This window comes from Stegodyphus dumicola, chromosome X1 (assembly GCF_044657685.1).
Source record: "Stegodyphus dumicola isolate Sdum_Otavi_A_Nest chromosome X1, ASM4465768v1".
NCBI lineage: Eukaryota > Metazoa > Arthropoda > Arachnida > Araneae > Eresidae > Stegodyphus > Stegodyphus dumicola.
In genome coordinates, this window is record NC_140780.1 from 259,697,188 (window position 1) to 259,762,469 (window position 65,282).

A 65,282-nucleotide genomic window follows, 5' to 3' on the forward strand; every position below is an offset into this window, starting at 1 on the left:
GGACTACCTCAGCAGAATAAACAACAACTTTTTTAATAATATTATCAATATGAATCCCGCTAATTTCACGGACATTCTTATCTACGAAATCCTGGCTGAAGACAAAAACCTCCGCCCATTTGCCGCCCACCTCTTGAGTTCAGAATTCTAAGTTCCAATTTTCCGGTTTTCAAGCAGCATCGATCAGGGTCAGTTTCTGGGAGGGTGACCTCCCACGTGACTGGCTCCGATGAATGAACAGTTAGTATTCAGGCTTTCCTACACAGGTCATCCGAAGTTTCTATCTCCGGCCCCTGCTTGGCGGATTCCATCCAAGATGTAGCAGTACAGGAGCAAAGTGCTTCTTTTTCTCTCTCCAGCACACTTCTACCTCCACGAGAGAAAATTTCTTTCAGGTTTCTACTCTGTCAGGCCCCACATGGGATCACATCAGGAACTGGCAAGAGCAGGACTTTAATTTCCTGCTGAAAACCAGTATAACCACAAAGTTCCAAAGTTTTCTCTGCTTGCTAGTACTTATCTCTGCTTGCTTGTATTTCTTTGCATGTAACTCTGCGTGTATCTCTGCATATCTCAGTAATAAATATTTGCTTTGCGAATCACGGCATTTTCTATGTTTAACACAAATAAATGGTGCTTCTTAAACAATTTTTATGAGTAACATGCGGCTTTATTAATTAATTTTTGAAGGATATTACACGATGCAGCGTAGTAGTTCGAGACAGACTCTTTCTATTGTTTCATATACTTAATATCTGAGTGCTGAGAATATCTGTGAATATTCATAGATCTTGGATACCTGTATGATACATAACAAGAGTTTTCCGAGCTCCATCCTACTTTTAAACGAGTGTCATCGAAGGAGGGAATCCAGTGCCTCGACCAGTCATCCCCTCCCAGTGTTCTTTCAAACGGATGTTTTGGATTAACAGTTTTCAGTACCTCCACTTCGGGCTCATACCTGCACTGTTAGCTTATAAGATCTAACTTTTCTTTTCCACATAAACTAAGCTAGATCCTACAAATGAACCTGACGAATTCTCTCACAGACGTGAAGGAATACCAGCACAGAAGAAGAGTGAAAATAGCCCTTTATTATTTTCACCTTATAACAGAAAGGCATGTACTTCGTGCTTTACAATAACACTGACAACTTGCGATGGAACTTAAACGTTATAAAATAAATCAATTCAAATCTAAATAGAGCAGCTCTGGATTAGCACTTGAAGTTACGGCTAACTTAGGTTGACTCAACAAACCTAACAGGCGTGACAATTATGCTAGCGAAAACACGCTCTGGATAAACTCCAAGATTCATCCGTTTAAATACTCACTTCACTTAAAATTTACATCCTGGCAAGGAAATGCGAGGGGAAGTTGAGGAGTTCAGGAAAGATAACAAAAATTTGAATAATACGTTAGTTGAACTTAAAGGAAACCCTACAAGCATTCTGGTAGGGGAGTCGGATGTCATAGCACTTAGCTCTGGGTTGGAATCCCGAAGAAGCCATGGACGTTTGAAATAATTTTCCCCATTCTGCGAATGTAATATCTTTTACCCCTTGCGGTGCAGCCTAGCCAACGTTATCGACCATAAGACATCAAATTAAACAATGGCTTTAGTCATTTCCGACCAATGGTTAAAAAGCAATCCTCCGACGATTAAGAGAGGGAAAAATATTTGTACATGCAAATTATAAATGTTCAACTCTTAACCAGGATTCAAACTTTCCCTTTTCGTAGGAAAAGCAGACTTCAATTCTTTGCGTCTCATTTTTTTATAAAGTGAAATTTTATTTTAATTTCTGTTAATTCAAAATAAATTTATTCTAAACCTCTAAGACATTAACTAATAGTAAAAAAAATTAAGTTATAAACATAAGTAGCTCAAGAAAAAAATTTATTGCTTTTAAAATATAACGAAATCCTTTAATAAAATAAGAAAATAGTTATTAGCAGGAGGTAAAAAATTAAAATCAAAGAATGAATGTTAGCAAGAAAACCTTAGTATGGTAAAATCGTGACTGAAATTTGAAAATACCGGAAAAAAAATGTGGAAAAACATGATAGGAGAAATTACCATCCCTCTTTTAACACAAGATAAAGGAAACTTGGCACCTTAATAAAGCTTAGAAGAATTAACAGTTATGATTAGAAGTTAATTTGAAAATGAAGCGATGTAAAGCACTTTACCCTGTTTGAGTAAACTAAAAGCTTAAAAGCTTTTCCCATACAGCCAGAAAGAAGAAAGAAAAAAGATACATAGTGAATAAAAATCAATTGAAAGTAACTTTCATTGAAAAACATTAAAAATCAAATTGCCACAAAATAAAAGAAGGTGCTAAAAATTAGAATCCAAAAATGTATGGTAGCATGCTTATGTTATTATAGATACTGATGTATATACATACGAGATATATAGAGATATAGATATGGATATAGATGCGTGTGTGTATAGCTCATTTCCAGTAAAAAGCGATGATGAAATCTGAAATGCCAAATGAAAGAAAAGTCTTTTGTAAAAATCATGCAGAGTTTTAGCTCTTTACGGCATTGCACCAAATTTTGACTTTCAAAAAGAATTTTATCATTTATTTCACAGTTTCTATTTTCAACCTGCCGCCCTCCTACATATGCGTAGGAAAGAGAGGTAATGTTTTCGGTCCAAAAATTCAATAGTAATTTTTCAGTAAATAATTAGGATCCTTGCAGCACGTTTTTACTGTTTTTACAATAATCCTATCTGTCTGCGTGTGTAGCAATTTCTTATAAAGAGTTGGTTAGATTTTGGGGTAAAATTGGACAAATGGAAGTGGTACTTGAAGCCCATTGCAGTTTTAAACTATCAACATAACATTGATATATATATAAAGCATATCATATTCTTGCTGTTGAACGAGCATTGTTAATAATACCTAAAAACGAACATTGTTACTGATACCTAAATATCGCGGGGTTATATATATAGACCAAAATTTATTTAGATTTGTTCATCCTATGGAAATAACCCATAAGAAAATTAAATTATGGTATTCTTTTCAAAGTATTTATTTTAAATACACTATAAACATTCAATTTCCTTTTATTAAAAATCAATTAAATTATACGTTGTCTAACTGCCTAATAAAATATAATTTTAATAAAGGCAACAACGGGGGAACATTTGATTATGTTATTATACTTAATTTTGGAAAGCCAGTGTTTACACATTAACGATTGTGCTTAATAAAATAGAATTCAAAATTCTAAATAAATCATGATTTTTTTTACACCCCCTTGATAGCCGTGTCAGGGTACTTCCCCCTCCAGAGGAATAGGTGGGCCGTAACTAAGCCAGTGTTTGAGGCATTTTGCTTTAGAGAACAATGTTCTAGGCATCCCGGGATCAGAGATTGTTGCATAATATTCTGCTGTTCAAAATTTAAAATTTCTCGCATTTGGCTGATTCAGGACTGATGGGCAGATTTGAATGAAATCTTTTAATGAAAACAATATGCCATATAGCACTCATGATACACACGTAAAATACTGCATAAGGCTCATCACCGCATTCTCTCTCCCAAAATACTACAGGACTTGAAAATATCTTTGCTGCAGGAGTAGAACTGTCACGAGGACTCATAAAATGCCTCTTTTCCTATATGAAGTCGCATTGTGAGAGCTGTATGGCTGATCAAGCACACCTATTAGTCGCTTTTTATTCGAACCTTGCAACGTCTGGCTTAGATCTTCTTGGGCCGAGAATCCTTACTCAAGATCATGATTGAGTACTGTGATTGCTGTTTTTGCATTATATCAACATGTATACGTGCCAAATTTGCTTAAAATTTATTCATCAGTTTTAGAGATTATCTACTATACTGGATAAATTCTCTAAATGTTGAAACACCAGTGTAAATCGCGACATCTCCAGACTACATGAGCATCATTGCTGACCAGTTACACCTTTTCTTGTCATCTGTGTTCTCCACCGAATAAGAACTCTCCTACCAGAGAAATACTCCTCGTTAAAATGTCGGAGCTGCACTGCTTGGTTTTGAGGAACATACTGATGAATTTCAGTTCTGTATCGGTCTCCTAACTGGTTGGTTATAAAGCCTATTTAGCAGATATGGAATATCATAGAACACCAGCTCAGAGCTCACCAACCACCTCGTAATCTGCCGAAACTGCTTACAAATTTGTTACGGTCTTCTTTGGGGCACTTACTAAAGACTAGCTGAATCGATCCACAACGGTTGCAAGTGTTCTGAGTGCCGAAAGGTTAATGTGTTAATTCTTTATGCGATACGCATGTTCTTAGCAATAAAATGATTTCTTACGAATTATTTCGAAATACATCTATTTTCAGAAATTTTCTTTAAAGCTCCCTGTTTTATTATACAGCTTTTTCTTACACATCCTTGGATTATTTGCGTATTTCCATATCTCTACTTGCTGTTGAGCAGATACTCGGTGTCCTGTAAACTTATTTGAAAATAAGTGGCAATAATCCTGAACTGCTTCTCCACAGCTAAATCTGAAATCATGCTCTGGTTTCACACCTATTGTTTTAGAACAGTGTCCGGTAATGAAAACATCCTCTACAGGCAGTACAGTAAGCTTTTCTGAGGCCTCGTGAAGCTCTTCTACTATATCACTGGAAATGATATACCCTGCGCCAGCCACAAATGTTGGATGTGCCGCTGGAAGATTAAAAGAGGAAATGCGAACATTTTTCTTCATCTGAAATGGTAAACGAGCATGCGTTTTCACACATCCTACTATCCAACGCTTTTTGTTCTGATTCTTGTAGAGAAAGTGGGAGAGTTTATTTGCATTTACATATATATCATCGTCAGTTTTCATTAAGAAACGCACTCGGGGACAGTAAGAAGAGAACCACTTTAACGCCATAACAGATTTCAAAGTCAAATTCCTGTAAGCATCAGCAAAATTACCTTGTATGATATCCCTATGGCGCATACTTTCTTCGTAGATTTGCATCTGTAATCTCCTATCATCATTAACTTTCCCTAATAGGAAGATTATACCACCTTTAGTTTGATTCAAAAGCGTTTGGTTGCCCCAAGTATTACGAATTGCTGTCCTCCGCTCCGTGTTAGCTGCCGATGAACTGACACTTATAAGATACATATATTGTCTCTCTAAGCAAAAGTGTGGTTCATTTATAAGCAAACGAAATGAGTTTGTGATTTTCACGTATTTCTTCGTTGGCTGGTACTCGTGTTGCAGTATAGCTTGCTTGTATGCATAATACGGGTAAGTCCACATTTCTGTATTAGGCAATTCATCCTTAAGTGTTTTGCTCTCAATCTCTGTAAATCTCATAAGTAAGTAGAATCCAGCTAAAATTAATACGGAGCAAAGGTATATCAGCACAGTCTTTCTCCAATGATATAGCTCGAACCAGAGCCTGAACCTAGGGGAAAAAAAAGTAAAGCATACATGAAAATCCATAATTAAGTTTTAATTATTATCATTTTATGCATTTACTTAATTATTTCAAGTTATTTTTGTAAGCTCTAAATTTTTTATTGTTACTATTTTCTGTTTTTAGTTAACATGTGAATTAGAGATGAGCTGATCAAAGAATAAATTGTTGAAAAAAATCTTTGGTTTGGCTAATTACTGTATAAGCTACAGTTACCTTGTTATCTTTTGCATTTGTTAAGTGTGAAGAGGACTGATCTGGAACACTTCTTCCGAGAATTGTACCCGATCAGTCCTTCCCTTTCATCCCCCTTTAAGAATTCTTAAATTTTTTTCGAAAATATATAAATTTTCATCATTTTGAAAATTCAATATTTTTATGAAACTCTCTCATATCTTCACGAAAATATATAAATTTTCATTGTCTTCAAAATTCAATACTTTTATGAAAAATCTCTCAAATTTTCACAAAAATATATAAATTTTCAACACTTTTCAAAATTCAATATTTTCATAAAAATACATAAATTTTCTTCATTTTTCAAAATTCAATATTTTCATAAAATATATAAATTTCCACGAAAATACTGATGTGACAGCTTTTCGGCTTTAAATTTTAATTTTAGCGTTTTTGGATAAGATCTGAGCTTATTGAATTCTTCCATATCTTTTTATTTAGAATCATTTTTAGAGGCTTTTCGGTTAAGGCCTTTGAGTTAAAGGTCTTTTACATAATTTCTACTTTTAAAAAGTTATTTTTAAGTTCTCTATTAACAGGTATTATATTATCTATATGTATTTTTAATTTTTCATCTTTTTTATCTTTTAAAACAGTTGAACAAGTATAAGAATGTAAGTATCTACCTCCTGACATAGATTCTATTTCACATTTTTAGGCTCCGTCATTGTATTATCTTTTGATGTTTCAAAATTTATCTGTAATTTTAAAAAATTACTAAAAAATTACTTTTCTAAATATTACATTATGAAGGTTATCTAATTTATTTTAGCTTGAAACAAATATGACTTTATCTACATATTTTTTATTAACAGCATCCATTTCATTAATTGGTTTAGCTACATTCGTTATAATTTTATTGTTTGCATTAAATTCGTCACCATCATTTGAATGTCAATCATTATCCATTTCTTTTCTAATGCTTTTATTTAATGCTTGTATTTTCTCTGCTGTTTCATTAACAAAATTTAAAAAGCTATAATCAATATTATATTTATTTAAATCTATGCGTCCCCTTTTGATAATTAGTTGTCATTTCACTCAAAATATATATTTTTGTACTAACATCCTTGGGCCGGCGGAAGCGGGCCTGCAAGGCCTTCTTTGCAGGCGGGCGCCGACTAAGAGAGGGGCGCCGACCAGCCGACCGACACTGACCTTTGTTTAATACAAAAGAATTTACATTTACTAGGGAAGAAAAATAAATGTACCTTAAATAATACACAGGACAGGGACTATGGGCGCTTCCATCTGCCGCCCATCCATCAATCGTTACGTACAGTATCACGCAAAGTGGTTTGAGTTTCAAAAGCCGTGGGAATTCCCGCTGTGAGAACTTTAAAAGTAGTAAATACCGTACTTACACCGACTACACACGCAGACGTTCTGCACTGCTCGGAATAATTTTTCTGCGGACCAAGTACCATATAATGGTCCTTTTCCATGTGTCTAGAAATCCACTTGTTATGTATCCTCTACACATTTCTTCTTCTTATTTATTGAATGGTTGACGAAGAAAATTTTCAAAGCACAAAAGACTTACTACTATTAGAAAAGAAAAATCCATTTGATTAAGTACGTACTTATTTTATTTAATATAATTTCTGTTTATTTTTATATAATCGATTTTATTAAATTTTTATTTAAAATGTATACAGTGAAATACTTCTTTTTTTCTTGGCAATTTCTCTGAGGATGGGAAGGGGGAACGGATGAGCCCTTTCTATGAGGGCAAATTTGTCATTTTGCCATATATAAGAATGAACACATGCCCCAATTTTTCATTTTCCTCGCGGGAGTTGGAGGGCGGTGGGAAGATTTGCATGGACGGAAATTCAAAGTCGTGTATAAGATTTATATTTTGTTTCGTGGGGAAAGGGGTTGCAGGGGTTTATAATCTGCGTAGGTTATTTGCAGGGGTATATTATGTCCAAATTCCCGATGTTAATACAATTTATTTAATGACTAGAGTAGTGTGAAACGGACAGTTCAGCGACAGGAGGCGGAGCAAGCTCGCAGGCGGAGTGCGGATGAGCCAGCACCGCGGTGCAAATTCAAAGGCGGTGCAAGCGGAGGCGCGAACCACGTGGTTTTCGTCCGCCATTTTGGAACACGTGGTCTTTCATCCTCCATCTTGAATGACTCACCCTCTTCCCGCCCTGTTGGATCACGTGATCGTCGTCCTCCATTTTGAATCGGTCAGCGCTAAATCCCCAAACGCGCAGGGAGGTCACGTGACATCCAAACTACGTGTGAGATGATGTCACATCAAAGATACGCCCCTTACGCTCAGTAAATTTCTGCGCATAAATTGAAACATGCCTGTGCAACATGAATTTCAGAACCAGAGAAAATTTTTCTGAAAATACTACAGATGCTAACTAAATACATACCAAATATTAACATTTTAACATGTATAGCTTTTCAGTATACTCTTATGTTTATTTTAAATCGCTGAGAAACATATGAGATTTCAGTTTTAAATTCATTCTGTTAATATTTCCAATACATTTCATCTAATAATTAATGTTTTGTGCTTTAATTTCATCATTGTATTAGAAAAATAATTAATATTTATTTCTCTATATATTATTCAAATGAATAATTAATTAATTTAAAATTACGAACATTTTGTAATAAATGTGACAACTTGTATTATTTTATTGTATATCTGAAAGGAATCTGTTTAAATATAAATTATTTACATGATCTTTGGATGGAAAAAGTATCATGTAGTATATTTAAACAAAAGACCTACTGGAAGATATTTTTTTTTTTTTTTTTAGTTTTTGCATGTTCAGAATTTTTAATGCGTATATAAGTTTGTTTTGAATAGTTTTGAAAAATATATTGCACCCACACTAAATTTAAATAACAAATTTTTATCCTGTGAAATACACTCAAATTTTAATATGAATGAGCCGTTGTGAAGCTGCCAAGGTATTTTCATAGAAAGCTTATATCAATTTAAGGCTTAAAAATGATTTCAAAGATAGATTCCAGGCTTTTCTAGTGTAGATACGAGCCAGTTTCCCCCAGAAAGTCCTTCACAAAGACATCCATCGTTTTAGCTTGATAGCCCTTATGTGCTATAATCAAATAAATTAAACCAAGCTTTTGTAAGGATGTGATATTCTTTCTTCCTTATTATTATGGATACTGTTTTTTAAAGTTGTCAAGATTTTTGATGAATCGACAATGTAAACTATTCTGAAACATCTGGCAGCCCCAATAATGATGATTTTCAGTTTGCTTATAATGATAAGACCTTCGAGCAGACCATGTGATCATATTTTCTTCCCATGCAAATGTTAACAATTCATAATCACTCAGAATTCTCTCATCACAAGAAGAGCTCCCAGTATTCTACATGTTAATGAATTTTATTTATATTTTAATCTTAAAATTCTTAATTTACTGAGAAGTGAGGAAGATGCTTGCTATATCTTTCTTTCAAGAAATGTACATATTTTACATCACATTCGAATATGCAAAAATGGACATTCAATAAAATTTCACATCAGTGAAAGCATTTAGGGGTGCAGCTTGAAAATTTGCTAATAAAAGAAAAGTTTATGTTTTAACAGCTGGTTTAGTGGTTTCAGAATACTGTTTGTAACAGCATAAAGTGAAAGAAACACTACAAAAATGTGACTCTTCACTGAAACATTTTTACGAGAGAGATGTATTCTCTGCATATGATCCGCCAACCAAATATGTGAATAGGTGGCCCTGAAAAAATTTTGAACATAGCAGAAAATCTGTTCATACAGCAAAAAACCAAAACTGGCATGATTCTTTCATAATGCTGTATAAATGACAAGTTATGCCAAAAAACTGAAAAATTCTTTCTCGCTCAGTTTCGAAGTAGAGAGCCATCCACACTCATGCCAAAAGTTGTCGACCATCTACAAGAGGGAGTGACAATTTATTCAAACTTCTGGTGAGAATATAAAAGACAAGAACTGGTAAATACCAGCTTACAGATATTTTTCTGTGAACAATAAATTTAATTTTCTTGATCTAACAACAGCTGCTCATACATAAAATATAGAAAGACTGTATAGCTTAGCTAAGTGATGGACTAAAAATCGAAGAGGCGCGTTTCACTATCATCATGAATCTTACTTTGCAGAACTAATGTAGCAAAAATCTTTGAGACCTTGGAATGCTTCTTATGCCATATTAAAAGCAATTGAGGAAGCAGGGCAGTAACAAAGTGTACATGAGACATGAAGTTGGCAATAATTCTGATGCCAGCTTGATGTTTAAAAAAAATGGAAGCTGCAATACTAAAGAAGTATCGTAACATTTTTAAAACTAAGGTTCTGTTTATATTTCAGTTCATTTCGTTGCCATATCAGTATGTTTTGATTTTGATGTCCTCCAATTATGAATGTCTTTTAATTTCTTTTTAAAATATAGAAATGTGTCATTACTCTGTATTACGTATGTTTTAGTTAATTTCATAAAACTCTACATTACATTTGGACTTATAAATTTACTGATGTCTCCTCACAGGAAATTTCTAAATCTATAAATGTTTGAGCAGGAAGAGGCTGTGTTAAAGTAGTTAAAGGATATTTAACTGGTTGATAAGGGCGTTATTTTAACAGCCACTGTATTGTCTATTATACACGTAATTTTTCTATTTCTGTATAATATTTGGCACTGTTCCTTTATCAGGATCAAATTCAGAAATGTACATATGGATGTATGTCTTCATATACGTAAGTACGAATGTATGTGTATACACTCTTACGCATATATGTGTACATGCATGCATTTGTTAATCCGGTCCCGATAATAGAACAGTACCTAATATTTTGCCAGTTGATTTTTTTTTCGTACAACTCCACCCATAAGCCATGAGAATATATTGATGAAGCAACGCACCATGTCGTCAAGAAGCATTTACGTGGCAACCCATGATGTCACCAAAAAATATTTATTGTTCAACCCAGGCATATGTATAGCATTCTCCCATATGGTTTTTCAGTAGCATGACTGCAGATAATGATCCCTCCAATGGGAATTTTAATGTTTTAGCCTAGTGGTGGACAGCATAGTGCAGTTTTGATTGTTTTCGGCAAAATCTCATATTTAGCCTTCTGCATGCATAGACTGTAATGTGGCTTGCTTTAAAGACATCATGCACCTCTTTCTTCTTTTTGTTTTTAGAATTTTAATAGCAAGTTTATAATATTTTTAGATGTTTCCTTACCTGAAAACAGATGACTGTGTATATGCTAAGAACAAAAGCACAAAAACTTAGAAGTGTGTTATATAGAAAAAGGAGAATATAGAAAGACAAGTGGTAGTGGATGAATCGTTGCAATAGATATAATGTTTCGCTCTCATGATGCAAACGAGTTATTACAGTTAAAGGCCTAATGACCTTACAGGGTATGGATGTCTAGGAATACGAAACGATCAATAACACATATTACAGATAATGAGCAATTTTCTCTATAGTTCAAGAAATTTTTAAAAAATACCTTAAAATGTGTGATTTACCATAACTGTGAAAACCGCATTCAAATTTAAGGTTAGGTTATTTTAATATGGCACAAGTACATAAGGGCTACATGCCTAAGGACAGGGATACCTTTGTGGAGAACTTTCTAAGGGACACTAGCTCATATTCATGTTACACATGGAGAAAAACAACTATGCAGCTAGATCATTTGAGTGTGTTCAAACCTGGGTTGAACTACCGGTGTTCAGTGGTCATAACTTCTCAGTGACTGGTGGGATCCATATTTAATGTGTATTAGCAATATTTTCCTGCAATGGAAATGGTTCACAATAGGCAATTGGTAAAACTGAGGAGTGTTGTTAGTTCAACCCAGTTTCAAATCCCAGTAAATGGATTGATTGTATGAGAGTTTTGTGGTTTTTTTCATGTGTAACATGGAAGCAAGGAACTTATAAAAAGTATTCCACAAAGGCATTCTTCCTCTTAGGCAAATAGCTGTTCAGTCCTTTGTTATAATCTAAATAATTCAGTGTTAATTTGTAAGTATAATTATGATCCAAACAGAACTAGTATGTCGTTTGTAAATGTAATTGCAGTTTAGGATTAGTAATTTCTTACTTGTAAAAGGTTGTCTCTTGTTTGGATTTAGAATTTGGAAAAAGGTTTCGTAGCGTTTACTTAAATTCTGAAGGAGAAAACTTAAGGTTGTTATTATTTTTGAATAAACAGTTATTTAATGATTTAGATCTTTACTGTCACTGCTCTTTCCATTTCCCTACCAGAATTCAAATTTAGTTCCATAGTATTTAAGGTGTGATTTTCGGATTGCAAGGCAGAGTGTGCTTTTTCCTCTCCAGGCCCCGTTACTAGGTTTTGCTAGATCAGATAAGATTCTATTATTCGGATTTGCATTATGGTTGCTGACATTTAATTGTTACACAGTGAGAATGTTTTGATCCAGCTTCGCTTTAAATAAATTGTGCAGCTTGTGGCTACTAAGTTTTAAATTTGAATTTACTGTTACTTTAAATTACATCGCGACAAGTGGTTGGCTGATTTGTGAGCACGAGTCTTGCATTTATGTTCCTGTTCTGTTTTGATAAAAAAGTATATTGAACCTTCTTAAGACTTTGCACATCTTCTCAAACGAAGCAATTAAGCACTCCAAGTCTGTTAGGAGTTTGTACTTAGGTAGTAACCTAAGTTAGGGATAACTTAGGTTATCCCTCCCCTTAGGTTTATACTAGCAAAAAATACTAAAAGCCTATGAATGAAACACTTTGAATAATGCTACCTGCGTTGTAGTGAATGAAGGGTGTCAAACTCATCAGTAGTAAGATAGGAGTCTGTTCCATTGCTTGTAAGGTAATTCGTTATGGCATTCTTTGGCTCCAGAGCCTGGACCACTAACAAATCATTTATTTTTCTAGTCCATTAAGAGTCCTTTTATACTAAATTCACAGATCGTTCTTTTCTTAACAAAACGGTAAGAAGCTAACAGTGATTGTCAGAAAGTTTTCACATTACTGCTCTCTCTTTTCCCGTTTGAAAATTTCAAGCGAAATTCACAGTGATCGTCCTTTGCGATGGTAGCCATGTTGTTCATATCCTTGAGCATTTGCGTATTCCGCATATCACCGCCCACCAACGGCCGAGCGGTAAAGTCGCTGAACACTGGTAGTTCGGTCCGAGGTTCGAATCTCGCGAACGGGCTGGCTGCATGGGTGTTTTCGTGGTTTTCCTCATGTGTAACGGTATACGAGCCAGTTTCCCTTAGAAAGTCCTCCACGAAGGCATCCCTCCCCATAGGCAGATAGCCCTAGTGTGCTTTGCCATAATTAAATACACCACCACCACCACACCACATATCACCCATACCCACCATTTACTTCTGAATTCTGAAATAATTTAAGAAAGGAAATTGGAAAACAGAAACGTAAAACAGTAATAATAACAACACAAATAAACGAAGTATATATACAGGGTAACATAGGGAAGTGTATTCAATTTTGAATAAACATGTCGCAGTTAACTTAAAGATTAGTCACAGTTAACTTAAAGATTGAATTCGTCTGGAAAGAAATGCTATTTGTGTTACCAGAAAACCCAAAGACGAAAGTGGATATTCATCTCCCACAGTTCAGGTTTCGAATCGTCTCCGAAGTGATCTACTATCTTCAGTGGCGACGTTAAGTCGCTGTTTTATTATTGCGAATGCTCAGTCTCAGATACTGAGATCGGGAAAACCTGCAGACCAAGGAACATCCCTTAACTTGCATATCAAATGGTTGCGATGCATGTGTTGCTGTTAGTGATAGTTTATTTTAATAGTTCTAATAAATGTTAAACATTATTATTTATTATAAATATTCATTATTAAAATCATATTTTGTTCTTTTATTTTTTGAGTATTTAAATTTTGAAACAGTCATGGATTTATTTTCTGTTTTGTAGCTTTGAAAAATTAAAAAGAAAGATAAGAAAATGTATTGTTGCTGATAATTCTGAAATAGCAAATTATATTATTGATTGGTTTGTTGATTATGTTGATTTGTCTATTAAGATATAATTTATGTCCTTTAAAACAATTCTTTTCCTGCATGCTTATATATTTTTAGCAATATACCATTGCAAGTATCTTACTTACTAATAATCTTTTTAACTAATGAAACTAATTCCATGTACGCATACCTAAGAATTAAAATAATAGTTTAATACTAAATCAAGTTCAGTGACAGAAATATAGGTAGTAAAGATGAATGCTGAAAACAAAGAAAGTAAGTTGAATGGTTGATATATGTAGAAAAAAATGCATTCCTAGCGCTGCTACCTATTATTTCCCAATTTGTCAGAATCTGCATTTAGTTTGTCTTTCGTAAAGAAGCAGCCTATACAACTGATATATGACATGCCGTTATTATTGACAAATTTTCATGAAAGATGATAAAATATTTGACTTTTTCTTTGAAAGTTTTAGTATCATTCAGTAAACACCTGCAGTTAAACTCGCATGGCATTACCTAATTAATGCGAAATGGTATATATTCTTTGAAAAACAAATGGAATATATTCTGAGAATCTATGAAATAGTGAAATGTTTGGTATGAAATCATAAAAATCTTGCAAGAAATTCAGAATATTTTCGCTCTCATTATTGTATATCTCCTCCTTAAATTCTAAAATAGTGATGTTTCAACTCTTATTATTTTCATTGTTGCTTATTTTATAAATTAGGGAACTGGGTAAATGTGGTAAATTTAGGAAAACATTAAAATTCCTTTCCTCATTGGTTAAAACAATTTGTTGTTGATAAGCCTACTAATAGGAATTCGGTTAAACTTTTGAAAACTATATGGGGATAATGTGATTTTGTATAAACATTTTGGAGTGCTTTTCTATTTTGAAAAAGTGTTTAAAGCTATAAAAAGCGTTAAACTTGTTAAACGTTCATTTGAGTTCTTAGCGATTAATAACATGCATATGTTTAATTCTAAATGAAAGATCATTCCTTGCCTAATTATGCGCTTATTATCTTAGTAAGCAGTCTGCTTGTTTAACCTTAAGAGTAATTTTGCTAAGGTGATTGGCGTCATCCAGAAAACATGATGTTATCGAAATAGATCTGATAAGCTAATTACAGAAGGATGAAATCACATGATAATGAATGTTCTAGAATGTTCCATATGTATTAGTAAATGGAAAGCATTTGATTGTTTAAACAATATTGATTTTTGATCCATATTGTCTGATTGGTGATTTAAGGGATTTCAAGATCCGTAGTTATAGCAAATATAATTCGTATCTTCCAAAATCAATATTACAGTACCTTGTAAACTAGTTTTACGATTGTGCGCTGGTTGCTTGCTTCCATTTTTATGTTTAAAATGGCTAATACTTCAGTTTCTTCAATCTCCAATAATACTAATACTGATGCATTTATACCTAAAAAGGTAGGTTTTACTGTGTTTTATGAAATATATTTTTAAGATGTTTAAGGTATATTACACGTATAATGTTTATGTTATTGGGACATGATGTACTTAGTGAAATTAAATTTGTGAAAAATGACTTAAGATGAAAATTTTATGGTGGTAACGTTTAAGATTTATGATGAATTCAGCCATTACAGCCTAAGAAGTGCATACACATTATGAATATTCTAATAAATTTCATTTTTGTTATGGGTTTGTGTATAAGATATGTGTATGTACATATGTACTAAGTTATTTTACTGATTATGAGTTTCTGCTCTTTTCTCTCAGGTATGTCCTATTTGTGATAAAGTGTTTGGTCTAAAGCATAATTTGACTCGTCATCTAAAGATCCATTCGGAAGAGAAATCCTTTCATTGTGCAGAATGTGAAATGTCATTCGTTCGACATAGCGATTTAAATAGGCATATGAAAATTCATGATGAAACAACACCTTACCAATGCAGTATGTGTTCCAAGCGATTCACTCGCGTTGATAACTTAAGAGTTCATGAAACGATTCATCTTCGAAATTTTACTTGTGCGATATGTTTACAAGTTTTCCCGAAAACGGGTGACTTGAATAGACACCTGAAATCTCATGAAAGGAGCTATAAATGTAGTAAATGTCCTAAGAAATTTAGTGAACATGATCATTTGGAAAGTCCATCTTAAAAATTGTGTTGAATGTTCGGAAATTTTTACAAGCCAAAGAGATTTAAGAAGACATATGAAAAAACACGAAGTTGTTTTTAAATGCAGTAGTTGCTCAAAGAGTTTCACCAGTGATGATGCTTTTTTAGAAATTGTACTCAATGTTCACGAGCTTTTAAAAGAAAAAACCGATCTTTTACATCATATTCGAGTGGAGCATGGCCTAACGCGAACCATAGAAAAACGAAGAAATTCTGATCCTGTCAGTGTACGTTCGGGAGCTAAAATCACAAGTCTCAAGGATATGTTCGCTACTGAGTCGATTTTCTCTAATACAGGGAATGATCAAGACCTAGATGTGTTTCTGGAGTACATAAAATCACAACTTGTAGAAAAATTGAGTGATAATATAGCAACGTATCGGTGTCTTAAATGGTATGCAGTTGTTACTGTTAAAATGAGTCGTGAATTTGAAAATGGGGAACCTGAACCAATAGCATAATACCCATATTTCCGTAGCAACTGTTTGCAATTACTTAAAGCGTACGATATCGAAAGAGAAATTACCGAAGCTTTCGAAAAAATAAAAAAGAGCTATGATGAGTTTATTGAAAATGGCTCAGGATGAATTCTGGGAAAAGTTATTAAATGTGAAATAAATATGGTCAGATACAGAGCATTTTCTTAGAACAGTTAATTATTCATGTATAATAAAATAAGAACATTAACTTGAAAATAAAAAAAGTAAACAAAAATGTATGCATGTATCGAATGATGATATTACATCGGTTAATGTAAATAACTGATGATACATGTATTAAGATAGTGAATGCTGACTTTTATGCAGTCTGAAGCATTACTAAAATATCATTCATAAAATTTTGAATTAATATTATGTGATCTACTTATGAGTTTAATAATATTTAGTAAGTTTCCCATAGTAAAAGACTAATCCTAAAAGCGTTAGTGTTTAGTTATTTCATTATATATAAAATCTAAATAAGGGCTTTTTTCTTAGAGAGTTTCCTATGAAGGCAGAAATATTGCTAATTGTCTAGCGTAGGAAAGGGTAGTAAGAAAAAAAAAATAGTATATTCAAGGCACCCAAAATTTAAAAAATAAGAGCATGAGTGCATGCAGTTGGCAAAATATATTGAACTAAAAGGTATTACATGTTAAAAATATTGGGAAAGACTTCTGGATGAGGACATGAAATTTGGCACTTCATTGCAAAAATTCGGTAGCTATCAAGTTAGCTTAAAGATAATTGAGACACAAAACTAAACAATGGTAACATTAAAGAGTTTAAAAACATGCGTGCAAATATAAAAGGTATTAAAATATAAGGAACTACCAGAATACGCAGTAAATGTTAAAATCTGAAAATTCAAATGAAGTTAATAATGAAATAAAATAGCAGCATTATTCATGGTAAAACTACTACAGAAGGATAAATTGTAGGACTGGCAATTTAAAATAGTACTATAAAATACTATATACTAAGCAAGTGTTATTCAACGAATTGGATGTGAATAGTAGTTAACTGTTATAAAATAAAATGCTTAATTGTAAACTATCTCTATATTTAAGACGTTTAAACGCGTAAATTTAGTTGAAATGGTAAAATAAGTAAAATAATTATGTATTATAAACAAAAAATATGATAAATACATTAAAATTAAGGGTACAAGGAAAACAAAAATGCTAAAAATGTTAGAAAATTACATCTAAAAGTAAAAATACAATTCATGCAAATAACGTGAAAATAAATTAAAACTTTAAGTGCGTTGAAAATTACGAAGGTTAAAATGTACGAAACAAGTTAAAAATTGCTTCTTAAATTAAATAAAGTTCATGCATATGATCAGAAAATATAGGAATTAAGTTAAAACTAGGAGTATACTGAAAATTGCGAAGGTTAAAATGTATGAAACAAGTTTAAAATTACAGTACTTTAAAAATTATGAAGGTTCAAAATGTACGAAACAAGTTAAAAATAACATCTGAAATTAAATAAAGCTCATATATATGGTCAGAAAATAGAGGAATTAAGCTAAAATTAAGAACACATTTGAAATTATGAAGGTTAAAACGAATGAAACTAGTTAAAAACGTATGAAAGTCATGTACATAGTGTGAAAATAAATAAGTTAAAAATTCATAGTATGTTGGAAACTAAAAACATTCAAAAGTAGAAAAGAAGTTAAAATTTACATCTAAAATTAAATAAGGCTCATATATATGATCAGAAAATGGAGGAATTAAGCTAAAATTAAGAGCCTGTTTGAAATTACGAAGGTTAAAACGTATGAAATTAGTTTAAAATTAAGTAAAGGTCATGTACATAGTCTATAAGTATGGAAAATTAGTTACTATTCAGAGTATGTTGGAAACTAAAAAAAGAAAACGTTAAAACTAACTATATAAATTGCGTTACATCTAAAAATTAAATAAAAGTCAGGTATATGATCTGAAAATATAGGAATTGTGTTAAAATTAAGACTATATTGGAAATTATGAAGATTAAAATGTATGAAAACAATCCAATAACATTCATGTATGTAGTGTGAAAATATAAATTGGTTAAAAATTAGAGTACATTGAATATTATAAAGGTTAAAATGTATAAAAGAAGCTAAAAATGTAACATCTAAAATAAAGTAAAGGTCATCTATATGATCAAAATGCATGAAATAAGTTAAAATACAGAGTATGTTGAAGATCGCTAACTTTAAAAGCAAAAAAAGTTACAAATTGCATCTAACATTGAATAAAATAACACATAAAAAACGCGTGTTTTAGTAATTACACTTGTAAAATATAACAGATAAGTTAAAAGTATTGATTAAAAGGAATTCTGGGTAGAATAAATTTAATACTAAAAATGTGTAATGTAATTAAGCTTACGGAAAGTACCCATTTTTATACCTCGTCGCTAAGGGAACCGTGGCTCAGTGGTTAAAGCGTGTGGCTGCCGATCCCGACATCGTGGGTTCGGACCTGGCTGGTAATTTTTGAATCTGCGTTCTCCAGCAAAAAATAAAACCACATGATTCAAAATGGCGGTTACTCGAATATGAGTCAAAATTAATTTAATAAGTAATTAGAAAGAAAATTAGATTAAAAATAATCCAACATGGCGGCGACTAAAGCATGGCGGGTGTCATTCAAGATGGAGGATGAAAGACCACGTGTTCCAAAATGGCGGACGAAAACCACGTGGTTCGCGCCTCCGCTTGCCTCTGAATTTGCACCGCGGTGCTGGCTCATCCGCACTCCGCCTGCGAGCCTGCTCCGCGCTCCGTCTCCTGTCGCTGAACTGTCCGTTTCACAGTACTGACTATACTCCCCAATTAAGCATCTTGGTATGTTCGTGCACGCGTTTGTATAGAAAGGCAGGGACGTAGGCAGAGGTGCCTCAGGTAAAGGACTGAGTTTTACATTCAGTTATTTTCATAAAACTTTGAGAATATTAGATTTTTAGTATTAAGTTGGCTTCTGGGGTTTCGCCCCGTTCCCCGCGGGGGAATGCTGTATCGGATCCCCGAAGACCTTGTCCTCCTCGTTAACAGTTGAAATTTCAAAATTAATTTCCTCGAGTAAAAACAGAATTGTCTACATTGGTCATTTAAGCTTGGGTTTACCCCCCCCCACACACACACACACAGTAGAATTCATATCAGTTGTAAATTAACAAAAATTTTGCAATTTCCTCCTCTGAAATTTTCCGGTTACAGGCCTGGTACGCATTTTCCTCCCTCCCTCTCAGTCTTTGGAGAAAATCTGAATCCGCCCAACTAGAAGGCATTTCGGATGTTGAATTTAATTTTTAGGTCTATATTTAATGGCTATTTCTGCAAAATGTACGAATAGCATTTATACTGAAAATTGAACTTTAAAATATCCCACGAGGAAGGGGGGTTCTATCTGTTGCTAAGATTTAGTTGCTAAGATTTCTCCATCCGGGAAATCAAACCGTCCGCGACAACATCTGTTGATTCCATCTTGGTGAGAATTTAGGGAAAGTGGAGCTTAATTGGGGACAGTCCATTTTTAGATATTGTCTGTGGATTGCATGTCCAAACATCGGCGATTTTGGCTTTAATGCCTTTAAAAATCTGGCTTCTGTTTACAGGTGATACATTAAAACAAATAACAACAATACAATAAAACATGAGAAGCATTTACAAGATTGAGAATACTAATAAACAGAAATCAACATTAAAAGTCCACAATAGTTCAGTTATAAAAGATAAGTACAGTGCGTCATCAAAAAGAAAGATATATACTTATATAAAGGAAAACGAAAACTTCAGGTAAAACTGTTGAATGTGATGGGTGATATTTGTAAGGGCATTGTTATGTCATTAACGTTCACCGTGAGCTGGTATCTGTTTGCTTTGTTTTCGGTGCTGTCGTGGTGTTGCATAAATGGGTTGAGATAAGACTTAGCTGGCGTTTGGGAAGAGAGAAGTTTCCGGGGCTTTTGTACACGAAGCACGTGGCAGGCATTTAAGTTTGACCCATCACAGGTCAAACTGTTCCTTGTCGTTTATTAGAAAGATGATAATTCTTCACCAATTGCACGAAAACATTATCATAAAGGTTGTTTTTTAGTTCCTCATTAACTTCATTTTTTTTACTTTTAATCTTTATTTAACAAATGTTATGGTTTATTATAAAAGAAAGATTAGATATTTAATAATTAGAATTGAATTTTTAAATTTTAATTTCAGTGTGAAATTTTGTTAACATAGAAGAAATCATCCGCTGCGCAAAATCGTAAATGCAAAGCTAAGAAAGATGCTGCTCTTCAGAAGCAGGCAAACGCAGACTTAAATGATGTGAACATTTAAATCAGCAGGAGAATCGTTAACAAAAGAACAGACATCATCCAGCCAAAGAACATCAGCTACATTGGATGAAGTTATTGAAAGGACTGATAAAAGATAATTCAAGCATGGAATTAAATGAATCTTTATTATCCAGATAATTCTATGGAAGAGACTAGCATAAATGAAAATTCCTTTCTTTATACTGATTTTGATGATCCTGTAATGTGGCCAACTCTCAGCGACAAAGTGAGAATGATTTGTCTGAAATGGGGCCTATTTAAAGGAAAGGTTTAATGTATCCGAAAAGTAATAATGGACTTATATTTAGTGATGCAATATTACAACAGAAAAACGGAAAATTAGTTCCTCGTACATGACTATTATATTCCATAAATACAAGTTCTGTTTTTTGCTTCTTTTGCAAGATATTTGCATCGATTGACAGTAGTAGCCTTCTAAAAGGCTATAATGATTGGATAAATGTATCTAAAGCCCAGAAAAGGCATGAGACTAGTTGAGCACATATGAAAAGTTTCTTAAAAGAGAAAAGCTTGCGAAAAATTTAAAAAATAAAACAGCAATTGATTCCCAAACACAAGAGATGTACGAAAATGAAAAAAAAGGGGAAAAAATTGGTTAAATGTATTAGGAAGACTGATTGAGATCACACATTGCTTGACAGCCAAAATTAGCATTTCGAGGCTCATCTGATGTGCTGTACCAAACAGACAACGGAAACTTAAAATTAGTCGATTTGTTTGCAAAGTTCGATCTAGTTATGGAATTTCGCGTAGAGAGAGTATTATGACCAAAAGGTAGTAACAGTTCATTATCTAAGCAAAGATAGTCAAAATGAAATGTTGCCAATTATTGGCAATATTGTAAGAGAAAATCTTACTATCTCTTCGAAAAGCCAAGTATTGTTCTATAATTTTAGATTGCACTCCCGATATTAGCAAAACTGAACAGATGAGTGTCGTCATACATTTTGTCTACTACTGAAGTGATGGAGTGGTAGAAATCAAGGAGTGTTCTTAGGCTTTCTTAAAGTTGATGATTCTACAGGTAACGGCCTATGTGAGACTTTAATGGAAATGTTGAAAATGGGGAACATTTCCTTTGATGTTATGGAAGGCCAGAAATATGACAACGGCGCAAATATGAAAGGGAAAGAAAATAGGTCTTTAAAATAATATCTTAAAAATAAATCTTCGTGCGTTTTATGTTTCTGGTGCCGCTCATAGCTTAGATTTAATGATTAACGATGCAGCAAAAATGAATGTAGATACAGTTTTTTTTTTTTTTTTTTTTTCAACAATTTAACAATTATACAATTTATTTTTTTCTTCTCCTAAGCGATGGGCAGTTCTTTTAAAAAAACATTTTCTGTTTAAACCTTAAAGCCCCTCTTAAACACTCGATGGAAAAGCAAAATTGAAGCCATTCGACCTTTAAGATATCAACTAGGAGAAATCTATGACGCTCTTTTCTGAAATGGTGAATGCTTTTCAAAAGAAGTGCAATATGAAGCGCGAAGTCTGTGTGCCAAAATCAAGGATTATAAATTTATTTGTTCCTTGATACTTTGCCACGATTTGCTTAACATAATTAATCCTGTCATTAAACAATTGCAAGCAAAGGATTTGAGTGTTACACTATTTCAAACATTCATTGAAGAATGTAGAAGTGACATCAATTACAAAAGTATCCTCGAGAAAGCCAAAGAACGTAGTGAAGAAACGGATCGCGAGCCACAGTTTAAAACTGTTGAAGAAGTTCGACGAAAGAAAAAGAAATGTCACTTCGATTACGAACATTCTGACGAATCCCCTTAATCTCTAGAAGAGAAGTTTAGGGCAAATGTCTTTTTTAGAATTTTGGATATTGCTTGGGCATCATTAAATGAAAGATTTGATGCAATGAAAAATCATTGAGATAATTTTAGTTTCCTGGGTAATTTATCAGAAATCGATAATGCAAATTTGAAAATAAAATGCAGTAAATTAGAAAAAATGTTACAGTGTGGTGACAATAACGCAGACCTTTATGACGAAATAGAAGCTTCGAAAGACATTTTACAGCCAGTATGAGTGACGCATTCGATATTCCGAACTTAATTATGTCTAATTATTTGTGTTTCCGAACTTGAAGATCATATTGAGAATACAACTTAGCATTCCTGTTAGTGTTCCTAGTAGCAAGAGATCATTCTCCAAATTAAAATTGTTCAAGACATGTTTACGGTGAAGTATATCGCAAGAAAGACTTACAAACCTAGCTTTGTTTGCCCCTGAGAATGAAATCTATCAAGAGCTAAAATGCAAAAGAAATTATAGAAAAATATGTAAATATGAAATGCAGAAAAATATGTAAATATGAAATGCAGAAAAATAAATTATTCTCGATAAATTGTTATAAAATTTCAACAAAGGCTTTCTTCAAAACATCATTCTCCTATACAAAAATTTTAAAAAGTCGGGGGGAGGGTGGAAGACTTCAGCTATTTCGCAGGGGGGGCGCCGGATAACTTTGCGCCTGCGCTGTCTGTAGGACTTTTACAATTTTTTAAAATTTTTTTTTCCATATCATAACTTCCATTACAAGTTAATTTAAAACAATCCCCAGGTGCCCCTGGTGGGCCAATTTTTGTTTCATCATCAAAGGAGGGGATAATCTGCAATCATTTGTCAGGATGGAAATCCTTCGGATTACGTCGAAAACTTCACTGTCTAGTCGAAAAGGTTTTACTTCTGAATGCTAACACTAGATGGCGGCACTAGCTAATGAAAAAGAAATGGTAAAAATACGATAAAGAATATGATATATATATAATAAGCTTGAAAAATTATAAAAAGGAAGGAAATAAACTATTTGTTAAATGGTTAGGTTATCCTGATGAATTTAACAGCTGGATAAATAAAAGGATTTCATCCCTATTAAACCTTTTATAAATAATCAACAAACTTCAGGAACTTCTAAGATCCTTTTTGCCAAGATCCTCGGAAATCTCATGACCTTAGGAGTAAATTGAATAAAATACTCTCAAAATCGAAATGAACAGAATTAAAAACTACCAAAAAAAAATTCAGCCATAATCCGAAGTATTTTCATTCTTAATAAATGGAAAAGTTTTATGATTTAACAGATAATTTTTATCATTATGATGATGATATAGAGAGTAAACGTTTGATGGAATTAGAAAGAACAAATGTATATTATAATAAAGTTAGTAAATATGAATTTCTTATCAAAAATACAGAAGCTAGAATTTTACTGAATTCTATATTCAAATAAAATGGAAAATTGTAAAGTATAATGGAAATCCAATAAACAAAGATAATGTTACAGCAAATTGTGGATTAGGTTTATTTATTGGTAAAAAACTTACAATATGTGGAAAAATTACTGTACATACTAGTAATTATTTTCGTATCATTCAACAAGTTACAAGACTTGGATATCGCTAATAGAGTAAAATACAACATTAAAGATGATGGAACAATAACAGCTCAAACACCTGTAACTGAGGTACCTAATAAATTAAAAGTTGAAGAAAATAAAAACTATAACGAAGGATTTGATAAAAGATGGAAAATGACAAAAGACAGTCAATTTTTTACAATGTGGGCACTTTTAGATCAAAACTTTGACTTTTTAATTATTCAGAAAAGTGATAACAGGATTTCAAATAAAAATAGGATTTGAAAGAGAAAAAATAATGAAATATGATTTATACACATGTTGCAAATCCTAATTATAAAATAGAAATTGAAGATTTAGCTCTATTTTTAGTACATGTTCAATTTAAAAATAAAGCAGAATTATTATATAAAGAATTACTATTAGCTGATAAATCTACAGGTATTTATTGGAATTAATATGCAATTCATAAGTCATATAAAATTGGAAATGCTAAAAGTGAACCATATCCTATAAACACTACATCTAATGAAGTTTTAACATTATTCGTTATTCCACAATATTTAGACAGAAGTGAAAATTATAAAAAAAAATAATATATTTGATCATTTAGATATGGAAGAATGCTAGGTTACCATAAATGGAAAGGTTATACCATCTGAAAAATATAACATGGATGTTTCTAATAAAGAATGGAATAAATCCTATGAAATTTTTCTAGAAATTACGAAGAACAGAAACAAAGAAACAGGATGTATGATAGATTACTTAAAATATGGAAAATTATATCTTATTATTCCTTTTGATCTATCACATCATGAAAATGACATATCTTTAGGAAATTTAACATTAAACTTTATAAATTAAAACATGAAACTGCGAAGAGCTATATATTTTATTTTATTGTAAATCATCAAATTGTAAGAAAAAAATCAAATCATGTTATATATGAATAAACAAGAAATTAAATTTATTGACACGTTTTTTAATTATTGACACAGAAGATTATTTGGCATCTATTTCTACTATATTGATACCAGTAAGAAAACCACTAAAAGTCAATATAAACCATTACAAAGCAGTAGAAAGTTCTGACAATGATCTTGGTTGTATGGATGTCAGTTGATACCAATAAGAAAACCCCACAGAGATCAGTAGAAACAAGTAAAAGTCAGTTTTTGATTTACGAAACGCTTCTTAGACCTGTTTTGAGATATGCTTATATTGCAACTTTTGAAAGAAAAATTCTATGGTATCTTCTTAGTGATATAAATAAAAATAATATTTAGAGTAGGAAATATAATTTTGTGCTTTGTAAGATATATAGATAACATTATATCTTAAAATAGTATATAAAAATTATCAGAATTTAATGGATAGCTCCCATAGGCCGAATGCGAAATTACAATGTTATTATAAAAACAGTACTATAACATGCTGTAACCCGAAGAGGGGAAGACCGCGGCTGAGATGGACTGCTTGAGTGAAGTTAGGTTTTCTAGCAATTAATGAAAGGAACTGGAGATCGAAGATAACCAAAATGTTATCGTGGAGAAATCTTCAAAGGAAGGCATTGCTTCGTAATAAGCTGTCTGGCTACCAAAATAATGGTGATCATGAAACAGAATACTAAAATAATCATGAAACAGATAACAGAATACTAAAATGATCATGAAATGGTAATGATCATGAAACAGAATACTAAAAGTCTGATTTCGAGACTTTTCCACAATAATTGCCAAATCGAAGAATTGTCTGTGGGTACATTTAGACTATTTTGAGGTCAAAATAATTTGAAATTTGTCTTCTGGAATTCTGGAATCGCTATGTCGACGACACATTCGAGCTTCTTTAAGGTAGTAAAAAGGATTCATTTATTATTTATTCTAATGTTTTATCTAGCGTGAGTTTGTAAGATACAGTCATCCGGTTTACTTTTAAAAGTGAATCTGATAATATCCTGCCATTCTTAATATTTTAATTTTAATGAATTTGATTTCATTAAGTCATTGTTCGATTCTTAAAAAATCCCGTCTCTGATTATATTTCTTGGGGACTTTATAGCATAACCTGTCAGTGTAGTGCGACATATATCGACCAAATTAAAAAAATGTTAAATTTGGATCAAGGTACACGAATCTTATGTTTGGAAAGAAGAAATAAATAAATCTAAATTGCACTTAATCCCTGTTTTGACACTGATTCAGAAAAAATTATCCTAACCTTTTCCAGATGGATTTCTTTGAAGCTTTTCACATTTACAAAAACTTATCTTCTTTAACTAACAACAATAATTTCGATACAGCTCTTCCAAAAACTTTAAAAATATGATTTTTCAAGTTTTATGATTATTTTTTCAACACATCCTATGATATTACTTTCGTTTCTTGCTTTGCTTCACCCATTGCTTTCGATATAGAATGACAGTCGCTCCTCCCATACTTGAGAAAAAATATTCTTCTCGAAATCTACAGAATTTTATTCAAAATCTAAGCCAAACTAAGGTTGCTTCTTTTTTCTTTAATTTTAAATTTTACAATGGTAATTTTCTCTTTTTAGAGATGAAATGTTTGAAAGGTTAACAGTTTTGAACAAGAGCACCCAAAGAGAGACTCATACTCCTTTTCTGCTACAATCAACTCTACAAAAGATCTTCTAATGATTAAGTTTTTAAGTGATGTCGTTGCATAAATAAACTGCAATTACAAAAGTTCTATGCTTGCTCGGCTTAAAAAATCATCTGCCCAATGGATCGTGTTTTTAGCTTCCACCAATCGCCAAACCATTTGCTGTTGTCCCAATAGCTTAAGAGCATAGTTTTATTTGTTCCTTTGATCGATTATGACGGAGTAATCAAGAACTATCTGTCCAATGGAAGATTTTCTAAGGAAAATAATTTGCATTCACCTTAAACAAGGAGAAAACCACAAAACCACCTAAGCAGCAAGCACATTCCACAGATTCTAAGAATATGATAATTACTCTTCACAGTTTAGGAAGAGTCTAATTCTATGGGCAGCTGTCTTTCCAACATAAATTTCCTCTTGCGTGGGTGTAGGCCTATTCGATGTATCAAAATATTCTTTGTTGTTTAGCTTCCTTCTAAGATAGAGACTCATAACTACTTTGAAAACAGTTTCTATTCCTTAACTATGATTAATTCCTTCTTTCGCTAAAGTTTGTGAAGGCTTTATCCATGCGGTTCATTCAGAAGATTTTTCGAGATACAGGTCGAGCTGTACTTTTGTTCCATTCTGTAGTTTCTACAAACTTACTAGCTAAAACCTCGCGAAAGCAAGCACTGACATACAGCCAAGTGGCTAAAGTCGCCGAACTGTGGTATTTCTTGCCATGATCAGCGAAACCATGAAATGTTAAAGCAAAATTCTGTCTGCTTTTCTAGTTATAGTTTGCGCTGTAGCAAGATGTAATGCAGACAATTCACGTTCATGTTATTTTTCTAACAATTTATGATAAATTCTTAACTTCTTACGATTTAATTAAAGAATTTTACTTCTTAATTTTACATACTTGAAATTTTTTATTAAAAATGATGTCGCAAAGCAAGATTTTTTTTTTTTTTTTTTTTTCGTTTTTCTTTTTTTGGTATTCAAGCACTTTGCTCCGATTATTCAAATAACTAGTTCAAAATTAACTTCACTTACGTTAAACGTTTCATTTCACAGGAGTTCATTAAAATTCGTAATAATTAGCACAGTTGTAATTTTGTTGCTTTTAAATTATTATATTGACAGCATTATTTTAGAGATATGTAACTGCTTAATACTGTAGCTGTATTTCCCTAAATAACTCAAGGAACTAGGGTTCAATTTGCAAATTTTTACATATGAAAAAATATCATAAGACACTTTTTTTTTTTTTTTTTTTCTTTTTTTTTTTTCTTAAAAGTAATCCGTCTTACATTTTACATTATCTAGAGCATCACTCCATCGAGATGGTACGGAAGTCGGCTACCATAGCCTTGGGCCTGGGTTCGAATCTCCCGGAAAACATGGATGCTTGTAAGCGATATGTTATTACGATACTTAACCCTTTGACGTGCGCGATATTATTTTTATATTTTTTTTAACTAAAAACTCTAGAAATTGAATATTATGATCCTAGAGACAAATAATATATGAATTTAAAAAAATCTACTCTTGCCCATTGTTATGTGGGTGGTGGTCGCACTGTGAAACCACCGCGCGTTTAGAACTTTGAAACTTACTGAGGTAGTAGGAAAAAAAAAACTTAACCATTTTCTGCGCGCGTTTCCAATAAATGACGAAATTTACGGATTTAAAAAAAATGTATGTAAGAATTGCATTATATATAGTTTTTTTACATTTTTTTACAAAGTAAATCGTAATTTTTCTATAGCAGTGAAAATATAAGTACTTACATAATAAGGACATTTGGATAAATGGATTAAAAAGCTCAATAAAATAAAGATAAAAAAGAACTCAGTGTTTTTTATTTTTTTAATTTCAAAGAACAAATTTTTTTTGCGACACTGTTCAAAGCATGGTTTGTCTCTTTGGTACATGCATATTCCCACATTGCACGTTTCGCACATACATCTTGTTCTATGAGGTTTCTTCCTTGTGCTACAAAATGTACACTGCCTGGATTTAAAATTCATTGGTATATGTCCAGCGTTATTTAGTTTCTTTTCATCTGGCACATGAAATTTGTGGTTTTTTTATGTTAATGGGGGGGGGGGCTTGATCTTTTTGGCTTTGTACGGATTGTTCGTTTCCCATTCATACTTATTTTATTCGTATTTCGTCCCAAAATATTCAGAAAATTTAAATAAAACTTTTACGCAATTTCTATTTTAAATTATAGCAAAGTATATGTACATTAAATTTAAACCACAGGAAATAATTTATAAAATCACAATACTAGCTTGGGGAGCAAGTGTGTTGATGTCAGAGAAAATTATTTGGAAAATAAAGACCTTTTTACTGGGCAGGTGCATGTATTGCTTAGTAATAAAATAACTGTGGTTTCAAAGCCCTTTATCTATATCCGGGTAAAAATAAACATTCCTATTTGAAAAGCAAGCGAACGCCATTGAGAAGCAAACGCCAGTGGTTTCAAGGCGCGACCACCGAGCCTCTAGATGATTGTAAGCATTGTGACACAATGCTCTAGTGGCGCAGTGGTCGCGCCCTGAAACCACATAGCAAATGCCATACATATAGATGTTTTTTTTTATATGCAGTTTAATTACTGCAATTTTTTATTGTTTATGATAGAAATCATGATGTGAAATGACTAACTTTTGAAATTTAAAGTTGTTTATATTTGTGAAGTTCCTTTCCCTGTTGAAAGACGAAGAACGGAAGTGACCTATCCCGGAAAAACCGGTCGAGGCAGGCTGGTGGGGGGGAAGAAAGACTGGACGCGTTGGCACCAACGAGATAATATACTGTTATATGAAGTCATTGGTTGGCACTTGGAGTTGGACCGGCGAGCATGCCGTGTGAGAATGTAGAGAACTGAAATATGTTTTAATTTCTTTTGCGCGCCTTGTATATATATATATTGTATATAGTTTATTTTACAGTGTATTCGTTGTATGGTGTATCAATAGTGCAGTTTGTGTAATAAATTAGTGAAGAAAATGTCAAAGCGGACAAGTGTTATTTTCCCACTATGGTAAGTTTACACAGAAGAACCCACCTCGTGTTTGAACGAGCGCGAGGCATGACAAATGGCGCACCCCTGTAGGATAGTGGGAAAAGGGACATCACCAAAAATACGAAGGAAATAAGATCGTAAAAAGTGATTTGAGTGAACGTGGTTTAAATGAAGGAAATAATTCACGAAAGCAAAGAAGATGACAAAAGATGGTCATGAAAGACGAAAAGTGGCACGCGGAAGCCTACACGTGCAAATAAACGAAAGGGTGTATGAAACCTCGTCGTGTGAAAAGTGATCATCAGTATTACCGTGGTGATATTATTATTTGAAATGTTCGTGCAGTGTTGAAACAGTGTGTGGTAAAAGTGATCATCCGTATTACCGTGGTGATATTATTAATTGAAATGTTCGTGCAGTGTTGAAACAGTGTGTGGTAAAAGTGATCATCAGTATTACTGTGGTGATATTATTAAGTGAAGTGTTGTGCAGCGCGATGAGGAAATTGTACAGAATTGAGCACAACTCGTCATTTTCTACTATCGGGATCAAAGGTAAGTCCCTCTTAATTTCTTGGGAAGCACAATATATAAATGAAGAGAGCTCCCTCCCTATAATTACTATAGTAACGGAGAAAATTCAAATTGTGTTAATGTCGGTTAATAACATGATGAGAATGCCAGGCGTTAAAGCCAGTAGACACTTAGAAAGTATATTTTATATGCAAATAAGGAATTATGATTAATTTTGTTATTAAGGAGATAATGTATGCTAAATGAATGTTAAAATAGTTCAAAAATATGTCAGCAGTAATTTCGAAACATTTAATTGTGTGCTCATGTTACTAATTAAGGTAGAAGTGATTATCTATTTTTGTTATTGCCGTATTTTGACAAAATGTTTTAATCATTAAAGTTAACAGTTATATTTACTTATTGTTCTCAAATCCTTAAACTAATTAAAAATTAATTAGTTTAATGATTTGAGAACAATAAGTAAATGTTTGTTTCATTTCCTGAATATGTAAAGTATTACGGCGTAAGGCCAAAGTATTCAGAACTATTTTTTTGTACTAATTCAAAAGCTAATATAATTTTTGGTATTTATGTGTTAACAATATATGGTGAAATATATGTTAATAGTGTAATATGAGAAAGGTATTCATGATTGTGTTCACTAATGATAATGTTTGCTAAATGAATAATGGTAGTATTCAGTAGTAGTGAAATATGTATGTTTGCCTGTAAAATTAAGTGTTATTTATGTGTTGTATGGGTAAAGCTGTAAAAAGAAATACCAGAAGTTAATATGGGTCCTAAAAGGACAAATAGGGTGTCAGAAGAATCTGATGAAATTATTAAGAACATGCAGGCTCAAATTAAGTTAAAGGAAATGGAGCTGCAGCTAGAAAAGTGTAAGTTAGAGGCAGATGCGGCTAAAGACCGATTAAAAGAGATGGAATTTCGGGAAAGACAATTAGAGAGAGAACACAAGATAAAAATTAAAGAATTAGAAATTCAGAGTGGGAAAATAGATAAAGAAGGAAATAAATCGGGCTCAGAGGATGAAGGGGTTTCAGATGCTGAGAGCAAGGGAAATGATTTCTTGAAACATTTAAAAATAATGAAAGGAGTTATGATTGACCCGCCATCTAAAGCTGAGGAATGGCCGTTCTTTTTCCATCATGCGGAAATGATGTTTAATCTCTATAAAATTCCTGAAGAACATAAGGGGAAAATTATTTTGCAGAGTTTAAAAACTAAAGTTAAAAGTTTGATTTCAACTCTGGGTGAAAGGGATTTGGATAATTATATTAAGATTAAAGATACAGTATTAAAAGAATTCCAGATTACCCCATTGCAACATAAAAAGAATTTAGAAAAATGTGTAAAAAGATATGAGGAAACGTATATTCAGCACATAGCGAGGGTTGAGGCAGCACTTGATTTCTACTTAGAATCCAGAAAAGTTAAGACTTTTGATAAATTAAGAGAACTATTGATTGTCGATCAAGTAAAAGATCAATTACCCGCAAATGTTAAGGCGCATATACTGTTAAAAGAGGTAGAAAACTGGTTATCTCCGTCAGAGCTTGCAAATGATTTGGATAATTACGTTGCAGTAATGCCTAGAAATTACAATACGAGTGCTCAGGAAGTAAATAAAGTGGGACCAAAACAGGAACCGATAAGACAAGGGGAGAAATTAGGACGACCAAATAAGAGTAAGGGGAATTTCAGTTCTGATTACAGGGTTGATAAGGAGAAGTACAAAGGGGTAAAAACTTTAGAACCTCAAGATAATGCAATGATGCAGGCAAATAAGAAAGTTCTAAAATGTTTTCAGTGTCAGGGTGAAGGACATATAAAGCGTTTTTGTCCAGCGATAAACCTGATAGCAGAACCCAAGAGAGGAAGCGAAAAAGAGGATATGGTTGAGGAAGCAAAGGGATTAAATAAAATATGCGTAGGATTGAAGTTAGCTAATTATGCAGAAGAAATTCCGTTAACTAGGGCAAGATAGGCAACGCTAGATTCAAAGGAGTGATTGATAGCGGAGCAGAAATTACTGTAATCCGGAAATCGGTAGTTCCACAGAAATATTTGGAGTCTGGAGGGAAGATATGGTTACAACCCGCCGTAGGACCCCAGGTAGAAGCCCAATTAGTTACAGTACCTATCAGTATCTGGTTAGGAGAAGAGGAGGTACGGCCTTATGTAAACGTTCATGCAGCAGTAGTGCATAATTTGAACGAGGAGGCGCTGGTGACACCTCGAGATTTTAGACTTCTCAGGGAACAAGGAGATATTTATTGGGGAGAAAATAAGGAAGAAAAACTAGTATTGGGAGTTGGTCAGGTATCGAGTAACTTGGACGGAAAGGAATCGACAGAAAAAGGCCAGTCACGAGCTCGAAGGTGAAGCGGAAATAGCTCGTACTACACCGTTGTAAGAAGTAGAGATGAGGGGGAAGTAGAAGTGGGAGGTAGTGAGCAAGTGTCAGCTGATAACCCATCCTTATCGCAAACTCAACGTTTTAGACAGGAGCTAGCGGAATGTATTTCGTTGAAAAGCGCGTTCATGGATGCACGTAATAACAAGGATGGGTATTGGCTAGAGTCAGGAATTTTGTACCATACGGGAAGTGTCAATGGGCAGCGATGTAGTCAGTTAGTTGTTCCTCAAAGACGCAGGAAAGAAATTGTGAAGTTGGCTCACGAAAGCTTACAAGGGGGGCACTTCGCAGCAAAGAAGATGGCGGAAAGGATTAAAATGTCGTTTTGGTGGGAAGGCTTGTCAAAGGAGGTACGGAAGTGGTGTGAAGCTTGCAAGGAATGCCAGCTACGAAGGAAAGTTAAAGTGAAGGATAGGGCTCCATTTACAGCAGTAGGGAGGCCAGAACTTCCATTTCAAGTGGTTAATGCGGACGTTTTAGGGCCGATTGAGCCGAAATCTTCAAGAGGGCACCAGTATGTGTTATGTGTTGTTGATCAACATAGCAGATGGCCGGAGGCAATTCCACTAAAGGCGATAACAGCGAAAGCTACATGTGACGCTTTCATTGATATTTTCATGCGAACAGGAGTTCCGAGAATGATAGCCATGGATAACGGAACGAACTTTAAGGCTAAGCTAACACAAGAATTTTTAAGTAAATTAGGGGCCTCGCCAAAATTTTCTACGCCAGGGTATCCGCAGTCAAACGGGCTAGTGGAAAGGTGGATAGGAACAATGAAGTCAATGTTGCATCACGCGATAAATACTCAAGGAAGAAACTGGGATAAGCAGTTACCATATTTGTTATGGGCTTATAGGGAGATACCGAATTCAACTACCGGAGTCTCACCATTTTTGCTGATGTATGGTCGGGTGCCAATGGGGCCACTGGCGATACTTAAATCAAGTTGGGTAGATGAGACGGTATTACCACAAGGAGTTGGGGAAACAGTTACTGAATATTTAATTTCTCTTCGAAATAGGTTACAGGAGGCAGAGAAATTCGCTAAAGAAAATTCGGAAGCTAAACAGCAGAAATATGTTCATCATCATAATTTGAGGTCTAAGGAAAATGAATTCGAGATAGGAGATGAGGTAGTAGTACTGATACCAACGTCAACAAATAAATTTTGCTCGAAATGGACAGGACCTGGAGAAATAGTTGCGAAAAAGTCTCCACATTCATATTTGGTAAAATTGCCAGATGAATCTGTTAAACATTTGCATCAAAATAAGTTACGGAAATATATACAGCCTATAAATGCAGTAGGGATAATCTATGAGGCTGACACAGAATTTGGGGAGGTGCAGCACGCGCCTATTCAAAGAAACCCTAAAGTAGACAAACTTTTAGATAGGATCTGTATTTCAGAGGAATGGAAACATTTAGATAGGTCACAAAGGGATCAGTTGAGCAGATTAATCAAATCTTTCCATGTAGTGTTTGACAGATTAAATGTGCGAAGGTAGGATCCCACAGTATTAGGTTAAAAACGGGAGTTGAAAGAAAGCAACCTCATGTTTATAAGGTACCAGAGGCGTTGAAGCCACAGGTGGAAAAGCAAATTGCTGATTTGTTAGAAAGAGGTTTAATTGAACCTTCCACAGCAGAGATTCTTACCCTATTGTGTGTGTAGCGAAACGGGACGGAAGTGTACGTTTATGTTGTGATTATCGAGGGCTTAATGCGGAAAGTCAGATTGTCCCATTTCCTATGCAAAACGCAGAAGAGCTTCGATATAAGGCAGGGGCAGCACGGTATTTGTCTACGCTAGATATTCTTAAGGGGTATTGGGAAGTCCCTATGGAGAAGGAAAGTAGACATCTGACGAGTTTTGTTTCTCCGAAGGGTCAGTATCACTGGAAAGTGATGCCGTTCGGTTTGTCAGGGGCTGCCGCAACTTTCCAAAGAGTTATGAATCAAGCTCTTAGACCACATAGTGATTATGCTGAAAGTTTCATCGATGATATAATTGTCTATTCGTCAACGTGGGAAGAACATCTTAAACATTTAAGAGCCGTACTCAGTACTTTACAGACATTGAACTTTACGGCTAATTTAGAGAAATGCTCTTTTGGCAAGTCGGAGGTAAAGTATTTAGGTCACATAGTAGGCTCGGGCAGACATGGCCCAGATCCAGAGAAATTGCAGGTCATTAAAAATTTGAAGCCACCTAGAACCAAAAAGGCATTAAGATCAGTTTTGGGGTTACATAATTACTATCGAGAGTATGTTCCGAATTATGCAAAAATAGCTAGGCCGTTAACTGATCTCACGAAAAAATCTATACCTAATGATATACCTTGGGGGTCTGAACCCGAGAAGGCATTCAAAGAATTAAAGGATGCATTGTGCACGGCATCGTCTTTATATACCCCGGATATACGGAAACCTTTTGAAATTAACACAGACGCCTCACTAATAGGTATTGGAGCGTGTTTACTTCAACGAGATGAGTATGGGAAAGCTAGACCGATAACATTTGCTAGCCAGAAATTAACTAGCGCTCAGTCTAAATGGAGCACTATAGAAAGAGAAGCGTATGCAATTATTTGGGCTCTCGACAAGTTCGAAACTTGGACATACGGAAATAAGATTTTGTTGCATACAGACCATAACCCGCTAAAGTACTTAACCGAAGGGATACCCCGGAATGCTAGATTACAGAGATGGGCATTAGCTCTATCTCGCTTCCAAGTCACTGTAATGCATAAACCAGGAGCTAAAAACTCCGATGCAGACTCATTGTCGAGGATCCCTCACGAATGTATAAGTGACCAATAATCTGAACTAAATTGAAAAAAAAAAGAAACTAATGTTGGTATCTTTTTTTTTTTTTTTTGTGTGTGTGTGTGTGTGTGTGTTTGTTTATTATTGTAACACTAGAAAGGATAATGTTCAATGCTAGTATGGCAAAAAAAATATGGATATTGTAATTTTCATTTATTATTATTTTTTTTTGTATTATTCTGGTTACTCTAGAAAAGATTGTGTTATTAGGGTATATTAGTAAAAGAAATATTCATTACAGAAGTGTCAGTGAGTTGATATTGCAATGTTTTGTTTGTATTGCTATAGAAATTTGGACATGTGCAGTTTTTATGTTTATGTGTTTTAAGTGTTCTTTTTTGTGTTAGTGTTTAGAACTGTAGCATGACCCTTTTTTTTTTGCTCTGATTTTACTGTGATTACTTGTGCTATGTCCCGAAAAAGAGGGATTACCTGGTAAGTGCCAATATAATATGGGTTTCAAATTTTTCGACTCAGTCGTAAATATTTACAAACCACAGGGGAGGTGTGAAGTTCCTTCCCCTGTTGAAAGACGAAGAACGGAAGTGACCTACCCCGGAAAAACCGGTCGAGGCAGGCTGGTGGGGGGGAAGAAAGACTGGACGGGTTGGCACCAACGAGATAATATACTGTTATATGAAGTCGTTGGTTGGCACTTGGAGTCGGACCGGCGAGCATGCCGTGTGAGAATGTAGAGAACTGAAATATGTTTTAATTTCTTTTGCGCGCCTTGTATATATATATTGTATATAGTTTATTTTACAGTGTATTCGTTGTATGGTGTATCAATAGTGCAGTTTGTGTAATAAATTAGTGAAGAAAATGTCAAAGCAGACAAGTGTTATTTTCCCACTATGGTAAGTTTACACAGAAGAACCCACCTCGTGTTTGAACGAGCGCGAGGCATGACAATATTAATAAAAGGAAGTTATTTTGTCTCATCGAAAACGAATTTTAAAAGGCATCCGATCTGAAGTATTAATACCTAAAACATATATGATTTTACAGTCATTTTGTGTTATTTAGATGTAAAAGATCAGTAATCAATTCATTTTCACTCAAAAATTTCGAAAAAAAGTGGAGGAAAAAAATTCGGAAAATGGTGGTTTCAGGGCGCGACCACCGCGCGTCAAAAGGGTTAAAATAGTGCGGGATAGGGATAACAAAAGTTCTTTCGAGAAAGTTGGTGATAGGAAAAGATGGGTGTGAAAACCCATGGATCCTTTCCCCAAGGTGTTCTCCATTGAAATTGAGACCTCGCTTTACCTATTGAGCGAGTGTTATTCGCTCGCCCCCTTTTTTGCCCCTGATTAACGCTTTCAATGACGAGAAGGCTAAATGATCGATGGGTTTTGCGGTTCTCAATGAACGCATTAAGCTTCAGGCTATTTGGTATTAAGCTATTTGGAACAAAGACGAAATTTTCTTGAGACTGTTCTACATTTTAAAGATAGAAACAGTACTTACTTCAATAGAAGAACAACTTACGTAGTTTAAATTATTGCATGCGGTTACTTTGCTTTTTTTCCTCCTGTACATTGTGGGGGCATAAATGGTTAGCATTTTCTAAGTTGGTTTGTCGGTGAATTAAAAAACGAAAAATATTTTTAGCCTCAAAGCTCTACTATGTTAAACAAAGGATAATTTAATCTCTGCTTGCTCTCTGTTTCATTTGTTTTAATGAGGACTAAGTCTCCTCCGTATTGATGATCTGCTATGATAATATTCTAGATCAACTCACAGGATTAATTTTTCTGAAAAATCTGAGACATAAAAAATTATTGTGCTACATGAATAAAGGTTCTGAGAGGACTTGACGTGCTTCATTTACTATCTGCTTCTTCATTCAAAAGTCATGCTTCGATTAAATTCCCGTAAATATGAGATGGAAATTCGGGGGGGGGGAGGTAATTGTGATACGCAAAAGAATCAGTGTTGCGTAATACGTTATGATATTCTCTAATTCGAAGCTGGCTAAAACTAAGAAGTTAAGAAAAGATTAAATTGAAAAACTATGTTAATAAATCAGTGAGTTGTATTAATGAGCTAATGGATTATGCTGAAGTTTGGGAATTAGGTTATTAAGTTTCACGGAGAATTTAATACCTTAGCGACTTTTATTGAAATCACTGTACATACGCATATACGTGTTGTATATGCGTATGTACAGTGATTTCAATAATTGAGAATCACTTTATGTGCAAAATTTCATGTTTAATTTTATAAACTTCAAATAATAAACAAAAAATAATATTATGATAGTATTATAAATGATTAATATGATATATGTTTATTATCTATATATATAAAAGAAAGAGTCTCTCTGTCTCTCTCTCTGTGTGTGTCTTTCGCTCGTGCTGCGCGTAAGGTAATAGACCCAGGGCTACAAAATTTGTTCAATAGGGTGCATCTAGACAAGATCCAGTGCATCTAAAAGCGATTTTTTCAAAATTCGAATGAGTTTCTTTTAATTATATGTTCTTGATGAAATCGCATCAAATCGATAATTCTCTCTCATTACATCAGCAACAATGGCACGCAGCCAATGTTGCTGATATATCACTTATGCCATTATTGCTGTTATCCGCACTGTTGCCACTTGGGAAAATGAGGGCGATAATTCTGTGCAGTTTTTAAATTTAATGTTGGGAAGTTGGTTAATTTATTTATCAGAATAATTTATTTATTAGGATAATTAATACTTGTAGTAAAGGATATTGCTTATTTCATTTTAATCTTTTTTATGTATAATACATTTTTAATGATTTTTTTGATTAAGTTGTTCTGCAGAGTAAAATTCTGTGCAGTTTTTAAATTTAATGTTTGGTGTTTCCTGTAGGCATTTTAATGGCTAGTGATTAATAAAATTTTAATTCTAAAAATTTAAGACTTCACACTAGAGAAAAAATTTTTAAATCACCGTTAATTTTTATAGCTCAAGTTGGATAAGGTAAAATCTCTTCAAAATTTCCGAATATCATACTACTCTTTGTATATTCAAAACGGATATTAAGAATGCCAGATTTAAGTTTTCACTGGTTTCCTTTGGTTTGTTTGTCTTAAGCATACAAGGTTATCTCCCTAGGGGAAAGGATGCCTTCGTAAAGGACTTTCTAAGGGATACTGGATCATATCTATATTACTTATGGGGAAAACCACAAAAATACCCACGCAGCTAGCCCTTTCGTCAAGATGAGTACCAAGATCGAACTACTACTGTACATTTAGGTCCTGAAAACCAAATAATATTAATGGGAAAAATTTAATTTCAGGATAATAAAAAAAAAAGAGAAATTCACTTCGGCAATAAGATTATGGAACGATGCCATTCTTGTGCCCAGAAAATAAATTATAGCATTGCAAGATACAGTACATTAAGTAAGGTATAACTACATTTTCTTTTTTCATCAATTTGCCGATATGAATTGAAAAACTTGCTTTTAGAACTGATCTATATTTTGTTGAATCTGTTCTGGAATCTGCTGGATATTTGTTAATGTGCTTTAAGCACTTGGGGGCAATATTAAATTAGAGATTAAGTTTCTATTAGAAATAAACAGGGCTGAAAAAGTAACAAGTTTTTGCTAGTTTGCTTGTTTTAGCTTTTGGCGGAATAGTCGAGAGTTGCCTACATTAGGAAAAATGCCTTTGTGAAACATTTTCTGCAGGAAACTGACACATACTAATGTTACGCAGGAAGAAACTCCGAAAACCCCATGCAATCTACTCATACGGCGAGAATTGAGTAAACTACCGGTGTTGCGTGATCTTATGTAACCATCAAACAAATTTCTGTATTTATTATATACAGAATAAATAGAATTTCAGCATTTAGAAATAACATGCCTTAATGGTAGTCTCTAAAAAGCCAAGCATTAGTTCAGGTAATTCTTTATTTAGATTTTTGCACAAGCGCCGTCTCATTTCAGGCATATAAATTTATAACAAACTTGAGTAAAAATTCAAAAAATTACCTGTCTGGGGTAATTATACTGGTCAACAGCCGAAAATCCCGTGAAGAATGTGTGCGAATTTGTAGACTTTTAGACCACTGATTTCCAATGTGCAGTTAGTTTTTGTTTGTAGGTTTGAATACGGCAAAGTACGTGAGAAATGTGTACCTAAGAAGAGGGATGTCTCCAGAAGGACTTTCTGAGGCACACTGAACTAGCTTAGGCAATTAGCTTTCTTCTGTTAAGTCAAATTTCAGAAATAAAGCATACGTTTACCCTTTTTAAGTTACGAATTAATACTTGCCGATGGTTATTAAGTTCGCATTTATTTGTGCATAATCATAACAACATTAAAGTTATTTCACAGTTTTAATGTTATAATTTTGTTCTTCTGATCATTATCAACGTTTTAACGATGCTGCATTTAGTAGTCTGGAATGCAGAATGATTAGGGGAGCTTGAGAGGACTATAAACCTGAAGGCAAGGATGTGGATTCTACACTCGTGTAATGTTTAGTTGTGTGTGGGCAACCTTCCTCCTTCCCACGAATGCAGCATCAGCCTAATTAGCAACGTTCTAAGTAATGAGACGTGTAATTAACCAATGGGTCCCCGCGCCAAACAGTTTTCTATAGGCTAATCTATTCTATTCAATTGTTATAATTATTTAACGATCTGTCTAAAAAAATTGTACTTTCATAATTGGTGACCTTAGAACGCCTCCCCCGAAGACTTCGAACGCCCCCCGATAACTTAGAACGCCTTCCTCGAAGACGTAGAACGCCCCCCCTCGAAGACTTAGAACGCCCCCCTCGAAGACTTAGAACGGCCCCGCGAAGACTTAGAACGCCCCGCTCGGAGACTTAGCACGCCCAAACGCCAAAATGTATTTATTACGAATAGCAACCTTCAATGTTACACGAATATGGAGTTTATATGTAAAAACTCTGAGCAGCAGTAAGTTATCCATTGTGATGAGATGCAAGTAAGACATTTCACCTGACATTTCAAGCGTTGTGCCGCATTACGGTGAGTCAACACATTTCTGTCATAATTTCAGCGGATATATGTATTGTCCGCTGCATTTGAGCCGCCAATTTCTCTGATTTCAAGTACCAAGAAACTGTGTCGCTATATACATATTGATTATTTTTTCTATACATATTATTATTGTGCATATATGATTGATCTAAAGTGGTTGACAACGATGCTGCTTCACAATTGGCACGAGTGGCAGTTAAGCCACCGCCCTTTTCTCGCCCATCGTTATGGTTCTCTACCCATCGTTATGGTTCATTCAATTGGATGCGCGTTGAGTCACATTACTGCCGTATTATTTTATACAGCGATCGCCGCGTTAAGAGGTTATCACATCTATCGACAGTCCCTGCTAGACGGGACTTTTCTGAGAAACGAGATTCTGGTAGCACAGATTTAAACGGGAGGATTCCTAGAAAAAAGAGTTTCGCTGGTAGCGAAGTCCCGCCTAGCTACAGAAAAATGTTGCGGCTACGCGGGATTTTTTCAAACCCCACCGAAAATGTCTCGGCTGTATCTCAGTCCCGGGTACAGACAACCAGTCAGACGAAAGTTCTGCTTCTGAAAGCTCACGTGATCCCAATTTGAGAGATAATCGATTACTGTTTGGCGTTCAAGGTCTTTGTAGTAAGTGAGAATGGTAATCTACCTACGTGCGTTTCCTGTGCGGTTTTGAGAATCGTGCGGGTTTTGAAAATTGTCCCTTTCGACGTCAAGTCCCGCGTAGCCGAAACATAATATGATTGGGAACTTAGAATCAGAGGTACTGCAATCAGCTCGTGAAATAATTTTGAATCCACCGGTGACGGACAAATACAAATCTTTAAAAAAAAATAATTTCCGTTTATGAAGAATCCGAGGCAGTTAAAATCAAGCAGTTGTTGCGCGATTTACGGTTGGGTGATATGAGGCCTTCTCAATTGCTGTCTAAAATGTCGGACTTAGCCGCCGGTAATCTAACGGATAACATTCTTAGAACATTATGGATGAATAGACTCCCATCTAACATGCAAACCATTTTAGTGACCAGTAGCGAGCCACTTAAAAATCTTCACGAAATCGCTGATAAAATTCACGAGCTGGCAATTCCAGCGCAAATACACGCAGTGCAGGCTCCTGGTCCAGATATTGTGGCGTCACAAGCTCAGATTGGTGATTTGTTCAAACAGGTTGCTCAGTTAGTAGCCATCCAAGCTGAACCCTTTCAGCCCAACTGCTCCACATCACGTGGTCGAAATACACATGAATGAAATTTTATGAAAGCCCTCATACGGGTTATTGTTTTTACCACCAAAAATTTGGAAACAAGGCAAATAAATGCCGCTCACCGTGTCGTCAAAACGACCAGGGAAACGAGAAAGGCCGTTGCTCGAAGTTGTGAACGACAGCGGCCGGAATTTTGCACGCCTTTTCGTCATCGAAAAGAATTCGGGCTTAAGGTTTCTTGTAGACACCGGGGCTGATGTTTCTGTCGTTCCACCACATTTTCACGAACAAAAGCGCCTTACCAAGTTACAAATTTATGTAGCAAATGGAACTCCTATTTTAACTTTTGGTGAACGCCTGATATCTCTTGATTTAGGATTGCGCTGCAACTTCCAATAGCCATTCATTATTGCTACTGTTTCAAGTCCTATTATTGGCGCTGACTTTTTTCAAAAATTTTCTTTGCTTTTCGATCTTAAGAATCGCCGTTTGATAGATTACACGACCAGCTTAACTTATCCGGGAGAAATTCGCAATAGTCAAGATTTGAGCATTAAACTGATTTCGAGTAACTCCCCATGGCATCAACTTCTCAGAGAATTCCCTACAAACACGCGCCCAGTTATGGGTATCTCCGAACCCAAGCACGATGTACTTACATTATAGTGAAACTACTGGACCTCCAATTGCCGCTAAACCAAGACGCTTACCTCCGGACAAGCTTAAAGCCGCGAAAGAGGAATTTCAATACATGATGGAACAGGGAATTTGGGGTCCTTCAAAACGTTCGTAGGCCAGTCCGCTCCATCTAGTTCGGAAACGAACTAGATGGAGCGATGAGAAGATGGAGAGATGAGAATTTCTTTTCTACTGCGGAATAACGTCATGCAGTCACATTCACTGCTCAAAAGAATTAGGGGATATTCTGGGTTCGGTATGAAATAACCATATAATCGATAACCTTTTTGAACAACAGGAAATAGAAGAGATTATAAAGGAAAATTATAACGTTTACAAAGTTGGGAATATGCAAATTTAGTTTGTGACGTCAAAATCTATGCGTTTTAGATTTTGACGCATAGTTTTTGTAAGTGGCGATTATCGCTATTTAAATGCAGCTACAATTCCTGATCGTTACCCAGTTCCGCACATTCAAGACTGTATGCATGTTTTAGAGGGAATAGCTATTTTTACAACCCTTGATCTTGAGCGGCCGTATCATTAAGTGCCCGTTAATCCAGCTGATAAACCAAGAACTGCGGTTATTACGCCTTTCGGACTATTTGCGTTTCCGATCATGACTTTCGGCTTATGCAATGCTGCTCAAACGTTCCAACGCTTTATGAGTCAGGTGTGAAACGGCCTTGACTTTTGTGTACCTTACTTTGATGACGTCTTAATCGCCTCCTCTTCAGAGCAAGAAGACCTATCACATTTGAGAACAATTTTTGAACGTTTTCAAAAGTACAGTGTCAGTCCTAATCCTTCCAATGCGTTTTTGGCAAACCAAGAGTATCCTTTCTTGGTCATGAAATTTCCGCGGATGGCGTTCGACCCCTTCCAGATAGAGTCACCGCTATCCGCGATATGCCTGAACCATCTACAGTGAAGGACTTAAGAAGATTTCTTGCTATGTTCAATTTTTATCGACGTTTCTTGCCTCATGCAGCAACCATAAAAGCATCTCTAAATTCTTTTTTGGTTGGAAGCAAGAAAAAAGATAAACGTGTTATAACCTGGACCACAGAATCTAGCGAAGCGTTCCAAAAATGCAAAAATGATTTATTTCGGCAACAAATTTGCAGTATCCTTCCGCATCGAAACCATTATCACTCTACGTTTATAAGGTATTTCTCCCGCTTTCCTAGCGTGCCTTCGTGGTGTAGTGGTTCTGCACGCTGGGCCGGTACTCCAGAGATCCGCGGTTCGATTCCCGGCGAAGGCGGTTGCTAATTTTTCAATCTCTCTTGCTTCCAACTATCCTAATGTCTCTACAGTGGCGCCTGAACTAAAAGGGGTGTTGGATGAGGATTCTCCACACCCAGGATGTGGCGATTGGGTCCCCTAAAATCCCCAATCGCCCTCTAAAAAGGGGATTATGTAAGGTATTTCTCTCGCTTTCCTAGCGTGCCTTCGTGTTGGAGTGGTTCTGCACGCTGGGCCGGTACTCCAGAGGTCCGCTGTTCGATTCCCGACGAAGGCGTTGCATATTTTTCATCTCTTCTGCTTCCAAAAAAATAACCTAATGTCTCTACAATTTAACGCATCAAAAAACGTTGACGCAACAAACCAGATACAGCACTTACGATCGCGAATTATTAGGAATTTATGAAGCTGTTAAATATTTTCGACATATGCTATAGGGACGTGTTTTCATGATCTTCACAGATCACAAACCCTTAACCTATGCTTTTCAACAGCGTTCGGATAAAGCTTCTCCTCGTCAAATGAGACACGTAGACTTCATAGAGCAATTTTCAGCAGATATCCGTTATATTGAGGGTTCGCAGAATATTGTTGCAGACACCTTGTCTCGTATTGAAGAACTAGCCGTTCCTTCGCCAATAAACTTTGCTGCCCTTGCGGACGAACAACACAGGATTCAGAGCTACAAACCCTCTTGAAAAGCAAATCTGCCACCAATCTCAACTTGCAGCCTATGCAGCTGTCATCTGAAAAATCACTTTATTGTGATGTTCAGGATTTAAGATTTCGACCTTATGTTCACTCTGGGTTTCGCCATGCCATTTTTAGTTACATCCTCTGTCACATCCTGGCATCAAGGCTTCGAGGAAACTGATACAGCAACGTTTCATATGGCCTAGCATGCAAAAGGACATAGCCAACTGGACACGTTCGTGCTTGGACTGCCAAAGATCGAAAATTGTCAGCCAACTTAAAAATTTTAATTTACCCTCATCTCGCTTCAATCACGTGCACCTCAAATTGGTCGAGCACTTATATTTATTAATAATAATATTATGCAGCAAATACAATTAATTACTATGTATACATTTTTCTTACCTTGGATGCAGCAACTTTATCATTTACTTCATCAAAGTCGATCCTGTCAAATTTTTCTCTTTCCACACTTAAAAATGCTAGATGACTTAAAGGATCTTGTCCCGTCGTTGATTGTAAATATGTGAAAATTTATTTTAACTTGCTGAATGAAAGTTCATAGCTAGCATTTGATAATGAAATAGTAAGTAGTATTTAAAGTGTGACTCTTAAGTTTGGAAAAACATTTTCTCTATACATCTATGGTGGAGTTTTAGGTTCCGTTTCTTTTCTGCTGCGGAGTAACGTCATGCAGTCACATTCACTGCTCAAAACAATTAGCGGATATTGTGGGTTCGGTATGAAATAACCATATAATCGATAACCTTTTTGAACAAAAGGAAATAGAAGAGATTATAAAGGAAAATTATAACGTTTACAAGTTGGGAATATGCAAATTTAGTCTGTAACGTCGAAAACTATGCGTTTTAGATAAGGAGTAAGGAGCGACCTGCAATATTCCTTTTGTAATAGGAGATTAAAAACAATTGACATGCGTTGAATGCTTCGTAGCAGTGAATAAACGATGTCTCAGCAAGATGACTTAGTTGAATCGGTAGCCAGGAAGGCAATCAGTCGTTTACAGGAGAGTCAATCGCAATCCATTGTAGCGGAAGCGTTAGGATTTTCCCAAAATGTCATTTCTATATTACGGAATCGGATTTTGGAAACTGGATATGTTTGAGAAATTCGGGACAAGGTCGTGTTATCGTTTTAAAATAAAAAGCGGGAGATATACGTGCATTTCGTTTAAAAAAATACGAATATCTCTACTTTGGAGAAATAAAGTGGTCAGAAAGAACGGTTTGGTTGATGTACTACAAACATTTTATTACACATTTTATCAGGCAAATCAAGAAAATAAATAATTAATTATATTACAATAGTTATTAATTTTAAATATATTTTCCAGAAATCGATCAAAATAAAAACTGAAATTTTTTGGAAAATCTTGTTTGGGGACCATTTGGCACCCCTCTGGGAGCGGCGCCCGGGGCATCATGCACCCGCTTGCCCCCCCCCTCGCTACGCCACTGTCAGTTCCCGGCATTTTGAACGAGCTCGCATCACAAAGATTCTGCGGTTTTTCACACGTTTTACATACTTACAGGCTAGTTTCTCTCAGAAGTTCCTCCGCGAAAGCTTACTTATTTAAATACGGTAAAGCACACTATACTTCAGGTCAACCTAAGCTGAGAACACTGGGTATAGTAGAAAGTGTATGCGTCCGCCGTAGAATATAGTTCTACCATTTCGAGAGGTAATATTGTAAAATTTACGCTGTGATATATGAATACTGTTGAACAAAGAGAACAAAAGGAAAAATGTGTGAAACGATAGATTACGTTGCGTCCAGCTTTTTGTTTAAAAATTTGCTAAATCGTGTCAATAATTCAATGACCAGCAGGAAGACATCCCTTTTTTTTTGGCATTATTGGCGAAACTGCAAATTCCAGCAACCCCGACCTCACCGTCACCATCGAGGGTGACGACCTCACCCGTCACCACCGGTGGTGACGCCTCAAATGGTCGCCAAGTTTGATGACTTTTGTCGATTTCTCATCAAATTTGGCGATAAAAATTAGTCGCGAAAACCAACGCCAGCTTGACGATATTTTGCCAATTTAGCGAGACTATATAGTAATGGTTAATAGTCTAGTAACGGTTTTTAACTGCGAATTGGGTTTTTATTAAATAAATACACAGCACATTTGCAATAAATAGTTAAAGTAAGTTTTGCTGCAATCGAATAGTTTACGCAGAAAATATTTCGGATAAAAATAAATTCGTGTAGATCTGTTAAACAAAAATGCGGGTTGATTATTTATTTAATTCTGCGCGACAAGCATATAAGGGTAAGGATGGTTTCGTGGCGTACTTTTTAGGGAAAACTGGTTTGTATTTATGGAATAGAAACTAGATACCCAATTGCTAAGCTAAAAATTAAATTGTGTTTGCAGTTATAATGTAATTTAAAATGCCATTTGTTATAAGTGCAATTATAGCCTCATTAGTCATAGTTTTAACAATAAAATTAATTACAATTAATCACCAATTTTGTTCAGTTAGTAAGAGATAGCTTAAATTTTGAAGATAAATTAAAGATCTTATGCTTCGCTGGATGTCAATATGAGAAAGTGCTATATGCGAAGGCATATAAATGTTTAATTAAGATCTTATATTTAGTACATTGACAGCCCTTCCCGAAAGGTGTTTATAGATTATTTACGCTCATTTCATTCATCTATTGTAGAGCCGTGATTGAGTCTGCAGAATTTGTTTTCTCAAGGACAATATTTTATCTCATAAGTAAAAATAATGTGCCTTCCTAAGTGTGTCAGAAACCGCGAGTCCTAACATATGTATTTGTAATTTTATTGAAATTCTGCTAATGTGCATACACAGTATAATTATAATTGCGTTTAACTGTAATGCAATTATAATTACGATTACATTGTAATTGAATTATGTAAAATTACAATTATGTTGTAATTGAATGAATTGCAATTGCAATTACATTATAAGTGAATCAACTGCAACTACAATTACAATGTAATTGTGCGATTTATAATACATTTATATTATAATTCAATTAACTGTCATTGCAGTTGCATTGTAATTGACTGACTTATGATTAAAATTACATTGAAACTGAAGGGTTTCAAATTACAATTACTATGTAATTGCTTTGATTGCAATTGCAATTACACTGTAATTACAAGTATAAGTAATTCCAATGAATTACTTTAGTTTCAATTACATTGTAATTCAATTATTAATGAATTAGATTGTAACTGAATATGCCCATCTCTGTTTCTGCATTTACGCACTCGTTGTTTGCTGAATTTCAAAACCGGTAGCGTTTTCTGTTTTTTTTTTTCGCAGTCATTTATTGCTTTTGCAAAATAATTTATTTGTTACCGACTTTTTATTACAAGCTTATTATGTACTGAATTTTAATTCTCGTTTTAATTTATTTATATTGCCTCCAGGTACTGCCCCTTCCAGCAGTTAATTGTGCTTTGAACTTTTGAGCTTTGAGTTCTTAGCTTATTATATTTATTACATGTGTAAGAATAAAATTATAAGCCAAGATTTAAAAAAATTAACATAAATCTTAGCTAGCCCTTTAACTATTCATTTTGTAACTTGGGTACTTCTCCTGTCCGTTCTAAAAATAGTAATTCCTTATAATAAACCTCTCTTGACTGCGTCATTTCAGAGTTAATTGCCACCATCATAAAACTTTTACATAGCTCATGGGTTTCCGAGCCTGTAATTAAATTTTTGGCCACACGTTTTGTATATTAGTGTTAATTTCTTATACAGAGCTGTAGATCTTTCGATTCTCCAACAACATTTAAATTGTAAAAATATCTGAAAGCGAAAAATGGGGAAATATGGCCTTGACGGGCCATTTCTCGCCAACTTGGTAACTTTTTGGAAGATTTGGTAAAATATGTTTTCTAAACTCTTTGAAAGATTTTTGCTGAAGCTTCCAGAAGCCATGCTACACTGGAACCATGCCCGCTGTAGCGAGTTGGCATAAGCAAGGAGGCAGCGTATTTAAGTTATTCTAGCTATATTCAAACAGTTTATAAAATAAGGTTCTCATCCAGAAAGGGGAGAAAAATATAAAACGAACAGTTGGATGCACAAAATCTACAAAGTTCCTGTTGGTTAGTCGAACCTTAAAGTTCTCAGGGAATTTTTCTCTTTGGTTTCAGGGAAAAGAGATTTCTCTCCTTCCGCTAGAAGCAAACTAACCCTCTTGCTGGCGCTGCCTTAACTGTTTTTGTTCAAGTTTACCTGGGCGTGTCAAGATGACTTCTGTATTCTCCTTTGCCAGAAAATTTTCAGAGCGTATATCGACTGGCGAGTGTTTGTTGGTGTAATGTTGACAGGCCTGAGAAAATTTCCGTGAGAATTACCCGAATCCAACTTGGGACTCGATCCGGGGTGGTCGGTGACAGACTCCCACATTCCAGTTTTTCCCAGGAAGCGGAATCATGAAAGGAACCAAGGACATGAGAACAGAAGATGATTACAAGTCACGTCCAGCTTTCCCGAGAATTGCTAAGTGGTCTCAAAAAATAACTTTTCCGAGAATTGCGGGGTAGTTGTCAGAAAATAGCTGAAGACTTTACACCGTGCTACACTATATAAATACGGCTCCAAGAGCTAGGATTAGTTAGTTTTTAATTAGCTGCGGGAGTAGCGGTTTAAAGAGCCGCCTTCTTAACATGTCTTCGTGGTGTAATGGCCAGCACACTCGGCGCGTATTCGAGAAGCTCGAGTCCCGGCGAGGACATTGCTTATTTTTCACATCACCTGGTTTCAAAATAACTTAATGTCTTTACAAACTACGTTTTAGAATTTACGCTATGAATGATTTGTGGAACTTGTTTTGGGGCACTAAGGAGGAATTGCTTAAGATCCTAGTTCTTCTCGATCTATTTTTACAATTTAAACGTTGTTAGAGTCAGCACTGAAGTATCTATAGTTCTGTACAAGAAATAAATACTTATATATAACACAATTTAACTGCATACAAAATGAACCCTAAAACCTCTTACCCTAAAAGCAACAAACAACTGAATAAACAATATGCAATATTAAAACAATGCAGTCAAATCAATTTAACTACTTACAGAAATTTACAATATTTTTATCTTAATGCCTATTTAAATTATTAATGATTATTGATTTTAGTCGTAGTTAATACATTTTTTGATCAGAGAACCTCCCGACAAATCGATCCAAATTTAAAGGAATCTTGTAATATTTCTAAAGAGGGTGTACAATCATGGAAGTATTCAGATATCCTTGAAAGTTATGAACTACTGGTATACGGCTAAAAATGAAAGTAAAGCATTTATCCGTTGTAAACATCCATGCATGTGTGCATATTCTATTCCAAAGATCTAACAACCGAATTATAAACACTTATAATGAAAGTTTTTCTCCTTCCTGCGTACAAATAAATAAAACACCTTCAAGAGCTTTTCTTATACATTGTATTCTCAAATGTTACGAAGTTAAAGAAATTAAACTTACCTTATATCCACAAGCTTTTGCTTGAACATGAAAGACATAGCGATTACAGTTCTGTGTCGAAACTGCTTTCAACTATCTTGTAGAAAATACATAGATCACAACAATCCATAAAACGGCCGGTCATCGCAAAATGTAATCTACGTTTCCCTTAAAAATCACTTTCGATGCAATGAACGTGTTTCAGAAGAGTCTTTTTTTAGGTACTGATAATTCTTATTCTTTTCCGCGTGTCCTCGTTTTCTTTCTTTTTCTTTTTCTTTTTTTTCTCTCCCCAAACTGATGCTGGTCCAGTTTGAGCGTCAAACTTGTTCCACAAGCTATACGCGTTTTCCATGACTCATCCAAGCATTAAATCAAAATCGTTTTCATGATCAGCTGTGTTTTGTAGACAAAACCGGAGATCGTCACTCAGATTTAGTGTTCTTTGACCCCAAAATTAAATACGCAGATTGCATCATAAGAGCAATCTTCGTTCCGGAATGAAACTCAGTTTCGAAACGATACTGAATTACATTTCTTTATATTCTGTGATATACCTACCTATATTGCGTCATTAGGCAAAATAAATCCTGAAAATTTGAAAAAAGTCATATGAAGAATAAGCAATATATCAACAGGACCGGTTTTACCTTTATGCAATCGCCTCAGAAATGCAAGATACGAGAGCGTCTGTTTTCCATAAATAAAAGCAAGATCGAATGTGAAATATTTCCTAGTTTTTAGATCTAGAAATTGATGATTACATTATTTTTAAGAAATATTATAAATAAATATATTTACAATATTTCTTTATTTATTTACAATAATTTTAATATTGTAAATAAATATATTCAGTAATTTAATTTAAGTAATCATAACTAACAGGTAGCATTCTCAGTGAAATTTTAACAGAAATGAGGGGAAAGCCGTAGAAAGAATACATTTTTAATAATCATTTCATTCTGAATGGAATTAAATGCTATACTTTTAACAGAGCAGTTTGCTCAGAACACTTTTAATACGAATAAAATGTTTTCGCTAATTACATTAGAGATAAATTTTAGAGTAATTTGATTTTATTCTATTAACGATTACAAAAATTTAAATCTAATTTTTTATTATTAATTTCAAAATTACGTGTGATTTACAAAGCGTCATCCTGAAAAATGAAGTGATTTTCCTCTTCTGAGGCGTTTTTTAAATCAAAAATCATAATCACTCGATAATCAACTATTTGGTTCATTTCACATTAGAGATCCTTTTATTTTAGTAGCGAAATACGTTAAATATTGGTGCTGATTTTCGATTTCCATGTGCTTAACTTTCTACGAGTATTTCTGTAAAGGATGGAAAAGAGGGGTTTAATATTATTTAAAACTTGTAACTGAATTAGTATAAAACGTAAGGAAACTAATCTTTTAAAACTTATTAATTTTTTATTATTTTTCATTTTTATTATTTCCTTCATTTAAACAATTCTAAAAATTCTGCTTTACTATTTCCTTAAATACGCCTGAATTTAGAAATATTTAATAACAAGATTTCTTCACAGTAACATTCAAATCACTGCATGAATGAACAAAATCTTCATTTCCAAATATATTTATGAATAATATAATACATATTTACATGCTTAGGTAAAGGCAAATCCATGCTTCTTATAAGGAAGTGCATATTGCATGCGCAAATCTTTAATTTCTGTGCATTCACTATGTTTATAAGGTTTTTCTCCCGCCTTCTTAACGAGCCTTCGTGGTGTAGTGGTCTACACGCTCAGCGCGTTTGAGAGGTCCGCGCTTCGATTCCCAGCGAACGCGTTGCTAATTTTTCATCTTGCCTGCTTCCAAAAATACCTAATGTCTCTACATGTTTTTCGACTGAAGAAATTTACAATAATTTAATAGCTCAGAATAATTTACTTAGAATAATATATTCTGAGTATACTCAGAATAATTTTATAAAATTCTAAGCTGTTTAACTACAAAAATATAGACTTTAGCAAAAATGCTATGTTTAATGAATAAAAAATACCTTACGGTACCCTTAAAATTATATACGTCTTTCGATACCCTTTATAGAGTACTCGCTACTTTTATTTTATGTTCCAAACGCCAAAATGTTTTAAATAATTTTTTTTTTTTTTTTTTTTTTTTTTTTTTTTTTTTTTTGTCATCCACATATTTTTGTAACATGTACTTTTTGAAAATTGTTAGAGTACAGGCTTTATAGTTGCTCATTTCAAACTCATCATTTTATTTTTATATAATTGAAAAATAATCGCTTTGTGTTTACATTTTTTACTTATTTGTGTTAATTAAAAAATAAAACTACCACCAAATGCTGCAATCCTCGTCAAAATTAATAAATATGCACACAGATATTCCAATAAGTTAACCTTTCCTTGATTTGTAACCACACATTTGTGCAAAATTATGCACAGTTTTATACAAATGTGTGGAACAGAAGACTGATACATTTGCGAAGTCGGCGAATAAAGCAATATTATGCAGAGTAAGGCAATCAAGATTGCGATCAGATGACAATTCTACGATGCAATTAATGTTTAAATGTGAAATGGATAGTCATTATTTATTATATTATCAGAGAATTATTAAATTAAGTAAAATCGCTAAAAGAAGTATTGAGTGATCTGCCGAAATATATTTAATAGAAGATTTGAATTCGATAATAGGCACATGGGTCAGATTAAGTTTTTAATAAATACAGCAATGCATGAAAGGGCTATCTGCCTAAAGACAGAGATGCCATCTTGGAGGAATTTCGAAGAAAACCTGACCTTTGTTTGGGTATTAAAAATAATGCATGTAATTTTCATTCAAATTATATTTATACATATTTCTTATGTAAAAATTTCGGGTACATGCTAAATTATTGTAAATTACTTTACTCAATAAATATAGTGAATGCACAGAAATTAAAGATTTGCACATGCTGGAAATGAAAAATATGAAATATGTATGGGTATTTATGCATATGCTTGCAAAGAGCATGTATCTGCCTTTAATAAAATACGTAAATGTTTGTTAAATTATTTATAAATGTATTTGAAATGAAGCATCTAATCATTCATAAAATTCTGTGAAGAAATCTTATTATTAAATGCATCTAAATTTATAATGATTATAAATATTATTTAAACATATAATAACATTAACATTGAATTGTAAACATAAACTGAAATCCTGTTGACAAACACGTTTATAAAACTATTTAAGCAAGAATTGGTCGTACTGGAAAGCAATCTGTTAAAAGGATTATAGTAAAGCAAATTCTAGGAGATGCGTACTTAAGGAAGTAATAACGAAGAGTTTTAGAATACGTATTGTTGAAATTAAGGGTAAAAAAACTCATTAGTATAATTAAAAGAATTATTTCCTTGCATTTTATAATAACTCAGTTACAAGTTTTAAATAATATTTTTTAAAAAAATCTTTTTTTTTTAATTCCCTTTCAGAAATATTCAGAAAATGTTAAGTACATGGAAATGAGCACCAATATTTAACGTACTTTACTATTAAAAATAAAAGGTACTCTAATTTGAAATGGACCGGATGCAGCATTCATTATGAATTGACTTAGATTTTTTGATTTAAAAGATGCCTCAGAAGCTAAAAAATTATGTCATATTTGAGGAGGTATTTTAGAAAGAAGCTCTATAGATAGAAGAAAAATAATGCATAATTTTAATAATAATAATACAGTAAACTTTGATCTTTATTTTTGAAATCCTTAACCCAATAAAACCGAATTACCTTAAAATTTTTTCTAATGTAGTTAACGAAAACTTGTGAAAATATTTAATTCAAATTAAACCGTTCTCTGAAAAGTATAGCATTTTATTCCATTCAGAATGAAATGTTGTTCAAAGATGTATTCTTTTCATATGCTTAGGACTCTGAAATATTGTAGAAAAATAAAAAGTTTACATTTTTATGTATATTTACGACGTAATTACAAAATCTTAATTGTAAGGAATCTGAAGTATTGTTTGATATCAGGCTATAGTAAAGTTAAGTTTTACATAATAATTAAACAAAATTTTTGAAAAATGTTCAAGATAAATTAATTGGTGATTGTTTTTATTTGTATTATCTCTGTTCCTTCCTATCGCATACTATCCCCCCTAGAAGTGTCTTCGTAACGATGAGTGCAATATATAACGAGGCGATCCGATCACCATGTTTCAGCTCATAGGTAAATAGATGGCATTATTTTTTCAGTATCTATTTTTTATTAATTCTTTCATGTGTAGGGTTGAGCTGTTGGGTGGTTTGTTAACAAATTATAAAATTAGTCTGTAACCTAAGAATATATTTTTGGCTCCCGCTTTTCAAATTACTTTTAATGCCTAGTACTCAGTTGGTATTTCAGTGGTGGTGTGGCTGCAGCGGACATGGTCAGAGCGGACACAAACGATTTCGTGGTCAGAGCGGACACATTTTTCCCCCAAGAACAGATAAAGGGTGCAGATAAATAAGTAAATAAATATTTTTTAAAATCTTAAATATAATTTAAACAGTATTTTAAGTGGCAAATCTCTTTCAAGTGGGATAACTTTTTTTTTTACCGAAGTTTTCTGTTTTCGCATTCGATTATCGAATTACAAGGCACTGGAATTACTCTTGGCACTGTAGTATGTCGGTATTTTAGTGACGAAATCTTAACCTTTCTGATATAATTCTGAAAGTTCTTGAAATATCTTGGGAACGGGAACTGACGTTTCTTCTCGGACTCTTTTTCTGCAAGTCTCTAACTTCCATCTCAGTAATGTTGGGCACGCAGTTTTCTTCAGTACTTCGTTCTGAAAATTTATCTTTACATTTCCTTTACAACAAGGATGTCAAACTCGCGGCCCACAACAAATATTTTTGCGGCCCGGCCTATATATCGGCAAATAATAAAATAACATATCGACGAAGAAAAAAATGAAATGTTTACTGCTAAGTAATTAACGATAATTTATTCAGTGTTGTTAGATTACTCACAGCGAGCTGACACACACACTACTTAAATTACAAATGCGTGTGAGTAGCTTGCGTTCAGCTACCTTCGGCTTTTGGGGGACACGTGCACTCAGAACTTGTACGCATCCCCCGATAGCCGAATGTAGCCGAACTCATGGTCTCAGTTTTCCAATCATAGTTTTGTACGATATATTGGTGCATGCATGTGCATGCACTTTGCTTTATTATTAATTATTACTTAATTCATATTGTTACAGATTTCATAGTTAAAATCCAGATATTTATAGATGTTTCCAGTATATTCGAGAAATTAATTATAAAGCTTATAAAAGCCGAGAACAAACAACTCATCTCAGTAGTAGCTGTAGTTCTAGCGAACTGTTTCTTTACTTAATGCTGTGATTGATTTGTAGCGATTTCTCTGTGAGATAGAATTAGTTTCTCTATTTTGAATTAATTTTTGCTAGACGTTTGACTTTTTGTGATATTGTTAGAATATTTTTGAAGAAATATTTCAGCATTTTGATTTATCTCTTGTGGAAAGAATAAATTTTTGTTAGCTTTTTAACGTTAACCGTGTTTATTCCAGCACTTTGTATTCAGTATGTCTATATCAAAACCAAGTGGTAGTAAAATTAAACGAAAAATCGCTGACGAACATAGAATATTCCAAGTAAAATGGGAATTAGAATATTTTTGCTGTGAAATAAAAGATAAAATAATCTGCTTGATATGTAATAATACTATTAATGTACTATTAATAATATTATTAATTCTTCGATTTTCTCCATAAGTATTCAGTACCCAGCCATATGCAAATGGAGGTGATCGAGATTCAATGCAACTCAAATTTGAAAGCAAAATTCATTGAAGTGGGCGTGCCTGAATTTTACAAATATTTACCAGCCATGTTTGAAAATACTCGAAAATTCGCATATGAAATTATTTCCATGTTTGGTAGCACTTATCGGTGCGAGCAGTTATTTTCAGTCATGAAAGGTAATAAGTCTCCTATTAGAAACCGTATTAATGATGCTCACCTTGGGTCAGCGTTGAAAGTTATCACTGTAAACAAAATTTCTCCCGAAATAGGAAAGATAATAGCAGAGAAGAGATGTCAAGTATCAGGACGTAAACATTAAATTTTTCTTGTTCTTTTCTATATAAATATATATATATATAAGTTTATTATTGTATTATTCGAAATAAATCTACGTTTCTATGAATATTGATTTTTTTTGGGGAGGGCGCCTAAAGTTAAACCTTGTTTGTTTGGCCCAAGTGTACCTATGAGTTTGACATCCCTGCTTTACAACGATCTGTCTTACATACCCAGCTCATTCCTAATTTATATTTTCGGTGTAAATGGCATGGCTAATCATCTACAACTAAATATCCTTTTCCTTTATTTGTAGAGAGTAATTTTGTTGAAATGGCTATGGGTTCCATCACAGACTTTTTCGAGGCTATAAAACGACATACACACTTCATAAGGATAAAACATCTACTGAAAAACCTTTACTCTTAAAATATCGGCTCATCTCTACAGCAGGTGCAAAGCTCGAATGTACATAATAGGTGACATGTGACTAATTAAGTAAACAATACAATAGGTGCAAAAATGTCCGCTCTAACCCACCCAGTTAACCCATGGAGGTAGGAAAGGGAGGAGGGGCCATTCCGCGCTAGAAGTGAAGCACTGCTTTGAAGCTTGGGTCACCAGACGGGGTGTTTTTTGTTTACATTCAGAAGCTCGCTTGACAAAATTCTGATAGTATTTCGACACACGACAGTTCCATAGAAATCGAAAAAGGGACACTCTCGCATGAAAGAAACATTCATAGTGTGATGGATAATAGCAATTTGTATAGTTTACTGACATTTACGCAAAAATCACATCTTGGTTATTTTTCGATAACTAACAGCAGCGATTTTGATTATGAATTTGTTTTATAAATTCTAAGCTGTTGCACTACAAAAATATAGATTTTAAGAAAATTGTTAAAAGAGATCTTCCAAAATTTATTTTCTAGAAGATTTGAAAAGTTTGAAACTTGATGGCTAAATGTAAATATAAAATTATGTATGTTAAAATATTTGTAATTAGGCTCACAGGTCAGATTAAGTTTTTATTAAATAGAGTAACGCATGCAAGGGCTATCTGCCTAAAGAGAGAGATGCCATCGTGGAGGAATTTTGAAGAAAAACTGACCTTTGAGTGGGTATTAAAAATAATACTTATAATTTTCATTCAAATTATATTCATATATATTTTTTATGTAAAACTTTCGGGTGTATGCTAAATTAGTCTAAATTACTTTACACGAAAAATATAGTGAATGCACAGAAATTAAAGATTTGCACATGCCGGAAATGATAAATAGGAAATATGTATGGGTATTTATGCATGTGCTTGCAAAAAGCATGTATCTGCCTTTGACAAAATACTTAAATATTCATTAAATTATTTATAAATGTATTTGAAATGAAGAATTTATTCACTTATAAACAACTGTGAAAGTACTGTGAAGAAATCTAATGATTAAATGTATCTAATTTATAATGATTATAAATGTTATCTAAATATATAATAACCTTAATATTGAATTGTAAACATAAATTGAAATCCTGTTGACAAATACGTTATAAAACTATTTAAGCAAGAATTGTTCGTATTGGAAAGCAATCTGTTAAAAGGTATTGTAAAGCAAATGCTATGAGATGCGCACTTAAGAACGTAATAAAGAGTTTTGGAATATGTATTGTTGAAATGAAGGGTAAAAAAAAAAAATCTGATAAGTATAATTAAAAGAATTATTCCCTTTACATTTTATAATAACTCAGTTACAAGTTTTAAATAATACTTAAAAAAAAAAAAAAAAAACTTATTTTATTCCCTTTCAGAAATGGTCAGAGAAAGTCAAATACTATTTAATGCCTATTTAATTATTAGGAATTAGCGAAATACTTTTTTAAAGTATTTCGCTAATTCCTAATAATTCTCTAATTTAAAATGAACCGAATTGAGCATTAATTATAAATTGACTTACATTTTTCGATTTAAAAGAAGCCAAAAAATCATGTCATATTTAAGAAAGTATTTTAGGAAGAAGCTCTATAAATAGAAAAGAAATAATGCATAATTTTAATATTAATAATACAATAAACTTTGATCTTAATTTTTGTACCTTAACCGAATAAAATCGAATTACCTTAATTTTTTTTTCTAATATAATTAACGAAAACTTGTGAAAATATTTCATTCAAATTAAACCATTCTGAGAAAACTGTCCTGTGAAAAGTATAGCACTTAATTCCGTTCAGAATGAAATGTTGTTTAAAAATATGTTATTTTCACATACTTAGGACTCTGAAGTGTTGTAGAAAAAGAAAATGTATACATTTATATGTATATTTGCGACGTAATTACAAAATATTTACACCCGAACGCGTCAAATCCCATAGAACTCAATGGTAAATGACCCAATGTTTTGGTCACCACGTAGGGATCGCCGGTGCTTCAGAGCAGGGTACGGAGAAACTTGTTTAGGGCGACTCCTTACTTCCTACCTCCATGAGTTAACCTCACGTGTCCGCTGTAGCCACTGTCCGCTCCAACCACGTCCGCTCTGAAAACAAAAAAGAATTGCAGCAACAGAAAACAAACAAAAAAAAAAAACAAAAAAAAAAAAAAAAAATCTGATAAGTTTCATGTTTTACATTACGTCCAAGAGGCATTTTTTTAATATGTTGTGTGTTACCTTTATTTATTGAATATCATGTTAAACCATAAAATTCAGTTCAAGAGCAATATCGCAAAATAATTTTAAAATGAGTATATCTTTAGAATTTCCGGTGCATAGTCTCGCGCGCTGGAGATAAAAATGTTGCCATTGCTCGCTTTGAAATCCTTGATTTTGTTAATAAAAAATTCGTTAAAGTTTTACAAAATATGAACCCGATAATAAAACAAATTCCAAATTACCAAATTTGGTGTATTGCCATATTCGCAGGAGGATTAAGTTATTATTTAATTATAACCATCCAGTAATTTAGTATCCCGTAATTTTTTCCAGTGCCAGACAAATGCATCAGTTATTTAGCTGAATATGGAACATTTACCGTTTTTCGAAAGAAATTGTGGTGATGGCGATAAGGAGCGCGCCTTGCGCCCTCCGATAAGTGTGGCAACCCTAGAGGAGAAGTTTCTTACGAGTGGCGAGCAGAGCGAAACAGGCAGGCTGTCGGGGAGTATGCGCGATGTTCCGAAATAAAGCTTGATTTTTATTGTGCACTATGTCTTGTTAATATTTATATTAATGCAGTAAGAACATAATCTGTGATATGGAATTCGAGGATTGGTGGTAAAAACATAATAGGAAATTTCCATAATGGTAACCCGGACTGTGTTAAATCGTATGAACAGTTCTCAAGCACTTTCGGTTTTGACTACAAGCCATCACTCAAGATCTCCAAACCAGAAGTAATGGATTACATCGGTTTTCGTTCTCCGGATCACAGATGAGTAGTAATTATAGATCATTTTATAATTCTGTTTTCTACTTATCATTTAATTTCATTTTCTTTAGTTAAATTTTTCCTTTTATTTTGGCTTAAAAACCTTGCACAATGTCTGATGTTTATGCCGTCCAAATTCCGGTTTATAACCGATCAGACCCATCTTTATGGTTTATTATGTGTGAAAGTACTTTTGCTCTTGCCACCCCCAAACCTATCACAGAATCCATTACTAAATATAATTATGTAGTTGCTCATCTTCCTCCAGATATTGCTTCAATAGTACGGGATTTACTTATGAAACCAGACCCTATTGATCCATATGCAAAGCTTAAAACTGAGTTAATAAATCGTTCAGGAGAATCTTCTCAGCAAGAAATTCGCCAATTATTATCTGGAGAAGAATTAGGCTCTCGAAAACCTTCCGATTTGCTTAGAAATATGAAGCGTCGAGCAGAATCTTTAAATGTTCCTGATAACTTAATGTTAGAATTATTCCTTCAACGTTTGCCTTCGACTGTTCAGTCTATTTTGGCAGCGGTTTCCAATTTAACTGTAGATAAAGCTGCAGAAATTGCCGACAGAATTTTAGAAGTAAATCCAACCCCAGGGACTTGTGCCGTTTCTCGCACAGTCGATCAGTCTCTTGAGGATAAATTATTTAAACAAATAGAAAAATTAAACAAACGTATTGATCGCATTTCTCTTTCTCGTGGTCGCTCGCCAAATCGCGGAGATCGCAATAAGGAAAGAAGCAATTCCAAAAGGAGAGATTATTCTGTTTGCTGGTATCATAGACGTTTTGGGAAAAAGTGTAGAGATGACAAATGTACAAAACCTTGTTCATGGCAGGGAAACGAAACCAGCAAAGAATAGAGGCGACTTATTCTTTGCCTCAAGTTTCACGTCGCCTGTTCGTTCGTGACCGTAGAACAAACCTTTCATTCTTGGTCGATACCGGCTCTGACGTGTCCTTACTTCCAGCAAATAATTCTCAAAAACGGAATTCGTCCCAACAAACACTTTTCGCTGCTAATTCTTCTACTATTCATGTTTATGGTCAAAAAACACTTTCTTTGGATTTCAAATTAAGACGACAGTTTACATGGACTTTCTTATAGCAAATGTTAGTACACCCATTCTTGGAGCAGATTTTCTCCATTTCTTTGAATTGGTCCCTGATCTCAGAAACAAATGTCTCAAAGATTTAAAAACGCATTTTAAAACCGTCGGTTGCGTGAAAAATGCAAGCATTTATTCAGTAAAAACTGTATTTAGTGATACACCATATCACAAAATTTTAAAAGAATTTCCTTCAGTTACTAGATTACCAGATCCTAACCAACCTGTTAAACATAACACCGTTCATTATATCATAACTAAAGGTCCACCTGTGGTTGCAAAACCTCGTCGGTTAGCTCCAGATCGCTTAAAAATAGCAAAACAAGAATTTCAAACAATGATGCAATTGGGGCATTTGAGACCTTCGAGCAGCAATTATGCATCCCCACTTCACATGGTTCCAAAAAAGGGAAGTCTGGAATGGAGACCTGTAGGAGATTATCGAGCATTGAACGCTCAAACAATAAAAGACAAATACCCTATTCCATGTTTAGCCGATTTTACTGCTGCATTGCACGGTACTAAAATTTTTAGTCATGTCGACCTGATTAAGGCATACCATCAAATACCAATTAACCCAGCCGACATCCACAAAACCGCCATATGCACACCATTCGGTTTATTCGAAAGTATCCGTATGCAATTCGGCTTATGCAATGCATCTGCGACTTTTCAACGTTTTATAGATGAAGTCACGCGGGGTTTAGAAGGCGTTTACGCTTTTGTCGATGACTTGCTCATAGCCTCTAAAGATTCTGAGGAACATTGCAGGCATTTGAAAGCTTTATTTTCCAAACTTCAGGAATATGGACTTTGCATAAATGTTTCAAAATGCACCTTTGGTCAAACATCTATTGATTTCTTAGGTTTTCACCTTAGTGAAAACGGAATTGAACCTCTTCCTCACAAAGTCAAATGTATTTTAGATTTTCCTCAACCTACCACTCTCACTCAGCTTCGCCGATTTTTAGGCATGTTTAACTTTTATAGATGTTTCATACCTAAAGCAGCACATATTCTTTCTCCTTTAATAAAATTGTTAGAAGGCTATATTAATAAAAAGAAATCTCGTTCTCGTGTTCAGGATTCATCCCCACAATTAAATTGGAACGAGAATGCTGAACAAGCCTTTATTGCTGCCAAAAATGCCATTGCTCAGGCTACCCTTTTGAGACACCCTATTCCCGGAGCCCAGCTAAGCATCTGGGTAGATGCCTCAGACGTCGCAATAGGCGGCACACTTATGCAATTGTCTCAACAAACATGGGAACCTATAGCATTTTTCTCTATGAAACTCAGTAAAAGTCAACAGAAATGGTCCGCGTACGATAGGGAATTATTTTCTATTTATTCTGCAATTAAGAAATTCCGACACATGTTAGAGGGCAGAAATTTTATAATTTATACGGATCAAAAACCGTTAATATACGCTTTTAAACAGAACCCTCATAAATGTTCACCTCGACAATTGCGCCATTTAGATTTTATTTCTCAGTACTCTACTGCTATTAGGCATGTGCAAGGTTCAAAAAACGTCGTTGCTGACGCTCTTTCAAGAATCGAAATTGATTCCATAACAAAATCTCCATTTTTGGATTTTAAAAAATTTTCGGAAGCTCAACGGCATGATCCGGAGGTACAAGACCTTCTCAAAAACAACACATCATCTTTGAAACTGGAATTTAAACCGTGCCAATATTCTGATGGTAATATTCTTTGTGACATATCAACAGACATTCCTCGTCCATTTGTTCCGAATTCCTTTCGCAGACTCATCTTTAATCATCTGCATAATCTGTCACATCCAGGAATTGCAGCTACTACGAAGCTTATTTGTTCTCGTTATGTATGGCCTGATATGAAACGTCATATCAAAAATTGGGTGAAATCCTGTGAATCTTGCCAAAAATCGAAAATTACTAGGCATACTAAAGCACCACTGGGCACATTCTCTCTTCCTGATGCACGTTTTTCAGAAATCCATATGGATATCGTCGGACCGTTACCTCCATCAGAAGGCAATGTGTACCTTTTGACTCTAATAGATAGATTCTCCAGATGGCCTGAAGCCATTCCCATCCCGGATATGAAAACGGAAACCCTTTGCAGAGCCATCTTCAACTGTTGGATATCTCGTTTTGGCTGCCCATCGATCATAACAACAGACCAAGGTTCTCAAATGAGATCCGCACTTTTTGCAGAATTCACGCGCATTTTGGGTACGAACAGAATCACAACAACAGCCTATCATCCAATGTCAAACGGCATTGTTGAACGATTTCATCGACATTTAAAATCTTCTCTCAAGGCTCACGAGACCAATAACTGGACTGAAACACTACCAGTTGTTATGCTTGGTATTCGGACAGCCGTAAAGGAAGATCTACAGTCATCTTGTGCTGAACTGGTGTACGGCACAACTCTCAAGCTGCCTAGTGATATGATAACGTCATCTAAGATATCTCCGTATGACACACAATTTATCACGAATCTTCGGCATAGAATGCAACAGTTGAATCCAATAGCAACATCTGCACATTGCCAAGAAAAATGTTACGTAAGTGCTACCTTAAAGTCGTGTACGCATGTATACTTACGTGTCGATCGAGTAAAGCCACCTCTGTGCCAACCATACACAGGTCCGCATAAAGTTCTTTCTAGAACGTACAAAACTTTCACAATTGATGTTAACGGTCTGAAATCTACTGTGTCTATAGACCGTGTGAAACCAGCCTATTTGCTTTCGGACTCTAATTTGCCTGAACTGAAAACAAATAAAGACTTAAAGACAGTTCAGCAGAATAAATCTGCAAACGAACTCTCTAAGACACAAACTGTCACCAGATCGGGAAGACATGTTCACTTCCCTAAGAAACTTGCTTCTTACATAACAATTTAAAACACTTTTTTAAAATTCATATCTTAACATATTTCTTGTTATTTCATGTTTATTATATGTGTCAATACCTTGTTATATATTGAATTTCATTTTGATCTTTTCTAATTTTATATTCTAATTTTGTGATCATAAAAAAAATACCCGACAGCACGGATACTCTGAGATAATTTCATAACCTATGTCGTTCCTTTGAATAGCCATTAAAGGAACTGGGGGGAAACTCTGTGGTGATGGCGATAAGGAGCGCGCCTTGCGCCCTCCGATAAGTGTGGCAACCCTAGAGGAGAAGTTTCTTACGAGTGGCGAGCAGAGCGAAACAGGCAGGCTGTCGGGGAGTATGCACGATGTTCCGAAATAAAGCTTAATTTTTATTGTGCACTATGTCTTGTTAATATTTACATTAATGCAGTAAGAACATAATCTGTGATATGGAATTCGAGGATTGGTGGTAAAAACATAATAGGAAATTTCCATAAAATATCGATGTATTTATTCGGTTTTCGCATATTTTCCATTTACAGTAGTACTAAAAGAAGAAAAAAAGAGATAATTTTTTGGAAAAAGGTTCCTATTTTAATTCAAACATTATTTCTTCAGTAAGTAACAATTTGAAAATATGTTGCCTTTTACTAATCTAACAGTCGCTGTCTTGTTTCTTAATTTTTGTTACATTTGCAAATGTTTGAGAAAAGTCGCATTTCACTCTAGTTATAGAATTCAAATAATATTTTACCAGTAAGCAAAACTCTTTATGGATTTTTTAATGAAACTGACCAAATTCAGTGTTTAGTACTTATCTGAGTTTCTATTGGAAACAAATACATTCAAATATTATAGTCAAGGTATTCTGTATGGAAAATTTTCTACTTTTCGGTCATTTTTCAAATCTCTAGTGGAATTTAATTCTTTGACAAATACAGAAATTTTTGCTAATTTTCGCTTCCGAATGTATTTTGTATCTTACATATGCTCATTACAATGACTTCACAAAATGTTAAGCAAATTAAGAAGGAAGTCAACATTTCCCGAAAATTCTATGCGTTTCATTCTAGAACCTCACTTTTAATCTTTAATATTTCTTTTTCCTGCAGCCTAAATAAATTTTCAAGCACAAAACTTAAAACTTTCAGTTATCCAGAATTTATCTGGGAATGACTGTAATATCATTATAATTTCAAAATAAAGATTTTTGAGAAATGTCTTCATTTTATATAACGTTTTATCAATCACCTCAATATATGTTGCCTCCTTTTACATTGACATTTACATTTCTAATCATTTAATTTTCAGTTCTTTCGCGGTCACTACTTTTTTGTATTGACTACTAAGAATTTGGGAACAAATTTTTACTAACTGTTATTCTGGTTGTTTAAATAATTTTTTACACGTTTGAAAAATTTAGCTTGAACAAAATTTATCTGAGCATACCACTTTGATAGATTAAATTTCTCTGACATTTATATATACGTATGTAGGTAATGGAGATTTTTAACTAATAGACATATAGACTTTGAATACTTTTTCTAATCATCATGATCACTGACTTACATTGCTACAGACTTTAAGAAAACATTTTGTACTAATGTCAAGAAACATGTCTATGAAAATATCGATAGCTTTTTTCCAAATTACTAGGAGGATAAAAAATATTGTTTTGTAATAACGTTTCCCTTTGATTCAAAAATTACTTCTTTATTACATTCCAAAGAACAATTATTCATATGTAGGTACTGTATATCAAGTGAATATTTGAAGAAAGTCATGTGTTTTCTGTACGCTGTTAAAAAACTTCTGTAAACTTACTAAGATAACTCATGGAAACTGGGATGCCATGGGTTATTTGAATAACAGTAAACAGGTGCATTCTATGTAACTTTACAAGGATTATGCCTGTAATGGATACAGATCTTTTTCTTGTAATATCACAGCATATAGTTATGTAAGTAGAAGATATTTTCTCATGTAAAATCTCAAATGATATATCTGTAATGATTACAGATT

At 34.0% G+C, this 65,282-nt stretch overlaps 1 protein-coding gene across 1 annotated transcript; it reads right to left on the bottom strand.

The window, feature by feature from the left end:
• Positions 1–1,905: 1,905 nt before the first annotated feature.
• On the bottom strand, positions 1,906–50,221 carry LOC118179663 (beta-1,3-galactosyltransferase 5-like). The gene is made up of 2 exons (XM_085807597.1): positions 49,779–50,221; positions 1,906–5,422 (listed from the first exon to the last, which is right to left on the bottom strand). Exons 1-2 carry the CDS (start codon positions 49,814–49,816, stop codon positions 4,348–4,350), a joined length of 1,113 nt encoding a protein of 370 aa, XP_085663723.1. The 5' UTR covers positions 49,817–50,221; the 3' UTR covers positions 1,906–4,347.
• Between the last annotated feature and the right edge of the window lie 15,061 nt (positions 50,222–65,282).

Bases quoted from the DNA above. Each gene is read 5' to 3' on its own strand.
- LOC118179663 (XM_085807597.1), bottom strand. From the start codon at position 49,816: ATGTCTTTCATGTTCAAGCAAAAGCTTGTGGATATAAG. The intron at 5,423-49,778 runs GTAAGTTTAATT...TTTTTCCCCTAG, and splicing joins CAAAAGCTTGTGGATATAAG to GTTCAGGCTCTGGTTCGAGC.